Source organism: Meles meles, chromosome 1 (genome assembly GCF_922984935.1).
Source record: "Meles meles chromosome 1, mMelMel3.1 paternal haplotype, whole genome shotgun sequence".
NCBI lineage: Eukaryota > Metazoa > Chordata > Mammalia > Carnivora > Mustelidae > Meles > Meles meles.
The window spans coordinates 43,998,114-44,070,202 of NC_060066.1; positions in this window are offsets into that span (position 1 = coordinate 43,998,114).

A 72,089-nucleotide genomic window follows, 5' to 3' on the forward strand; every position below is an offset into this window, starting at 1 on the left:
TTTCCTCTAAAATAAATAAGTAAATCTTAAAAAAAAAGTAAAATAAAATACATTTACTAATAGAGAGTAAACCTCTTAAAGTCAGGAATTATGACTTCTTTAGTTTCTGTATTATCTGAGCATATAGTAATACTCTAATAAAAAAATAAAAATTAGAGTTAAAATATGAGAAGCACATTACTTAGTGTAAATTTTTAATTAATATGTCTAAAATATGTTTTAACAGTTATTCTGCTTAATGAAACACCCCAATACTCAAAAAGAAAAGTTACAAGAAAACAAAAGTCCGTAAGTTTAAGAAAAATGGAGAGGCTAAAACTAATAGATTAAGAAAATAAAATTGGGCTGGGGGAAATCAGAGGGGGAGACAAACCATGAGAGACTGTGGACTCTGAGAAACAAACTGAAGATTTTGGCGGTGAGTAGGGTGGGGGTTGGGTAAGCCTAGTGATAGGTGTTAAGGAGGCACATATTGCATGTAGCACTGGGTGTAGTGCATAAACAATGAATTTTGGACCACTGAAAAAAAAATTAAATTAAATTAAATTTTAAAAAAGACCCAAAAGACTCCACTCCAAAACTACTAGAATTTGTACAGGAATTCAGTAAAGTGTCAGGATATAAAATCAATGCACAGAAATCAGTTGCATTTCTGTACACCAACAACAAGACAGAAGAAAGAGAAATTAAGGAGTCAATCCATTTACAATTGCACCCAAAACTATAAAATACCTAGGAATAAATCTAACCAAAGAGGCTAAAAATCTATATGCAGAAAACTATAAAGTACTCATGAAAGAAATTGAGGAAGACACAAAGAAATGGAAAAATGTTCCATGCTCCTGGATTGGAAGAATAAATATTGTGAAAATGTCTATGCTACCTAAAGCAATCTACACATTTAATGCAATCCCTATCAAAATACCATCCATTTTTTTCAAAGAAATGGAACAAATGATCCCAAAATTTGTATGGAACCAGAAAAGACCTCGAATAGCCAAAGAAATATTGAAAAAGAAAGCCAAAGTTGGTGGCATCACAATTCCGGACTTCAAGCTCTATTACAAAGCTGTCGTCATCAAGACAGCATGGTACTGGCACAAAAACAGATACATAGATCAATGGAACAGAATAGAGAGCCCAGAAATAGACCCTCAACTCTATGGTCAACTAATCTTCGAGAAAGCAGGAAAGAATGTCCAATGGAAAAAAGACAGCCTTCTTCAATAAATGGTGCTGGAAAAATTGGACAGCCACATGCAGAAAAATGAAATTGGACCACTTCCTTACACCACACACGAAAATAGACTCAAAATGGATGAAGGACCTCAGTGTGAGAAAGGAATCCATCAAAACCCTTGAGGAGAATGCAGGCAGGAACCTCTTCGAGCTCAGCCTCAGCAACATCTTCCTAGGAACATCGGCAAAGGCAAGAGAAGCAAGGGCAAAAATGAACTATTGGGATTTCATCAAGTTCAAAAGCTTTTGCACAGCAAAGGAAACAGTTAACAAAACCAAAAGACAACTGACAGAATGGGAGAAGATATTTGCAAACGACATATCAGATAAAGGGCTAGTATCCAAAATCTATAAGGAACTTAGCAAACTCAACATCCAAAGAACAAACAATCCAATCAAGAAATGGGCACAGGACATGAACAGACATTTCTGCAAAGAGGACATCCAGATGGCCAACAGACACATGAAAAAGTGCTCCACATCACTCAGCATCAGGGAAATACAAATCAAAACCACAATGAGATATCACCTCACACCAGTCAGAATGGCTAAAATTAACAAGCCAGGAAATGACAGATGCTGGCGAGGATGCGGAGAAAGGGGAACCCTCCTCCACCGTTGGTGGGAATGCAAACTAGTGCAACCACTCTGGAAAACAGCATGGAGGTTCCTCAAAATGTTGAAAATAGAACTACCCTATGACCCAGCAATTGCACTACTGGGTATTTACCCTAAAGATACAAACATAGTGATCCGAAGGGGCACGTGTACCCGAATGTTTATAGCAGCAATGTCTACAATAGCCAAACTATGGAAAGAACCTAGATGTCCATCAACAGATGAATGGATAAAGAAGATGTGGTATATATACACAATGGAATAATAAGCAGCCATCAAATGAAATGAAATCTTGCCATTTGCGACGACGTGGATGGAACTAGAGGGTATCATGCTTAGTGAAATAAGTCAATCAGAGAAAGACAACTATCATATGATCTCCCTGATATGAGGATGTGGAGATGCAACATGAGGGGTTAGGGGGATAGGAGAAGAATAAATGAAACAAGATGGGATTGGGAGGGAGATAAACCATAAATGACTCTTAATCTCACAAAACAAACTGGGGGTTGCTGGGGGGAGGTGGGGTTGGGAGAGGGGGAGGGAGTTATGGACATTGGGTAGGGTATGTGCTATCGTGAGTGCTGTGAAGTGTGTAAACCTGGTGATTCACAGACCTGTACCCCTCGGGATAAAAATACATTATATGTTTATTAAAAAAAAAAAAAAAGGATGAATACCCAACTTTTGTAGCAACATGGATGGGATAGAGGTGATAGTGCTGAGTGAAATAAGTCAAGCAGAGAGAGTCAAGTATCATATGGTTTCACTTATTTGTGGAGAATAACAAATGACATGGAGGACATTGGGAGATGGAGAGTAGAAGGAAGTTAGGGGAAATTGGAAGGGGAGGCGAACCATGAGAGACTATGGACTCTGAGAAACAACCTGGGGGTTTTGAAGGGGCGGGGGTGGGAGGTTGGGGGAACCAGGTGGTAGGTAATAGGGAGGGCACGTGTTGCATGGAGCACTGGGTGTTGTGCAAAAACAATGAATACTGTTACGCTGAAAAAAATTAATTAATTAAAAAAGAAAAAATAAAATTGAAACTTGGAGCTAAAAATATATAAAGAGTATTTTGATATATGTATAAATTTAAAGAATACAAATGAAATAAAAATACTAGTTCTCCAGATTTTTTCATCTTCTACTTTTTTAGTCTCCAAAGAATAGTCTCCCAGCAGAAAGCTGGGAAGCAGAGTGCAGTGCAGTGTGGAGTGGGTCTTTCTCTTTCTGAGGCCCCTCAGGACCTCAGAGAAAGTGTCCAGAGGTCTGACCTGCATCTCTCAGCTATCACAGGGAAGCCATACCTTTGTGGGGAATGTTTTAGCACCATGAAGTCAAACAGGTCTGGTTTCAAACACAAAATCATGAGCTTGGGAAAGTTCCTTTACCCTCTTTAATGTTGTTTTCCTCATGCAGGGAAAAACAAAAACAAAAACAAAAACAAAAACCCATAGTAACTTACACTAAATGGACAAATTCTTAGACGGAAACTACTGAAAATGACTCATGAAGAAACAAACAATTTGATTAAACTTATTACAACAAAAATTTCCTTGATTCCAGCAGTCCCACCAGCACCCCTCTGGCTCAAGACCTGAGCTGCCACAATGGTATCTCTTCTCCCGGTTCTTAGTCCTTCACTCACTCAAACTGGGCTTTACATTCTTGGTCCCTTGATTCTCAAGGCCTTCAGATTTAGACTGGAATTGTGCCACTGGCTTTGCTGGGTCTCCAGCTAACAGACAGCGGATGATGGGACTTCTCAATCTCCATAATCACATGAGCCAGTCTCTCACAGTAATTCTCTTTCTGTATATCTCTATGCTGTCTACCTACCTACCTACCTACCTATCTATCCCCCCATCCTATTGGATTCTCTGGAGGATCCTGACTAATGCTGTGATTGACAGGGACTGGCAGAAAGGAAAAGACATGAGCACTTATACGTAAAATCTTTCCTTTTGGGGTGATGAAATGTTCTAGAATTAGCAGTGGCACACAACTATGTAAATTGCTAAAATTCACTGAGTTGTATCCTTCAAAACTGTGAATTTTATAATATGCAAATTACATCTCATTAAATTAAATACATATGTATATATTGATCTTCAAATAAGATTTGACTCCAGGTATGGATTTTATTATCAGAGTAGTAAGGCTTTTGGACATTCCGCTTGGATGGGCCCATCCAAGGCCTTGTGAAGAGATGCTGTTCATGCAGTCATGAGGGTTTTGTAAAGTGAGCAAAAACAAGATATTTCAGCTGCAATTGGTTAAGGCCTGTGTCCCATGCCACGCCAATTCCCCCTGCAACTCCTTTCCTTAGTATTGGGTGGCGTGGGCACAGCTGCAGAGATTTGAGAGACGTGGCTAAGAGGAAGACTAACTAATAAATGCGATTGTTTTATCTGGAGATGGCAGTTGACCTGAGATCCATAGAAAAAACTAGGATTATCTTATTTTCTCTGAAGAAAATGATAGCACATTGTTCTGTGAAGAGATTTTTGAAGACTACAGCCCAGGAGTGCCTGGGTGGCGCAGTTGGTTAAGTGTCTGCCTTCTGCTCCGGTAAGGGTCCCAGGATCCTGGGATCAAGCCCCCACATCCAGCAGGGCATCTACTTCTTCTGCCCCTCCCCCTTGCTCATACTCTCTCTTTCTCACTCTCTCAACTGCTCTTTCTTTCTCTCACATAAATAAATAAAATCTTAGAAGAATGCTGTCCAAATACATAGAGAAATGAGTCTCTTAATTAGTAAAAAATAATACAATTTTTCTAAATTTTGTGTTGTTTGTGACACTGGTCAGCTCTTTAAAGTTTATAATTTATTGTGATTTTTCTCTCATGCAAAATAAAAATTAATAATAGTTATTAACCTTGTAATCTTTTTCTCAAAGAGATTACCACAAATAGTGCGGCATTAGAACCCGGAAATCTGGATCTACCCATACGTGACACTTAACATTTTATATTAAGTATTACACTAGAAGAAGAGAAAAATACACTTCTGGAAAATGCTGGGGAGGGTTTAACTTTTCCTCTCACTGTCCTGTCATGTGAGAATGATAGTTCTCAGAATGGTGAATATAACGAGATACGCTCACAAGGTGTGAGTTAGGTCATGGGGGCTGAATGACCCCTCATATACGCAAGTAGCACATTTACTTCTTCAAACCAGACTTAATTAAGGAAATAATAACAAAAATTCAGCAAACTAGAATATCCCTGTTCTCTGAGAATTTACCACTGGATTCTCCTGTGTCCACCTTCATCCAAAGCTGAAGGAAAGGAAGCCACTTTGGGCTATTCTTTTTCTTCCATTGAATATACCCTGGACATCTTGTCAAGAATTTAAATTTAGAAACTCTTCCCTAAAGTATACATGTGGTACCCAAAATAATCTTGTCATAACAAGTGTCTTCAGCACTATTGAAAATAACTTTCCCAATACATCAGAGTCTTTATTATAGTTGTCAAAAGCTTTGTAGTTGTCATGTATTTAATAACCTGAATTAAGAAAGTACAGATGAACGTAGGAGGCAAACACCTCTTAGATTTACCTTGGTTATGGGTGCCAAAGATCGATCAGAGAAAAGGAGATCAACATATGATCCCATATGAACATTTCTGTATTATTCCAGATGGTTGTCCCCCCCAAAAAAGTTTTGCTAGCAGAGTTATATTTACATGTGAGAGACCTATTTAAGGGATATTTGTAAAGTTAGGAAAAGCAACATTTTTTTTTTTAATATCGTTCATTGCTTTGGGCCTTCAACTGAGTGAAAAACCCTTTATGTATATGGTTTTCAGAGCATGAACTCAATGCTCATAACAGTGTGTGAGAAGTGAGTCCAAATGTTGAGAACATAAAGCAATAAGGCTTTCAAACTTATAGCCAGTGCTGTTTCATCTAGGAGATGAGGATGGATGACAGATCTTCTAAAGTCGACAGTAGTCAGGGATACCTAATATCAACTCAAGCTGAGAAGCTACAAAAGTCCAAAAAAGAATCCTCTGGACTTGTCTCCCTGAGTGTTCAAGCTTTACTTAAAAGCTTTAACTTTCCTAACTAAAAAGTTAGGGTAGGGTGGAGTGGAGGAGGCAGGGAGCCCAGACAAATGTTGTAATGATATTCCTAAGTAGATGATTCTGTCTCTCCTGCTCACTTGGATTTGTACAAGAGAAGTTCAAAAGGAAGAATGTCAGGAGTTTGGAAGTGTAGATGCCTGAGTTGCATGTTACACTATTTGTTGGATTATAGTACAACATTAAGTCTTCAAGCATCCACTTCCATACTCATGACTTTGGAATGGGAGCCCCACCTGCCTCTCCTGGGTGGCATATTCAGAACTGTAGCTGAAAAGAAAAGTAGGGAATGATATGTAAGGATCTACCAAAGGAAATGGTCATTACTACCAGAGGATGGGGAAACATAGTACAATGACAAAGGAAACAATGACACACATCCATTGGTGTGTCAGTAACATACAAGAAGGATACATGGGGAGAATATATTTTTAATACTTAAGATTTCAAATCGTATCCTTTTGTACTTTTTTTGAATATTAATATAGCACAGCTTTGGCCCGTGGATGCTACTAGTACTTGATCTAAAGCTTTTAGCAAAATCTGAGGATTTGAGATATTTTCATATGGACAGGAAAGAAATCTGATGGTTTTTATCCTGGAAAACAAAGCTTCTACAAGTCAGTAACAGTCTTGGGTTTCACACTGCAGATAACATAAAAGCACTGTGCTTCTTCTTGTAAAAGAATACAAAATTCCCTCCTGCTTTGTTTCGTTAGATACAGTGATGTCCTTTCTCTTCAGAGATGGCTATCATAAAAGTGGTCAACAGGTACAAACTTCCAGATATAATAGAAATAACTACTTGAGGTGTAATGTACAACATGATAGCTGTAGTTAACACTGCCCCAGGGTATATTTAAAAGTTGTTAAGAGAACAGATCCTGAGCGTTCTCATTGCAAGGAAATTTTTTTTTCTTTTTCAATTTTTCTATCTGCATGAGATGACAGATGTTAACTAAACTTCAGTGATAGTCTTTTACAAATGTAGGTCAAATCATTATGCTATATACCTTAAACTTACACAGTGCCATATGCCAAAGATATCTCCATGAAACTGGAGGAGAATGGCTCTTACCCCTATCATAGACTCAGGGAATACAGAGGTAGAGATGGAAGAAGTAGTTTTTGTAATGCCCTCTGCCAGCTCTCTTCTCTGAATAGTCATTATGACCTCATTTCCCCAATTTAGGAAGGATTGAGTTGTACTTTAACTTGCTACTATTTTTAAATCTACACATCCCATCATTTAAAACATATGTTTTAATCAAATCAAGCAAAGATGTCTGGGGTAATTAGCCTGGGATTTTCATTCCTTGAATGCTCTTGGCGTGGATATTCAACCCTCCTCTTTTACATTCCCCAGATACTATTGATTTCTCCAGTTATAAGCTTTCCATCGCTCATGTTTATTTTAGCTTGTTTGCAGGAAAGCCGACACCATACAGTGACAAGAATCACATTCCGAGCCTAAATGCTTAACATTTAACAGGGATTTTAACTAAGAGACCTAACAATGCCAAGTGTAAAATAACCTGTCATTTCTGGATGATCTGCTTTGTTTTATGAGAAAAGGCCAAATTTATGGTTTAAAACAAGGCCTTCATAATGCGGTTGTCACAGAAGTTTGATAAAACAGAAAATCAGAAGAAGTTGATCATAGCAGAAACACAGAAGTGCTAGTCGATTACTACATCTCTCATATTTGTTGTTAATTACTAAATTGCCATCCTTGTCTCACACTAGGTGGTCAAGAAAGATATGGTATCAATTTGTGACAGTTTGTAGACAGACGTGGAAGGGAGCTTTTTCTGATGTAAAATGGTAATGTCAAAAATGCAAGTAAAGAAAGTTAAAGATTTTATTTTCTGAAGTAAAATGCATGTGCTTCTCCCTAAAGTGATTGATTCAAATCTGCAAGTGAGATTTAAACTTAAGATACGAAGTGAACAATCAGTAAGTCCAATCCATACTAGTACTTAGAGAAGAAGTGTGTAATGTTTTCTTACCAAATAATTTCCTTTGCCTAACGATACTGAAGCCATTCAGGCAGCTCCATTCTTGAGCCAGAGTGGAGCTGGTGGGACTACTGGAATCGAATAATTTTTTTTATTAGATTTCTCACTAAAATCTGGGGTAGGCAATAATCTCCTCCCAGTGCATATTTTGCTTGAGTGTCCTATACCCAAGTATGTCGTCCATGGTAACCTTGTAATACAAACCAAGCCTCCTGATGGTCTTCAAACACACATTAACTCACACTGAAACAAATACTATGGCCTACTACTGCTAGGTTTCTCTGCGATGAACAGTGTGTTTTGCTCACTGTGGGGAAAGGCAGGAGGCAGCCTATTGTGTGTTGTAACAGTTATCTCTGAGTGAATAGAAGGAATTGCTTCCAAATGCAATCACAGAATTACTATAGATTAGTGTAGCATCTGAGCTTCAGTGCTGAGGTAAAATTGTTTCCTCTATTGCATGACCATGATCTTGAAAGTTTTCATTTTATTCCAATAATGGAGATGCTTGATCACATACTGAGTCAGGTAAATCACAAAGCTGACTCTTCAGCAGTCCTGGGCAGGCCATAACGAATGCCATAGCTGAGGACAGCATTAACCACAATTCAGATGAATAAAATCCAACACAAGCTCATTTGATTTGGTTACAGTGGGAAGAGGGACTTTGTCCAGAGACACAATAATGCAACAACAATAAATGCTCTTGTTCCACATTGTGAAAAAGAAGCCCAGGTATCATTCACTGTGCTCTGCAGTCTTTGATGATTAGGGACAGCACACCCAGTTCAAGAACACTGGGTATCATTGAAAGAAACAGCAACTTGCAGGGTCAGGGGAATATTGATATACATTTGAGGATGAAAGAGCTGAGGGATAGCAGCATTATAGTATCAATTACAATGGCAAACATGCGGCTGCTTAAAATTTTTAACTCGAAACATGAAAAAGGACTGTGATTCAGTGCAGCACATGAATAGCCTATAGCTTCAGCTTTGAAGTGAATGACCCACTTTCCTTTCGTGTGTATCTGCCAAAATTTGGTAGCACCTTGCTTGAAATGTTGATAAATTTGAGATCCAAACAAGCAACACATACACAGTTGAACAGAGGCTATAACTTCACCCTTTAAATGTGCATATTGAAGAATAATAATCACCTTATGCTAGACTTGATTTAGGTAAGAACCAGATCTCTCTGCCTTCATGAGCTCTTAGTGAAATAAGAGTCAATAGATAGAATATGATAGAAGATTTGAAATATTGCTAAAAAACAAGCTTTGCAAGCACCAGCAAAAAAGGGGGGGTGTACTTCTTTTAAAATTATGAAACGAAATTCAGGAAAACAAATAAGAGAAAGTTGTTAGAGAACATGATTCTATTATTATCAATTACATCTCAATTGGTACCCCATGTAATCACTCCAAGTTTCAAGGTTCTGTAGTTAAGGAGGCTTAGGGATTGACCAACTGATCCTTCCAAGGTAAGTTACAGAACAATTTTTAGATATACTAATCTTAGTACACAAAATACAATTGCCCTACTCTACTATTAGGAATACTATACTATTAGGAATCAAGGTTAGTTTTAATGGTATTAGAAGATACTGGAATCAGGGGACCGAGAACTCCCAACTTCACTTCTGATCCTCATCTCATTGTCCACATGAGACTCCCAAGGAGCCATGAACTCAGACTTGAGGGCAAACTGAAAATTTTAATTTGCCTCAATTCTTGTTGGCTGGTCCCCAATGTCCTATCAAAGAGCAACCTGGACAGCTGGGCTGAGCACTTGGCTTAGACTCATGGTTCATGAGGAGTCTCTGGATCCATTTTCTCCATCTCAGCTGCAGCTGCTCGCTAGTACCAAACTTGGGTCTCACAAGCATAGGAGGCATTGGGGGACATTGCCAGGGTGTCTCCATTGCCCAGAAAGCTGTTAAATTTGACTCTATCAATATTTCCTTTTGACCAATCAAATTAACTCTACCTTCTCCCCAGACAGAGGATGGAGGTGGGAAGAACAAGAAAAGAATTAGAGGAAAAGAGTCTCCAATGGCAGGAGAGTGGTGCTTAGAACTCCCCTCCTGTTCAGAGGCCAAGGACTCCACATAGAAAACACACCTAATTCAATTCCACGGACAGTTACATTCTATGACAGGATAGTGATAAGAAAGGAAGGAGAGTAGAAAGAAGACATGATTCTTATTCTCAAGAAGACTCAGGGCTAGCAGAAAATGAACTCTAACCATAATACAATGCAATAAAACTTTATGTATTTATAAACCAGCTTATGTAGGAAATCCAAGGAGGGAGTCATTATTTCCGCCATGAGTGTGAGGGTGCTTAGAAATGGCTAAAGCATAGACATTTGAGAAAGTATTGAAAGACAAAAGTAATTTTAACAAATTATTGAGATTAAAGACATAATAAAAGGGAAAGGGAGAAGTCAGAGAAGGCAATAAAAGTTAAGGTAAGGAGATCGGAAATTACATACCATACATGGTGAACGCTCTCACTAGGGATCTGGGAATAGGGAGGAATAGGAGACAAGTACAAGCTACCTTGGAGACACTGTAAGTTCAGCTCCAGAGCACTGCCATGAAGCAAATATCACAATTGAGTGAGTCAAATGAATTTTTGGGTTTCCCAATGCATATAAAGTTGTGTGTACACTATAGTGTTGCGGGTTAAGTGTGCAGTAGCATTATGTGAGCAATGCATGTACCTTAATTAAAAAAACGCTTTTTGCTAAAAATGCTAAAACCATCATCTAAGCTTTCAATGAGTCATAATCTTTTTGCTGGTGGAGGGTCTTGCCCTTGACATTGGTGGCTGCTGACTGATCAGGCTGGTGGTTGCTAAAGGTTGGAGTGGCTATGGCAATTTGCTCGCCCTACCTTCCTTCCTTCCTTCCATCTTTCCTTCCTTCCGTCTTTTTGACATCTTCCAAGTTTTTATTTAAATTCCAACTAGTTAACACACAGTGAAAAATTAATTTCAGGTGTAAAACTGAGTGATTCATCACTTCATACAACAGCGAGTGCTCATCACAAATGCCTTCCTTAATCCTCATCACCTCTTTAACCTATCATAACCATTTGTATGTTCTCTGTAATTAAGAGTCTGTTTTTTGGTTTGTGTAGCAATTTCTAAAATAAGAAAACAATTAAGTTTCCACACTGATTGACTCTTCATGAACACTTTGTCTGTAGCATGCAATGCTGGTTGATAGCATTTTGTTCACAGTAAAACATTTTACTCACAGCAGAACTTCTTTCTAAATTGAGGTCAGTCCTCTCAGATCTTGCTGATGCTTTATTGACTAAGTTTACATAATATTCTAAATCCTTTGTTGTCATTTCAACAGTCTCTACAATATCTTCACCAGGAGATTGCAGCATTTGGTTACATCTTCAGACTCTACTTGTAACTTTATTTTTTTTTTAAGATTTTATTTATTTATTTGACAGAGAGATCTCAAGTAAGCAGGGGCATGGAGGGGGAATGCAGGCTCCCTGCTGAGAAGAGAGCCCGATATGTGGTGCCATCCCAGGACCCTGAGATCATGACTTGAGTTGAAGGCAGAGGCTTAACCCACTGAGCCACCCAGGTGCCCCTCTACTTGTAACTTTAGTTCTTATGCTACTTCTACCACATCTTCAGGTACTTCCTCTCCAGGTTTCCCACTGAAGGCCTGAACCCTTCAAAGTCATCCATGAGGGTTAGAATCAATTTCTTCCAAACTCCTTTTAATGTTGATATTTTGGCCTCTTCCTCTTCTGATGAATCATACGTGTTCTTAATGGTATTTAGCATGGTGAATCCTTTCCAGAAGGTTTTCAATTTACTTTGCCCAGATTCAGCAGAGGAATCACTGTCTATGGCAGCTATAGCCTTACAAAATGTACTTCTTAAATACAAGATGTGAAATTCAAAAGTACACCTTGATCAATGTGCTGTAGGATGGATGTTGTATTAGCAGGTATGAAAACATTAATCATTGCATATCTCTATTGGAGCTCTTGGGTGACCAGGAGGAGTAATAGCTTGAAAGAAATATTTTTTTTCTGAGCAATAGGTCTCAAGAGTGGGCTTAAAATACTCAGTAAACCATGTTGTAAACAGGTGTGCTGCTATACCATCTTTGTTTTTCCATTTATAAAGCACAGGCAGAGTAGATGTAGCATTTCTTAAGGGCCCGAGGATTTTCAGAATGGTCAGGGAGCACTGGTTTTAACTTCAAGTCACCAGCTGCCTTAGCCTCTAACGGAAGAGTTAGCCTGTTCTTTTAGGCTTTGAAGCCAGGCATTGACTTCTCTCTACCTGTGAAAGTTCAAGATGATGTTCCTTCCAATATATGTCTGTTTTATCTACATTGAAAATCGCTGTTTAGTGTAGCCACCCTCACTGATTATCTTAGCTAGATCTGGATAACTTGCTGCAGTTTCTTTATTAGTACTCGATGCTTCACTTTTATGTTATGGAGATAGCTTCTTTCCTTAAACCTCATGAGCTAACCTCTGCTCACTTCACACTTTTCTTCTGCAGCTTCCTCACCTCTCCCACCTTCACAGAATTGAAGAGAGTTAGGACCTGGCTCTGGTTAGGCTTTAGCTTAAAGGAGTGTTGTGGCTGGTTTGACTTCTCTCCAGACCAATCAAATTTGTCCATATTGGCAATAAGAAGGCTGTTTCACTTTCTCATCATCTGTACATTCATTGGAGTAACACTTTTATTTATTTATTTATTTTTTGAGAGAGAAAAAGAGTGAGTACAAGTAGGGGGAGGGGCAGAAGGAGAGGCAGAAAGAATCCCAAGCAGGTTCCTCACCCAGCATGGAGCCTGATGTGGGACTCAATCTCACAACCCTAAGAACATGTCCAGAGCCGAAATCAAGAGTGGGATGCCTAACAAACTGAGCCCAACTGACTAAGTTACTCCAGGTTCTTTCAAGGATGTTTCCTTCTCATTCAAAATTTGGCTAACTGTTTGTCATGGAAAGCCTAGCTTTCAGCCTATCTCTGCTTTCAACATGCCTTCCTCACTAAGCTTCATCATTTGTAGCCTTTGATTGAAAGTGAAAGATGTGCGACTCTATCCTTCACTGGAACACTTAGCGGCCACTGTGGGGTTATTAATTGGCCTAATTTCAATATTGCTTTGTCTCAGGGAATAGGGAAGCCTGAATTGAAGAAAAGAGGGGAACACCTCATCAGTGGAGCAGTCAGAACACACACATTTATTGATTAAATTTACTATCTTATATGGTGCAGTTTGTAGTGTCCCAAACAATTACAATAGTAACATCAAATATCACCAATCACAGATCACCATAACAAATATAATAATAATGGAAAAGTTTGATGTATTGTGAGAATTTCCAAAATGTGATACAGAGACAGGAAATGAACAAATGCTCATTGGAAAAATGGTGCCAATAAACTTGACACAGTGTTGCCACCAACCTTCAGTTTATTAAAAAAAAAAAAAAAAGCAATAGGAGAGGGGGTTGAAGCATAATAAAATGAGGTATACCTGCACCTGGAAATGATCCAAGAAAGGTATGTTATTGCCAATTTAGGAAGGTCCTTGAATATTCTGCTAAGAAATTGAGTTTTATCTTTGATGATGATGGAAATCATGGAAGATCTAGAAAGTTGACGTGTAGAAGTGTGAAAAACCATAGTTGTTTCACAGCTTGAATTCAATATTTGTTGAATGACTACTGTGTGTCTGTTACATGCAATCTGAGGACTTTGTGGGTTAGTGGGTCAAGCCCTTTTCTGTGGTTTTCAACTACAAAATGAATCATAACCGAGAAACTTACCAATACATGCTTCTCATAACAAAAATGATTAGGAAACTGAGTGGTACCTTTTGAATGATTAGCTGATCCACAGCAGTCTATAAAATCATAAAGTTTTCCCCACATAAAATTTTAAACAAAATAATTTGAGATGCAATTAAATGATCAAGCACAAAGCCTCCCCTTTGTTCTACATTTGCCATTGCATTTTCTGTTTCATAGATGTGTCCATTCTGAACAATCATGCACATGGAGGTACTTTGTAAATATGCTCCAACTGTGAGGCAGGGTTATTTGTCTCTGTGACCAGCTCCAGCTCCTGGGTGCTGGATCTTACTGGACATCACAACTTGGAAGGCCCTTTGTCACTTCAACCTCTAAAATCCTCAAATTAAACTCCCCCTCAAAAACCCTGTTTTATTCTTGTGTCTCTTATCTCCACTGATGGCACCAGTACCATCATTAACTTACCTAAGCAACATATTTCATCACTCATTAGGATCTTTGGAAGCCCTGAGCACAAATATAATGGCATAGCCATACTTCCACTAAATAAATATACATTTTTAAAAAATTCATAGAGTAAGTACTATAAAGAAGTCCAACAAAATTTGAATTTTTTCCCATAAGCTTTAATGTCTTTTTTGAGCTCCATAGTGTTAAATTATTCTAAAAATATTTTTGGTGCCCTTAATTTGTGGGTACCCTCACTGTCTCCTGAGTAATCAACATTGTTAAACCCAAACTCTCCACGCTCTCTAGGTTCATATCCTTTATAACTCCTAACTGGTTAGTTTCCTGTTTTGTGCTTAAAACTTTATTCCTTCCAATCCATCCTTCATTATTTCCAGAATCTCTGATAAACACAGATCTGATTGTATCATTTCTCTTCTTCAGAACCTCCCATGGTTCTCATCGTCTTCAAAGTTTCTTCTCCTTTGCCTTAGGCATGAAGGACATTCTAAGGAAATAATCTTCTCAAAGTCCTTTTCAGCAAATAGAACCATAGAACAAATAAAAATTTAATAAACACTATGTCTGTATCTTTAGGGTAAATACCCAGTAGTGCAATTGCTGGGTCATAGGGTAGTTCTATTTTCAACATTTTGAGGAACCTCCATGCTGTTTTCCAGAGTGGTTGCACCAGCTTGCATTCCCACCAACAGTGGAGGAGGGTTCCCCTTTCTCCACATCCTCGCCAGCATCTGTCATTTCCTGGCTTGTTAATTTTAGCCATTCTGACTGGTGTGAGGTGATATCTCATTGTGGTTTTGATTTGTATTTCCCTGATGCTGAGTGATGTGGAGCACTTTTTCATGTGTCTGTTGGCCATCTGGGTGTCCTCTTTGCAGAAATGTCTGTTCATGTCCTGTGCCCATTTCTTGATTGGATTGTTTGTTCTTTGGGTGTTGAGTTTGCTAAGTTCCTTATAGATTTTGGATACTAGCCCTTTATCTGATATGTCATTTGCAAATATCTTCTCCCATTCTGTCAGTTGTCTTTTGGTTTTGTTAACTGTTTCCTTTGCTGTGCAAAAGTTTTTGATCTTGATGAAATCCCAATAGTTCATTTTTGCCCTTGCTTCCCTTGCCTTTGCCGTTGTTCCTAGGAAGATGTTGCTACGGCTGAGGTCGAAGAGGTTGCTGCCTGCATTCTCTTCAAGGATTTTGATGGATTCCTTTCTCACATTGAGGTCCTTCATCCATTTGGAGTCTATTTTCGTGTGTGGTGTAAGGAAGTGGTCCAATTTCATTTTTCTGCATGTGGCTGTCCAATTTTTCCAGCACCATTTATTGAAGAGGCTGTCTTTTTTCCATTGAACATTCTTTCCTGCTTTGCCCCCGAATGTTTATAGCAGCAATGTCTACAATAGCCAAACTATGGAAAGAACCTAGATGTCCATCAACAGATGAATGGATAAAGAAGATGTGGTATATATACACAATGGAATACTATGCAGCCATCAAAAGAAATGAAATCTTGCCATTTGCGACGATGTGGATGGAACTAGAGCGTATCATGCTTAGTGAAATAAGTCAATCGGAGAAAGACAACTATCATATGATCTCCCTGATATGAGGACATGGAGAAGCAACATGGGGGGTTAGGGGGATAGGAGAAGAATAAATGAAACAAGATGGCATTGAGAGGGAGACAAACCATAAATGACTCTTAATCTCACTTGCTGGGGGGAGGTGGGATTGGGAGAGGGAGAGGGGGCTATGGACATTGGGGAGGGTATGTGCTATCATGAGTGCTGTGAAGTGTGTAAACCTGGCAATTCACAGACCTGTACCCCTGGGGATAAAAATACATTATATGTTTATTAAAAAAAAAAATTTGGAAGGGGAGGCGAACCATAAGAGACTATGGACTCTGAAAAACAACCTGAGGGTTTTGAAGGGTCAGGGGTGGGAGGTTGGGGGAACAGGTGGTGGGTAATAGGGAGGGCACGTTTTGCATGGAGCACTGGGTGTTGTGCAAAAACAATGAATACTGTTATGCTGAAAAAATAAAAAAATAAAGTAGATATCAAAAAACAAAAAAACAAAATTTAATAAACAAACAAACAAACAAAACCAATAGTTTGTAAGAGGAAAAGCGTCTTAAGATTTCCTCTTTATTTTTTAGATGTCTGGGTGGTATGGTTGTTTGAGTCTCTGACTCTTGGTTTTGGCTGAGGTCATGATATCTTGGTCATGAGTTCCAGCCCTGCATTGGGCTCTACACTGAGTGGGGAAGCTGCTTTAGATTCTCTCTGTCTTTTCCTCTGCCCCTACCCCCTGTGCACACTCTCTCTCTCTTTAAAATGAATAAACAAATCTTTAAAAAAAATTTCATCTTTGTTTTGTAAGCTGAGTTTTACTTGTTAGTAACACCGACATTTGGCAACCAAAGGGAATGGTTTTGTTTCTGTCAAAGAATAGACTGTTGGAAATGACTGTTTGGAAAGCATTTTGATAATGCATTATAATAAAGAATTTAGAGCTTTAACAGAGTTAGCATATGCTATTAAAAAAAAACCCAATAATACAAAGGTCTCAGAAACTGAGATATCCTAATTGAAAAAAGAACATGGTAAGCACTTCCATATTATCAAAACAAATACCAAACAGAAGAAAACAAATTTGAGATAATACCATATTGTCTGATTACAATACAATTAATTTTTAAATAAATAAAAGATAATTTTTAAAGTCTCACACATTTGGAGAGTTTAAAACTTCTGAGTAACTAATAGGTCAAATAAGAAATTATGATGGAATTTAGAAAATATTAGAATTAATGGTAAAGAAAATATTGCATGTTGAAATTTACTAGATGATATCAAACTTGTTCTAAGAAGGAAGTGGCATCTTTTTCAAATACTAGGAACAAATTTGAAATCCATTTGACAAACATCTTTTCAAGAAGTTATAAAAAATAGAATAAGCCAAAAGATAGTAGAGGTGAAGATAAAAGAAAGAATAGAAACTAATAATATGGGAGATAAAGGAACAAAACTGAGATCACAAAATAGGAAAAAAATATGTGATAGAAAAGACAAATCAAAATATATTCTTGATATTGACTTGTAGGAGTTCAGATGTGAGAAGTTACAGCAGAACTTGGAAATTACAGAAATAACTTGTCAGTTAATATGTGATCATTGTAAAAAATGTTATAAAATGCTTGTAACAAGCTCAGAATTAACTACTAACATTTTCTTAGGAATGTTTCCAAGTAATTTTAACCTTATTGGTGGTATAAAGTGTGTGTGTGTGTGTGTGTGCACATGCATGTGTATGCACATATGGTCACATGATCCATGTTTGTTGTTCACATGAATTGCTTTCTCTCTAAATATTCTGTTCTATAATTTTGCAGCTTTTCTATTTAACAGTGCACTTCAGGCATTTTTCTTACTTCAGTACATATAGATTTACTCCATTTAAAAAAACCATTGTTTAAAATTCTGCCTAGAATGTGTACCATAATTTATGATGGATATTTAAGTAATTACTAGACTTTTGCTATTGCCATCAGTGTTATAGTTAATATCCCTGAACATATATCTTTGCATATTATAAAGGTTTTTCCTATGAAATTGATTATTTGAATACACAAGTAACTCATGCTAATTGTTTTAAGTATAAATTGTTGTTAATGTGCAAAAAAAAATACAAGTTTAATTATCTGAATCCTTAATAACCTTCTCTGAAAGCTTTCTATATCCCTCAAGCATAAAAAATAAGTAGATGATAAAATTGTCCCCTGTCTAGACTGAGGCAACGATGGTGACATTTGTTTTCAATTATTAATTAAACACACATGAAGCCCTTTAGATGAGCAGGTGATATAGTTATTATTAGATGTGTTGCTTGTTTACAACAAGGGCATATTTAAAGCCTGAGATCAAAGTTCTAAATCTGATTTCAAAACAGTAGCATTAATTGTGCTAAGGCCTGGAATCCGGGGAAGCAACCAGGAGAGAATGAAAGTCACCCAAACTGCAACAGAGTCACATCATTCTGTTATTACTCCCAGTCAGACCATTACAATAATCAAACCATAACTTCTTTACTCAGACCTTTGCTCTGCATTGGTGCATTGGTACAAAACCCAGACAAACCCAAACAAAAACCATTCCATGCTGTTCTCTTAAGAAAGAGATGCACTATATGTCTGTGAAAGGGTTATATCATTTTTCATTTATTAATTTCTTTACTTAAAATACTATTCTTCATCACCACTATACCAGCTCAATGTTAAGCAGTGAGCATATAATTAACAAAATTGGTTATCATCCTGGACCTCACAAGATTCTCCTTTGCTCCTGCTGCTTAGCCAGCATAGTAATTTTTTGGAATATTTTGGTATATCCCCCTTCCCCACTATTTTCACTGTCTTATTCTAGCTTAGGATCATTATCATTTTATTCCAGAACTATTATATTTTTATAAGTATTTACCCTGCTCTCATTCCTAATCTATGAACCCTCTACTGTTGAAAGTATTTTCCTAACACACCATTCTCATCATGTTCTCTCGTTCAAAAACAGTTCCTCTATGCTGTCTACAATGTCCAAAACTCCAAATTTTCCCCAGTTTATCCAACCAGCCTTCCAGCAGATGCCTGCCTTCCCACCCTCCACTCCACATAGGCTTCTTACTCCAGGAAGTACATGCTACATTCTACTGGGATCTTTTTGTGTCTGAAGGTTAGTTCAAAGTCTAATTTCCAGTAGATTTCCTCTTTCATTTTCAATTATCTAAATTCTGCTCCTAATTTAAGAATCAAGTTATGCCCTACCTGAACAGAATTAGTTATCTTGTGTTTGTTGTATGATAGGCACTGAATTGAGTGCTGGGGTTAAAAATAAATATACAAAGTATAGTGTTTCCACTCAATGACAAACACAAGTAATTGCGACATAAAATGAGAGATTCAGAGAATACATACGGAATTTACTACAGAATTAGAGAGAGGGTTTTTTTTAACACAATTAGAAGCATGGGTAGAGATAAGGAAGGCTTCTAGGAAAAGGTTACTCTCAAGAGGAGTCTTAAAGGATTAGAAGGAGTTACCTAGGTGAAGGGAACAGGGACATTCCAAGCGGGGAGGTCAGCTTGAGCAAAGACATCAGCAGGATAAACAGCACAGCACAGAAATGGAATTACCAAGAATTCAGTATTGCAGAAGAGCAAAACAGGAGGTAAATTGTCATGTAAGATAAAGACAAAGAAATAGACCAAATGATGTGGAACCATTGGCAAGTTTTGTTAGGAAAATGACGAGATCAGAATTGAACTTGGATACATTCTTTTTATGCATTCTTTTTTTTTCCATTTTATTTATTTTTTCAGCGTAACAGTATTCATTCTTTTTGCACAACACCCAGTGCTCCATGCAAAACGTGCCCTCCCCATTACCCACCACCTGTTCCCCCAACCTTCCACCCCTGACCCTTCAAAACCCTCAGGTTGCCCCAACCTCCCACCCCTGACCCTTCAAAACCCTCAGGTTGTTTTTCAGAGTCCATAGTCTCTTATGGTTCGCCTCCCCTCCCCAATGTCCATAGCCCGCTCCCCCTCTCCCAATCCCACCTCCCCCCAGCAACCCCCAGTTTGTTTTGTGAGATTAAGAGTCATTTATGGTTTGTCTCCCTCCCAATCCCATCTTGTTTCATTTATTCTTCTCCTATCCCCCTACCCCACCATGTTGCTTCTCCATGTCCTCATATCAGGGAGATCATATGCGTATCATGCTTAGTGAAATAAGTCAATCGGAGAAAGACAACTTTTTATGCATTCTATAAGGATGAGTTTGAGCATAGTCTTAGAGGTTGGGAGACCAATGCAATAAGCTAGGGCTTACATTAAAGAAGTGTAAGTAGTTATGGGGATGGAGAAAATGATTCAAGATTTAGGAAGTAAAGTGCATAGCACTTGGTGATTATATGGTTATGAGATCTGAGGGAAAGGAGAGACTCAAGAATAGGATCTCAGCCCCAATTTCCATTTTGATTAAGTACGTGTTGTGTTCTGAGTCAGGAATTAGAAGGAAGAGGCTTGAGGAGGGGGAAAGTAATGAATTTGACATTAAGTATTTCCCTTTTGGTTATTTATTGATGTCCTGACCTGTTCCAGAGGATTTAGGGAAGTGCATGGAACTTAAAGTTCCTGTCAGACAATGAGATCTAAGTGACCATGAGGTTCTGGACCATTTCAGAGCTGGAGAGAGAACTGAAGCACTATTGACATCATCATACCATGAAGACTACTACAGTGCGTTACCACCTCTGGTGGCAGTCAACATCTGGTAAGTGGATTTGCTCAAGGAACTGCAGAAAGTGGAAAAATATGAGTTGATGGCAGAACCTTGAGGAATATCACCACTTAAGATGTAAACAGTAACAGTGAAATTCATGGAAAAGGCCAAGAAAGAGTGCTCAGAGATGTGTAGCTGATTAAAGACAGATTGGCAGAGTAGTGTAATAGAAACCTAGGGTGTAAAGTGTCAAGACAAAGGGAGTGAGCAACCTTGTCAGATGCAACAGAAACATCTATCCAATTCAGTGGGTTGGTGGCAGGGGAAGACAGACCTCAGTTTATAAAGAGATGAATAGGCCAAAGAAGAGAAAATTCAATCCCACATTCAAGAAATAGGAATTAAGAACAGTGTGTGGTCAAGGGAGGATCTTTAGGATGCAAGGTATTTCTTTTTTTTTTTTCCCATTTTATTTATCTTTTCAGCGTAACAGTATTCATTCTTTTTGCACAACACCCAGTGCTCCATGCAAAACGTGCCCTCCCCATTACCCACCACCTGTTCCCCCAACCTCCCACCCTTGACCCTTCAAAACCCTCAGGTATTTCTTTGTTTATTTTTTCACTTACGTATTTAAGCTATTTTGTTTCTCTAACAGAGAAGTAAGGCAGAATGTCTAGGATAGAGAAGATAATTGATGGAGGAAATCATAAGAAAAGGTAACTCAGTGCACCAATGGGAAGGGAAAGACCACTCTGTTCTCCAAGACTACAAGGAAGGAGATGAATTATAGGCATGTAAATAAGTGTGTAGCTAAAGAGGGCAGAACTGAGGGAGAGCATATGTCATAATCTCATCTCTCTCTTCAAAGTAGGATACTTTCCCTAAAAGTGGTCCCAAGGAGCTCTCTTTCTCCATTTGTACTCCTATGGCACTATTTTCTGAATGATTTCTTAAAAATGCTGTAGGGTGCCTTTTATTTCTACACACACACACACACACACACACACTGTTTAGCCAAATTCATTACTTTCCTGAACAATTAATATTGGTGCATATTGGCCAGCACATATGCACAAAATGGGCTTACTCTATGATTAAAGAATAAATATAGATTTAGTAGTAAATTCCAGCCCTCCAGAATTTCCCATAATCATATACAAGATTGCAAGATTTAAAGAAATGTTGAAAAGAATAAGTAATGGGAAGAAAAGAAATTAAGAACCATTACTTATTTTTAATTTTAGTTTATCCAAAAAGGAAATGAACAATTCTAGAGGTTTTTAATTATTTGGGATTTTTCAGTATTAACTAAAATGAGAGAGACACAGAGAGAGAGAATGGGAAGAGAAAAAAAGAAAAATACAAACCTAGAAAAATAAATATTTTTTGCTACACAACATGATGTTTTGCATATGGGAGGAGTCAAGAAATATAGAGTAATGTGTTGTCCTGTATATGATTCCTACAGAAACATGTAGCTCCTTAACAATGGCATCATCGTTAATAGTGAAGAACCTCTGAGAATTAGAAATAATTAAAATAAGAACTAGAGCAGTGCTCTAGGGACATCGTGTACCCATATTAAAGGCCATGTGATAGCTCTTCCTGACCCCAAGGCCTCTGGGTGTTTAGACAGGCTTGATGATAATGTCACCAAGTGGGTTGCTGTGGACACCAGGTTTATGCCTGCACTCAGATCCCACCCACCAGCACAGGGGCCCACAGAGAAATAGGGCCAGACCTGTTTGGCTTCAGCCCTATTTCCACTTCTATAGATAGCCATAGTACTCAAATAGAATCTAAGGAAGTGAGATATTTTGTAAACAGGAAAACGGGACTGCCATTTGTCCTGGTTTCACCCCAATGGGCGGAACAAATAGAGTCGATCCCCTTGCATCACAACAAAATCTTCCCTTTACAGCTCCACCCTACATCTTGAGGGAGTCTGGAAGAAAACGTGCTCTGCAGTGTGTGCTTTCTCTTCCCTTTGCTTTGCCATCCTGTTAAGGGACGGATGAATACGGAATTTCATGTTCAGGCGCATCTCGCTCCTGACACAGTTCTGCTCACTAAGTCTAGAATAAGATATATACAATACTGTATTATGTATTTCAAAGTACCAAGAGGCTGTATCTTAACTGTTCTCACCACAAAGAAGAAATAATAATTATGTGATGTGGTAAAAGTGTTCGCTAACATTATGGTGGCGATCCTATTGCAATAGGCAAATGTATCACATGTACAGTACCCCTTAAACTTCCACAATGTTATATGGCAACTACTTCTCAATTAAACAAAGTTTTGCTAAGGTTGCCATTCCATGAAGTCAGCTCTACTCAGCTTCAGATACCTCTCAGCCCATTAACCTGTGGTGGCTTTCCTGCGAAAATACCTGCCAAGTCCACAGTTATGGACGGCTTTTGCCTGCATATCTGATTTGCTCTCTCTTACTTGGCTGGGATTCTTCATGCTCTGAATACTGACTCACTCTCAGCTTCCTTGGCCCCTCCCAACAAAACTACAATTCTAGGAACTCCCAGTTCTAGAAATATTGAGTCTACCAAAATAAAAGCATAATAATACGAGGATGTTTATTACAGCAGAATTTGTAGCAGCAAACAACTGGAAATGACCTCGGTACCCATTAATCGAGGATGGTTGAATAAAGTATATATCCACAATATATAATATTACACAGATATTTGCAAGATCTAGAAAGCTATGCTGATTTTTTTAAAGGACTTGAATAGAAGCAGTTATAATGTGATCCTATTTTTTTCCTAAATGTGAAGTCTTTGTATGTCTATTGGTGTGTCTAGGATTTTATATGCATTAAATAAAATACAAAAGGACAGGCATCGGATTGTTCAGACCAGTTATGTCAGTTGGGTGGATGGAAGGTTATCACATTCATATCCAGACTTGCAACACCTCAAGGGATTATATGAGAAAGCTTAAGGTTAAATAAAATGAGTAAGTTTGTGTAGGGAAATAATTGTAGACCCATTAAATTTCTTCTAACTCTTGGAAACAAGACATGTTATTTTTATTTTATTGTATTTTATTTTATTATTTACAAAGATATTTCTTCTATTACTCTCTTATGTCATTAGGAAATCCTAATAATGTTGATCCATTTTGAAGATCTACATGAATTTTAAGAAAAGAAATAGCTTGTCTATTTATTCTCCTTCTGAACCACTATCCCTTGTTAAGACTTAAATGTTTTTTCTAGAAAGGGCCATAGTCCCATTTTTAAGAGGGGCTGGTGAACACAAATGCTTTATAGGAATGATCCTGTCAGCTGGCAGATTAACATGTATTAAATTCAAGCAAGATACCCTGAGATGCAGAAAAATAAGGCCATTCTTCTCTCAGGTGATGATTTGTGAAATCTAAATCTTTTCTGTATCAAGTATTTCATTTCAAAATTCTTAATTGGGACAAAAAAACGTAGACATCGAACACCATGGGCTGCTTTTGGACGTTAAAACAATTGCTCATGATTTTCCCCTCTGTCATTTTCACAGTCGACTTGTCATTCCTAGGAAATGCCAGGACTGCTCATTGACTGACTGACATGGAACGGTTGACATGTCACCGGAAGGTATATTTTAAAATAATTTGATGTAAACTGAGAGAAGTTTCCTAAGATATTGGAATCCAGAGCTGTAGAGCTGCTGAGCTTGAGAATTTTTAAAAATCCTAATTTAAAAATTTTCTAAATATAAAATTGGAGGATGCTTCCAAAGCAGGTTCCTTACACACACACACACACACACACACACACACACACACACAAACCCACACAAAAAGCAACTTTTTAAAAAAAATTTCAGTTAAAAACTGTAAACTGGGACTTAGTATCATGTTAGTCCTTATTTTCTAAAATTATATTTTAACTGTTAAACCCAAGTATAGGAACCTATCCTACGCTTTATTATATTTATTCTTCATCAGGATGTTGCACACATAGACCATTTTCAATAAATGTTAAATGGATAACAGAATGTAGTCATATGCTTCTTTTTTGTAAGATTTTGTTTATTTATTGGAGAGAGAGTGATCTTGAGAGAGAGCACAGGTGGGGGGAGGGGCTGGGGCTGGGAGGGAGGAGAGGTGGGAGAGGGAGAAACTGGCTTCCTGCTGAGTAGGGAACCTGAAAGGGAGATGGGAAGTTCCATCCGAGGACCCTGGGATCCTGACCTTTGACGGGAGCCAAAGGCAGACGCTTGACTTACTGAGTCACCCAAGCGCCCTAGAATTTAGTCATATACTTCTATAAAACTTTTTATACCTTAGGAATGGTATTTTTATATTCAACTGCAATATTAAAGATAGAATATTAATGAAATACTAACAATAGAAAGTAAAATTTTCTGAAAGTAAAAAATTCTGAAACTAAAGAAGTGGTTTGATGCCAAGAATTTTATGTGTGGGTGCACACGCATGCACACATGTGTGTACACACACCCACACCTGTATAAAACTTTGTACATAAGATAAAACCTATATAAAATATTAAATAATGCAATATCTTTTCTTCTGAACTGGCAATTCTTGCTTCTGAAATAGGGTAAGGGATGCAAAAAGTTCAGAGAAAAACAGAAGTCAAATTGAAAAAATGTGATAATTTTTTTTTAAATAAATCAATGTATTGAGAAAAGAATGCAATTAGAGCAAGTGATGTCGATTACTCAACTTAAAAGAATTTTTAAAGTTTATTACAAGTGACTCTACTATGGGTTAAAGTAAAATCTATTCCAAATTTATCAGGGGTAATGGAGCAGTTTCAGTGATTAGCTATTTCATGTCCATGCAGCTGTAAGACTATAGCCGAGGATCCTCTAGGAGCAAAAAAGAAATTATGATAATTTAACTTTTTTAGAAATATCCCTCTCTTTTTCTTCTCCCTCTGTTTTTCCTCTTAGACCCACTCATCTTCTCTTTCTCCTTGCTGTCTAATCATAAATAATCCTTTTCTGGGCTGCTAAAAACATTTCTTTTTGGCTCTTCTTCTCCTTTGGAGGAGTTACCATTTTATCTCAGACTCACTGGAGACCAGCACCTAGAATGAGTAAATCCCAGTTCCACGAGCACCAATTCGTGTCTATGATCCTAAATTCATAAAGTCTTTCATCCTTACCAGTAAAATTGGGAGAAAAAGAATGGCTTCTCTCTTTTTGAGTCAAGCTGAATTTCTTTTTTTTTTTTTAAGATTTTATTTATTTATTTGACAGAGAGAGAGATTACAAGTAGGCAGAGAGAGAGAGGCAGGCAGAGAGAGAGAGGAGGAAGCAGGCTCCCTGCGGAGCAGAGAGCCCGATGCGGGGCTGGATCCCAGGACCCTGAGATCATGTCCTGAGCCGAAGGCAGCGGCTTAATCCACTGAGCCACCCAGGCGCCCCCAAGCTGCATTTCTAACATAAATCTAGAACTTCTTTCAACTCTTCTTGACACTTGATTTCTTCTCTGGAAGCAAGGAGCTTTCCTATTTTTCTTTTTTTTAAGAAATTTGTCAAATTCTCTGAAAGTATCCTTTAAACATTCCCCACACCCCCCACCAAAAAAATAGCAGCAACAACAACAAAACCAGCTTGATCAGTTAATGGTAAATGAATCAGAAACATACGGATTAAATTCCCCTTAAAACACACAAGGATTTAAAAATTAAGCAAAGAATTACAGAGTAAAATATTTGTTTGCCAAATTCCAAATGTTTGAAAAACAGTTCAAGATGTTTGTTGAACCTGAAATGGGCCTGAGTTACCCATCCATATTTAATTCAGGCAAAAATAATTCTTATCAGCTGAATACTCTAGTTAGTAGACTCAGGAAGAAAGAAAAATCAGTAACAATACAGATCTTTTAAATTTTTTAATTTCCATTTTTTCTAGTTTTATTGAGATAGAATCAACATATAATACTGTGTAAATATAAGGTGTACAAGGTGTTGATTTGATATGCTTGTGTATTACAAGCTGATCACCCCTTATAGCATGAGTTAACACACACAATATGCCACATAACTGCCATTTCTTTTTGGGAGAATATCTAAGATCATTCTTTTTAAAATACCAACATTCAAATTGAAAACCAATTGCCTTTGTAAAAAGTACTCTATAAAGATGTGATGATTCCGTTCTGGATTTTCCAGAACACACCCCAAATTATGTTTTGAAAAGTTATGCATAATCCTCCTTTCCACAGCCTGTGTCTTCCTATGCGCTTCAGTTTAGCTATTTCCTTTAGTAATATTGTGGGAGCGTGAAAGTGACCATGTCAAGAGCTTCTGACTGAAAGAAAAATCTGTTCCCAGAGTAACTTTGGCTTTTAGTCATTTTAAGAATTTCTATTTGGTCACTTCATCACCTGCTCTCACAGATATTAGTCCCACCAATCCTGATGAGGGATTCATCCCAGCCTGACAGATAAGTCCAAGACTAGCTAACCAATACATAAGTGTGTTTGCTGGAAAGTTAAAGCTGATGATAAAGAGTTGGTGAGTACTATAAATAACATACTTTTCCCAGATGTATTTCCTAGATATAGAAGTCTAATGAAGCGAATGGAAAAGAGAAATTGTTGGAGAGAAAAATAAGAAAGAGAGGACACTCTTAAGTACTCTCTGTTAAGGTTATGACTTGGGGCCAATATAGTTGCAGCTGTATACGTTTTATTGGGAAGAAACTAGAATTTCAAAATGGAAAGGGGCTTTGGAAATAATCTAGGCTAGAGCACCTTCTACATCTTTCAACTTCCAGATATTTTACTCAGTATCCTTAGTTTAGAAAATTATATAATGATAACTCCATGCATTAATTTTCTATTGCCATCATACGAAACACAAATTTAGTGGCTTAAAGCAATACAGATTCATTATTGTACAATTCAGCAGGTAAAAATTCAAACACAGGTCTTCCTGGGCTAAGATCAAGGTTTCAGCACATTTGCATTCCTTTTGGAGGCTCTAGGGGACAATCTGTTTCCTTGCCTTTCCTAGTTCCTAGAGGCTACCACATTCTTTGGTTCATGGCCTTCTTCCTCCATCTTTAACCCCAGCAATGCTTCATCCCTTAGACCTTGCTCGTGTGTTTGTATCTTTCTCCCTCTTCTGCCTTCCTCTTCCACTTGTGAGGATTCTTGTGATTAATTGGGCCCACAAAGATAATCCAGGATAATCTCTCTATTATAAGGTTAGTTTTTTTAGTACCCTTAATTCCATCTCTAATCTTAATCCCCCTTTTCCATGTAACATAACATATTCACAGATTCCAGGGATTAGGACAACGTCTTAGAGGATAGAGTGTGGGCATTGTATTACCTGCTGCATGCTATAATCTCATTTGAAGATGGAAGCCCAATGGGAGAGAGGGATTAGACTATTACCTTTGTGGCAAATTTATTTTTTTCCATGTTTCTATGTGAATGGAATGGCATCATAATAACCTGCCACCTCTGGTAATTCTGGATCACCCAATGTTTCCAAAACTAGAAATGTGTCTTATCTCCTGCCTGTCATCCAGGCATTGATTTACTTTTAGGTCTGGTCAGGCCAGTGCACAAACTAAAAATAATCAATGAATCTTTAATTATTGAGTGGCTGATAGGCCTAGAAGTGGACTCCTGACTAAGATCATCCATTGGTGCAGTGTTTTGGGGATTTGGAAACCAAAGTCCTGCAAGGTAAACAAAAGCGGATCTATGTAATAGGGAGTTGGAGTTCTTATCTCATAGTGGTCTGGAGTGTTTCCTGAATGTAAATTAAAAACATTTTTGCCAATGAGGATAAGAAAATGCAGCAGAAAATAAACTTCTAAATAAAAATGGGAAAAAAATTGGCCTTTGTGTTAATGTTCTAAAAAGTAAGCACTGCAGTGAGCTCTAATCTTCTAAATTCAGAATTGTAAACTTTATGGGGGAAAACAAAGCATTTAATGATTTTCTTGAGGCACAAACAGTACTAAAAAATAGATAAAATATGGTATAATTTTCCAACTACATTCAATACAACCAAATGATAAAATTTTCAATTAATTTCTAATTCATTAGTCATAACAAGGATGCATTTAATTTTCTCATGCTTATTAATATCATTTTTTTCCCTATTGTCTCACCTCTTTGCTGTTCCCTAGATCATGAAATACTTCATGATCATGAAATACTTCATGATCTAGGGAACAGCACAGTGGACCTAGGGAGTAGCACAGTGACCAGCTAATTGGTCGCTCATTCTGTCTTTATATGAAGAATAAATTTAAAATTAAATTTAAAATGTATTTAGAGCATGTGAATATTCATATGTTAGTATAAATATGTAAACAGTAAGTTAAAAAGAATGAATCAATGAATGAATGAATTGGTAAGAAAATATTAAAACCAGCTTTGAGCAGATAATTACCTCAATGTTTAAATTCTCAGGAAAACAGTACTTTAAAAGTGCTAAAAGAGAATGATAAACCGTATGTCAATATCTAGCAAACCAGAAATTTTTGAACATACTGTTTGGATCCGTGGTACATGATGATATATCATGATTTCCGAATTTCTCTAAGTCCTGAATGGGAACGTCTAGTTGGTCAGAGGGGTGCAATGTATCAGCACGCTTTTTAAAGTTTTTGTTTGGGAAGCATGGTCTGATCTTTTACCTGCTGTAGGACCTCTCTTATGTTATGAAGTATTTGCATACTGGGCAGTCCAAATAAATGTCACTGAGTTATAAAGATAATCTTAAAATGAAACAGTTGTTAATTATCATTAGAGCTAGGAACATCTATTAATTTATTGATAAAAAATAACCAGCTGTTATTTTAAGCCCATTATATACATCATCTAATTTATCTCTTCAAAGAACTGTGAGGTAGGTGTCATGATGTGCCCTTCACAGTTAAGGTTAAAAAAAAATTGTTAAGTAGCCTGCCTTAAGATATTATAACTGATTCTAAACATAACATACTTCTGCTGGTCTCTAACCAACACTAGCTACATTAAAACCAACCTAAAGTCTTTTTTTATTTTATTTTTATTTATTGATTGATTTACTTTAAATTTTATTTATTTATTTATTTATTTGACAGATAGAGATCACAAGTAGGCGGAGAGGCAGGCAGAGAGAGGAGGAAGCAGGCTCCCTGCTCAGCAGGGAGCCCAATGCAGGGCTCCATCTCAGGACCCCAGGATCATGACCTGAGCTGAAGGCAGAGGCTTTAACCCACTGAGCCACCCAGGCGCCCCTGAAGCCTTTTTTTAAACAATACTAACAAAACCCTTTTGATGGGCTACAACAGAACAGTGAGTGTTGCATCTCCATTCATTCTGTTGTACATAAGGACAGGAAGTCTACCTATGAAAAACCCAATTTCAGTACTCAACACTAACTTCAAGTTATTTCTGGGAAAGTAGCAAAGATGTCTTTTGCACCACTTACTTTGGAAAAGAGGAGATGAACTTAAAACAATACTGAGGGGCATAAGCAAAGAAAATGATCTTAAATCACTACCTTCTCCTTTTGATATAATTAGTACAAGTCCAGTGACTAGTTTCAAAAGTCATTGGACTGAGTTACCAAAATGTTGTAAGCCCCTTTTCCTCTCCAGTTCTTTAAATTCAACAGTGTTCTAGAATTGTGAAAGACTAATCCTATCTAAAGAATGGTCTGGAAATTTTAACCTCAAAGAGCGCTTTTCTAGTGATTTTGATTTGTCCTTGAGGGCACATACCAGAAAACATGAAAAGAAATGAAACCTGACAACTTAAAGTTGAAGTAATTATTCAAATATAAGGTATTATTTCCTTCATTGACTTTTCCCCCAGTATTATCAAGATAAATCTTGAATGGAATTATAAATCTTTCTTAGTAGTATTTTCTGCTCTTCCTAATATCTATCTCACACCACAAAAATATTTTGGTAAGTGAATGTTTATGTTATTACATTTATAGTTTTATAGTGTTCAAAATATGTATCATTTAAGGATTTGAGTCCAAGTTCATTTAATAAGCATTCCATACTTCTCTTCCATACTCTTTTTCCAGATATTCTGTCATCTGATCTTCGAGGAACCACACAATATAAGGCAGGACCTCCTGCTATTTTCATGCCAGTCTCCCTGGGTCCTATTATTAACAACTGAAATTTCAGCAGCCAAATGCTCTCCTCCCCTTGTATGCTGCATGCTGTTGACTTTTAAATAGTGTCTTCTACTCAGGAAACTCCCCTGAGTTGTAGATTCCTATAACCAGTTTTCTGCAGGCATCTCTGCCTGGATATACCATAGGTACCCAAAACTCAACATGTCTGAACACTCATCACTTCTCCATCACCCAAGCTTTGCTTCCACCACTCTTGGGTCAGGCTCTGTGTGTTCTCTACTTCATATTCTTGAGTCTTCTGTTTTCACAGATTTTATTTTCCAAGTATTTCTTGGATCTTCTCCAACCTCTTTCTCCCAGCTCACCATCAAGAGATTCCTACTGGATTCCTTTAAATCCATCTTTCACAGGGTCACCCAAATGAATTATTTCAAATCTAAATATGACTAGAGCATTTTTCAGAAAAGTCTTTATTGTGTCCAGAATTAAATCCCTGTTGCTTTATGATGGATATAAGATTCTTTGTGAGTCATACCATACTCTCCAGCATTTTTTTTTTTCTTGTCAAGATAGCCAGACTTGATCATGTGGTTCTGTCTCATTGTTTGACACTTTTTTACTCTGGCGGCATCAAATCACTTGAGCCCCTTAAAAGGGCACTGTTTCCCCATGTTCTTTGCCCCTTGAAACATCTCCTTTCCTTTGTAAGTGAAGATTCTTTGTTCATATGTCATCCTTTCCTAGAAACTTTTGCTAAGCGCCTTCATACATCCATACCCACCAGTGATGAGTTCTTCTCTATGTTCCCAAAAACTTCTAGGTTCATCATTACAGATGAACACAGGATCATGCCAAACCTGAGCATTTAAGAATACCTGAAAATATCTGGGGTCTTTCTATTTCCATGTCTTACACGCTTTAGGCCATGTGTAAATGTTTGCAGTTGAATGACTAAGTAAAAGATACTAGAATGCAGTTACATAGGTCTTTCAAGTTCCTTTTTTTTTTTTTTTTGGTTACACCATGCTGTGTCTAATGCTGATCCTATCTACTTCAAAACCCAAATAAGTACTACAATTTGGGTAGGACAGAAATCACTGGTTTGAAATGTTACATTTTCATAGTTTGATACTATACACAATAAGTAGAATTTTAAATGAAAATTGATTGATCTGGTAAAGTGTTCATATTCTGCCAGCTATTTTCACAGTTCTGGGTCCAAAATCATTATAATATAGTTTCTACTTTAGCATTCATCAAAACTATAAAAGAAGTGTTGCCATTCATGGATGTATTAGTGCAACAGGGCCCAAATGCTGCTTTCAAAGACTATTTTCTTATACAGAGACATTTTATAGTCAGGCAATCATCTTGTTAAACATTTCCTCTAAAATTTTAAAAATCATTACCTGGGATTCTATCACTGTGGCACTAATCACACCTCTACAATTAAGCTTATTTTAGCCCTTTCACTGGAATTCTTTTTCTTTAATCAAGGGTTTATTATTGGACTGTTAATGTGAAAGTTGAAATAAAAAAATCTCAGCTCAGGAATGAATTCTAATAGCAGTTATAGAAAACCCTGAGAAATTCTAATATTTTTCTGTGAAATTTCTGTTAGGATGTGGGTTTCATTCCCCTTCCCCCTTTATTTTCTTGTAGAATTATTTGCCCTACTTAAGGGAAATGGAATGTTTCCTCATGTTTTAAGGATATCCTTAATCTGCTGCATTTGGGTTTTTCTTGGGATGTTCACAAAAGCACAATTATTTTATTAAGCTAGAGGTGCAAATACAGTTGGCCTGGCAATGTTTTCCACCTTTTCTACATCATGAAGTGGAAGTTCAGTTTTGACTTTTGTAAGAAAAAGACATCAGAAAGTATTTTATCTTGCCAAATGAATCAACCAGCTTTTATTCTTCCCAAGAGTTTCACTAATGGAGAAGAGTTTTAAGTTCAAGGACAATACTTATCTTAATAACAAGCTAGTCAGATTCTGATTTTAGAATGAACTAATTTGGTATAAAACTGTAGTTTGAAAGCAAATTCACACACGATTGCATTTGCTAGTCACAAAAGGCCTCTAAATAATCAGAGTGGCCCTAAACCTCCTGAACTCTCCACTGCCTTCCTCCTCCCCCTTCACCACCACCGCTTCAGTTCAAGTCCCAACCATCTTTCACCTGGATCAATAGCTTTCTGCCACCTCACATCATCTCTTTCTCCTTCCAATCAATTTCACCTGTGATAGCCTAAGAGATACAGGTTTTTAAGTGGTTATATGTTTTTAAATTAGAATGCTTAATGCCTTCACTCATATTGCTTTTTTAAGGTAAAGAATAAAGCCCTTGACACCAGAGACAGGCATTGTTACTAACCAAGCTCTATATCAGTCCCCATCTTGGTTGTCCCTTGACCACCTACCCAAAGAGCTAGAGGAGCTAATATTCACTTCTCCCGACTTTCTTGCACTTGTTGCTAGAAGAGGATATGGAACAGCTTTCTAACCAATAGGGTATAATTGGAAATGTGCCAAGGACCAAAAGGACATTTGCTCTTTCATATGAAATGAATGTAGCTGTTGCTGCCACCTTTCCTTCACTTCTTCCTGTCTTGGATATGACTGTGATGCCTGGGGTTTTGGCAGCCATTTTATGACCATGAGTTGATGAGTGTGAGGATGAAAAACAACCCACTGACCGTAGACAGTAAAAAAACAATCAATCTGGGTCTCCATTGGCATCAATAGATGACTGAACACATGTCAATAATTGTCTACTGCTGAAATCTTTGTTATTGAACCCATATTTTTTAAACTACTGTAGTAGAATCTTCCATTATTTGAAATCCAAAGCATTTCCAACAGAAATACATGACTTACAGTGCCCACCGTATTTCTCCCACCTTCCAGTGATATTAGTGTTCTGAGTTCATAAAATGTTTCTCCTGCCTTGGGGATTCCTATCACACCACCCAATTCCTCATGCACACACTTTACCTAGTTAACACTTCTCAATCTTCAAATTTCAATTAAAATGGATCTAAGAGATTTTCTGTGATCTCTGGACTAGGTCCTCTCCTTCAGTTATGTACTCTTGTAGCTTCCAATGATTGTCTGTCTTGACACATTTTATATTGTAAGTACATATTTATTCATAGGCATATTTAATGATGTCTTTTCCATGAGATCTTTTAGAGTTGAAGCCATATTGTTTACTATTGATTGCCCAATTTTTAGCAAATTGCAATTTTTAGCATCGAAGAAGCATTCAGTTGCTTCGGGGAAGGAAAGAAAGAATGAAAGAAGGAAGGAACAAAGTTCATGAGAACTAAAATCTCAAATTTGAAGTTAAACTTGGGCTTTCCTCTGACTTTGTAGTTTTCTATCTCATGGTAGTGGTATTTTCCCTGCCAGGTAAATATTTTTCTATCTTGTATGTGAAGACAATGAAAGAGCCTAAAGTAAATGTTTGGTGTTATTGAAACCCAATATGAAAGCATTATAATGTGCTTGTTGCAAAAAAAAGTGTTAAAAGAAAAAATTATTCTTTATTATTCTGGCTTTCTTTTATCTCATTGAGTTTGTCTTTATAAAAAAAAACAAAGTTGAGTTCATGTGCTCTGCTGCTGATTGGTGTTTGGTTATCAATGCAACACTGTCAGAGAATCAGGAATGGGAGGATTGATCAGTCTTGACATTGGATTTCATGTTTTACTAAGGGTCCAGTAAGATCCCTAAGGTTTCTGCCTGGTTTATAAGGGGTCATGAAATTCTCTGAAACTATATAGCAAATTTTGTATCTGTGTGCATTTCTCTAGGGAGAGAATTGAGAGCTTTAATCAGGTTTTCAATAGGGTTTTAGTTAAGAATAGGTTAAGGTTAAGAATCACTGGGTCAAGTTATTAAATATAATGGTGGTGTTGGAAAACAGAAGTTATATCCTTTTAAATGAGATTAACTGATAAGTGTTTACAATATGCATGTTTTGGAGAGATGTATTTGCAGTATAAATAAATCCATGTTTTTAAAAAATCATTTGACCAACTAATCAATTTGTTAATCTGCCTCTTTGCAGTGAACTAATATAATGACACTTCATATATATCACTGTGCTAAGCTAATTAAATGCATTATTATTATTTTTTAAAGATTTTGTTTTATTTATTTGACAGATAGAGATCACAAGTAGGCAGAGAGGCAGGCAGAGAGAGAGAGAGGAGGAAGCAGGTTCCCTGCTGAGCAGAGAGCCCGATGTGGGGCTCGATCCCAGGACCCTGAGATCATGACCTGAGCCGACGGCAGAGGCTGAACCCACTGAGCCACCCAAGCACCCCTAAATAAATGCATTATTATCACTTAATTTTTCTAGCAAATCTGCAAAGCTACTCTTATTGCCCCCCTTTTCCTGATAAAGAAACTCAGTTTCTAAGATTTCCAAAAGCATGCTCACTATCAAAGCTGAATTCAGGGAGAAAGTAAAGTAATGTATTTCCAACCTTCAAGAAAACCAAGACTTGTTTTAATGAGAAAATAATGATCATTAGAAAGTAATATGTGATAATGACCAAAGATATAGTAAATAATATCAGTAATAATAAGCACTTTAGGATTTAAAAAGAAGACCCTTTGAGATCCTGCCTGGACTGGATCACTGGTTGAAAGCTGAGTAAAAGAGAAAGAGAAGATTTTAGTCAACTGAGATTAAATGAGCAAGATCAGGAGCAAAAACATAAGTTCCAGGGGCTTACTGGAGAGTGGACTTCTGTTGGAGCAATGGGAGATAAGGTTGGGAAGGATGTCTGGGTGCAGTTTGATGGTCTTGTATATTAAACTAAAATGTTTGACCTTTGCCCTTAGATAATGAGAACCACTTGAAGAGTGTTTTGAGGTAGAAGGTGACATCATGAAAACTGTTTCTAGGAAGATTAATTTGGTACCAGTCCACTGGATGGACTGGAAAGAGGAAAAACCAGAACAAGGTGGTCCAACCAGTAAAGCACAGAAAACTGAGAAAAAAGTGATGTGGATAGAGGGAAGGGAAAAGGAGAAGGGTTTTAAAAGGCAATCAAAGGGAACAATTGATTATGCTCAGTGTAACTTTGTCTCTTTAAAAAACAAGCTCTTTCCTTAACAAGAGAAAGCCACCAAGAGTCTCCACATTTATGAAGTCAGATTCCAAAGGAACTCCTTTCCACCCATTTTGTCTCTAATTCTCCTTTTTTGTGCTTCCTGGCTTATCTTTTTTTCTCTCCATTTTCATTCCTTGACTTATTCAACAAACTTATTTTATTCCTGTTGAAGGACAAACACAGATCCACTGCTGGAAATATAGCAGCAACCAAGAGAGGCAAGACATCAGCCATGATGGAGCTCACATTCTATTGTTGATGGACAGTCACCAAAAAAATGAATACACCCACAAGGAAAAGGGCAGAGAATTAAAATAAGGTAATGTGACAGACAATGACTGGGGGAAATGTAGGAAGAATGTTAAAGTGACCCTTCTGAGAAAGTGACATTTAAACAAAGATTTGAATGACAAAAAGCAGACAGCCATACAAAATATTGGCAAAATATTTCTTTAATGCTCTGTGTATAGGACATATTTAGGGCAATGGCCCCAAGACAGAAATGAACTTGGGTCATTCCAGGAGCAACAAAGGGCCAGTTGGCTTGAATGTGGTAAGGCACAGTGAAAGTGAAAGGATACAATGTCAGAAAGGTAAGTGGAGACGGATGAGATAAGGCTAGGCCACTATAATAAGTTAAAATGTTGGCATCCTAATGAGTTAGGGCGTTACTCTACTTGGGAAGGAAAACAGTTGGAAAGTTTTCAAGAGGAATGTAAGATAAGACCTAATTTCCATATTTAAAAGATCACTCTGTTGGTCTCTTGAAAATTGATCATAAGGGCCAGAGGAGAGGCAGGGACAACATAGGGAGGCCATTGCTATAGTTGAGGCAACAAGTCACTGTCAGAAGAGAATTGACCATAAGTTTTATAGTGAATAGTACGGAGCTGTTGGGAGTTTGGGGTGTGTTTTGAAGTCAGAGTTGGTAGCATTTACTATAGATTGAATGTGGATAAAGAAAGAGCAGAATCCCAAATAATTCCTAGATCTTTTTTGACTTGAGCATGAATGGTGGAACCAGAGAGATGGAAAGGTTAAGACTGAAGTGGGGGTGAATGGACGTTTCCTCTCTTAGTTGTGTTAAACTCATCTATTCTGCTGCATTAGATTCTAGCCTGATTTGCCCCTCTTTGCACAGAAAGCTGATGACTTAGTAGCACCATCCCCTTGACATATCCTCCTCCCCCACCCCACCAGGATGGTCAGTTCCTTTGTACTGGACTTTGGGGAAGTCTTGACTTCCTGGACCGGTTTGGACAGGTAGCACAGGTGGCTGGGAGACAGAGGAGGGAAAGTAGCATGGGTGCTTGAGATACTAAAGAGGACTGGAAGATGTTAAAATTTAGTGTATTTTAAGGTTAGGCTTGGAGGATGAGACTGTAATTGACAGACATTTGGATATCAAGAGAAGTATATAGTTTTAACAACAACAAAAAAGATACTGAGTTTGGATTTGTTATATTATTTGAGATCCAAACAAATTTTTCATGATAATATTCTCCATGAGTTAGAGCTATATTGGTATGCAGATTTCTGTATTCCTGCTTTACAAATAAACATATTGTGGAGAGTGAGTCTGGCTGTTATGGATCACTGATCAAGAAATACACAGCAGCAATGGCCACAATTGCCAAACTGTAGAGTCAGCATGCCCTTCAACAGACGAATGGATAAAGATATGGTCCATATATACAATGGAGTATTATGCCTCCATCAGACAGGATGAATACCCAACCTTTGTATCGACATGGACAAGACTGGAAGAGATTATGCCAAGTGAAATACGTCAAGCAGAGAGAGTCAATTATCATATGGTTTCAGTTATTGTGGAGCATAAGGAATAACACGGAGGACATGGGGAGAGGGAAAGGAGAAGTGAGTTGGGGGAAATCGGAGGGGGAGATAAACCATGAGAGACTGTGGATAATGGGTGAACCCAGTGATGGGTATTAAGAAGGGCATGTATTGCATGGAGCACTGGGTATAGTGCATAAACAATGAATTGTGGAACACTGAAAAAAAAATCAATTAAATGAAAAAAACAAAAATCCACATAAAAATTTGAACTTCAAAAATGCTCTGAGCTTTCAGAAGTTCATGCCAATTTAGTTTAATTAATTCATTAATATTCCTTTATGATGGCATTTATATATCAGTGAGAAATCCTATTTACAAAAGAATTCACCAGCAGGCTTTAAGTAGGAAGCGATTAATTATTGAGCCCACTTACAGAAATGTGATGTTAATGTAACTTTTGGGGATCCCATCCACTGCATTAAAGAAAATATGACTATGTGTAGGCAGTTGTTTTGTTTTCTGAGGAATTTTGGACAAATGTTTCCTGATTTGTTTAGGGATTTGTGGAGGAGGCATGAATGGTGGGTGTCCTTCTCATTCTCTTGGGTTGATTTTTTTTTTCCCAAGAAAAGAATTTTGCAAAAAACCCTTTCCAAAACTCAAAATTGCCTTTTTCATCTTGAAAGGGAAGCATCAGAGGAGTTAAGAAAATTTACCATAGTTGAAAATCCACTTCATTTTCTTTACAGATTATTTTGAATCTGCTTTAAGAAATGCATATGTCCTCTCTAAATATATGGTGGAAATGGTTCATTGAGTGTTATGAAAAGAAAGTTTAGTCTCATTTCCTAAGCAGACTTTTTAACCTGCCAGTGCTAAATGGGGAAGAATTCTTTGGGATTATGGTGTGTGTTTTGATAGAGATCCTGTAACAGCTGGTTATTTTCAGTCATTTTCTCACTGCGGGGAGATTTTTGCTGCTGTATGAAGTAAGGGTGATAGAACCTTGCTATCCATGCAAAATTAGAGAAAAAGATTTCATTTTATTTTTCTAACATACACATTTTACTGTTTTGTTTATAAAATATGTATTTCAAAATGTGCGCTCCTATGAAAAAATAATCTACCAGCATTATCAGTCTTAAAGATCAAGAGAAAAAAAATTTTTAAGTCTCCAAGATAGGTGGGCTAGTGACTTCCTTAGTCACTTTCCATGACAGAGATACTTAACAGCACTCGAACTCGCCTTTTCTTTACTTAAGGGGCATTGGACTGTTGAATAACTCTGATCCGGAAGCCCAAATCATTTTGGGGTGAGATCTCTGGGTATTCACTGTGTTGCGTTGCTTGGCAGCCATGAGAAATCCATCCATCAGGTCCAGTTCTGATTGCACGCAGGTAAATGGTTTATAGACTGTTAGCCCGCACTGCTGGTTTAGATTTGAGGAATTACTCTACAAGAACAAGGCAGGTTCTATTTTTGACATTTCAGCAATGAGACCACTTGTACATTATGGCCTGATTTGATTTACTGTAAGAAAATAAGAGAGCTGTAATTTGTAAAAGACATTTATTACATGAGTCCAAAAATTAAAAAAAAAAAAAATGCTTAGTGTCTCTGTCCATCCCATCTGGTTTTATTTTAATCTCACTCTAGTCACATATGAAATTTTGCTTAGCTGTCTTCATTTTCTTAGTCAATCTTGATTAATGGCCTTCAAAGTAAAAATAATTGGCCTGCATCAGGGTTGTTTTATAACTCTTGTTCACAAAGAATGTGAAAGGCTGGAAAATGAGCCTAAACAGAAGGAATGCATTACGCTCGTCTTTGAGAAAGAGCAGTCCTTCAGTTGTGTTTCACTGTGTATTTTTATAACAGGCGCCTCCTTGCCTGTCCGTGATATTGCAGATATGTGGGGCCAAAGCTTATGTATACTTCGTCAGACTGACCACGGCAGCTCGACATCTCCAGGCAGCCACACATGTGACTGTGGAACTCACCCTGGCCAGCCCCACAGGCCTGAGCCTTTCAAAAGTAAATTATCAGGAAAGCCGAGGCTCTGAAACCCAGAAGTTAAAAAACGGGCAGGGGGCTAATTGTCTCTGAAGTTTAAATGGCTTGTTTATAAAAGGCTTCTCGAGCATTTGTATTTTTTTCCCCTTTCTTGAAAAGTGTGTTCAACTTGAAAGGAATTGGGGGAAATGCAGGCGCCGCATGGCCGTTGTGGATTTGGAGTTGAGCTCTGTTTCCTCTCAAGGCCCCTACTTCTGGGAGAGCCCGTCAGTTCAAGGGGGGCAGAAAGGAATTTGAGTTCAAAAAAAGGAAAACAACCCTCTGAGAAGATAATTTCTTTCTTACGTGAAATTTGTGTAAATGGAGATGTGATGTCTCTTAAAAAGCTAGTCGTTTTATGATTGTACTGATTAGAACAGTAACATCAAGAACTTTCCAGCTTTTCAATAATCTCAATACCAAGCTCAATTTCTCAGTGATGTTTTTCAAGAATTTCAGCTGTTCTCCTGGTGTTTTAAAAACAATTAAAATTCCCTCTGAGATTTGATTTGTGCTGGATCCAATTCAGTTCGCATGGACCTGTAGACACAGATGGGCCCGTGTTCCACGTCCGGCTGGTGTTCAGCCAGGAAGTCTGGTGGGGACCATTACTTTTTCTTCTTCACACAGCCCCAGCCATGGACTGCTACTCCAGGGAGGTCATTGACAAGGTGAAGGCGGAGAGGACTGTTTCCTGATGCAGAGGAAAACCTTCGGACAGATTACGGTAACTATGGTAGAGTCTTGAAGGAAAACCTGTCACGTTCCAAGGAAAAGAAGTTCTTTTTGAGTTGGGGAGGTTGGATCCTTATACCAGGATTTGGGAATTCCAGCCTTGCCTCCTTCAGGCTACCAGCCTTTGCATTTCTTCCTGTCAGGCTTTCCTGCCCTCTTACTTTTTCCTAAGGTTTCTCCATCCTTGTCCCTTCCTTCTCAGCTACCCTGTCTTCTCAGCCTCCCCTCTATTTTTGTGTCCCCTGAGCCCTCAGCCCTCTTAAGCCTTTTCCCTGGATCCCAGAACCCACTCATCTCTCAAGAGATGTCACTGGCTTTTTTTTTTTTTTTTTTTTTTGGCCTGGTGATTTGTGTTCTTTTTTCCACACATCATAGAATAGTTTCGTTTTTCAGAAATCATGGGGCAATCACAAAAGATTTTCTAATCTAACACACGCACCCATTCAGCAGCCCAGCACCCCCCACACACTAATCTACTAATGTGACAGTTTATTTATTTAGAAATGTATTACAATAGTTCCTGATGTTTATTTGATGGTTTCTAACTATGTGTCACTGCGTGAAGCATTTTAGAGTTTATTTAGCACCTGGTTTATGCTAAACTAGCAATATTTCCATATATTATCTATTAATCCTTATAACAGAGCTAGGAAATGTGTATTTTGTGCTCATTTGATAGGTGAGTGAACTTTACCTTGGTCACAAGTGACTGTTTTAATCCAAAACCATTTTTTCTTAACCTCTTTGTCAGGGTTTCTAAGTCTGGTACTATTGACATTTGAGGGGCAGTTAATCCTTATTCATGGGGGACTCTCCTGTGCATTATAGGATATTTCGTGGCATCCCTAACTTCTACCCACTAGATACTAATGTCACCCTCCTTGTCCCCCTCCATGTTGGTGTCAACCTCAAATTTCATTACTTGTTGCCAAATGTCTCCTGGGGAAGAAAACCACTGCCCTTCATTCACCATTGTACACAGATTTTCTAAGCTACCTTTGTAATTTATCAGGTCACCAAGGCTGGCTCCACACTGATACGGTCTCAGCCATGGTTGATCTCAGGAGATGGGGAAGAGGCGGCCAGGGCTCCTCTGGTGATGTCCAGTGGAGAAGCCCAGATAGAAGAGTTATTACCACTTTCTCTCAAAGGTTTGTCAGAAGCCAGACAGAATTTCTAAAAATTAGACTAATGACAGTAGATACATTGTTGCACATTCAAGTTTAGGAACTCCCTGGCGGATGGCAGGCTCCTATCCGCTCTTCCAAGAAAGGTGTGAAGCAACATGTGACTTCCTTGGTGAATCTGAAATAGTGGGCAGACCAGGAGCTGGCAGCTTCCAAATAGGGCTCACAACCTGCTCCCAGTCTGAGCTGTGTTGACCCCAAATTCGATAGACCCTAACTCTCTTCTATATCAACCTAGTCCAGACTGGAAGCACCAGATGCCAAGCTAACTGTTTTTCCAACTGTAATTCCAGTTTCTGTGGATTTTCACTCCCCAGTTTAAAGTCTTCCACGTCTTGCTTTGCATTTTTGTATTTACAAATGTAAAAAGTGGGTGCACTTTCAAAGAGAGGCTGTCTTGTTCAATCATACTGGCCTGGGCCTTGATTCACACAAGTACTGCCTCAGGGAACACTTTCTCTGTAATACTCTCACAGGCACATACTCGGCCTCTTAACTGGATCTCCCAGTCATGGGACAGAAAGAGTATCAGGTTTGCTGCTATGATATGCGAGATGTTACAGGACCTCTGGTCTCATTCAAAACTGCCACCTGACCTAAACTTTAGGTCTGGGCTTGCTCCCAGGAGGAAAGCAGATCTTTGCTGTGACCTAACACCTAGTGTTCTGGACTAAATTGTGTCCCTCAAATTTGTACTGAAGCTTTGGTCTCTAGTATGACTGGGTTTGGACACAGGACTATCAGATAGATAATTAAGGTTATATGTGGGCATAGGGAAGACCCTAATCTATTGGACCAGTATTCCTATAAGAAAAGGAAAAACACCAGAGGTCTCCCTCATCTCTGCACATGCACAGAGGAAAGGCCATATGAGGAGGACACAGCAAAATCAGGCCATGTGCAAACCAGGAAACCAATGCAGATGGTACCTGATCTTGGACTTCCATCTTCCAGAACTGTGAGAACATACATTTTTGTGGTTTGGTTGAGCCACCTAGACTGTGGGGTTTTGTTGTGGTAACTCTAGCAGATGAACCCAGAGAAAGTGGGAGGGAGAAGTTTCGGAGCTCAGTGAGGAGGAGAAGGCAAGGGACCACACCAGCCTGGAGTGAAGAGGGAGGCTGCTTTCCTCATGGAAGATTTAGGGAAACACTGCGTCCACAGCATGGTGTTAGTTCATGCCATGCTACCCCCTGCCCCCACTTCTCAAGTCATACCCCCCATTAACCTGATGCAAGAACAGAAATGGCTCTTTCTTGGGTTGAAGAAGAAAGCTGGATGTCCATGGTGAATATCTGAAACCGCACAAAGCCATCTCAGGTTGTCTGCAGCCCTGGTGGTACACGGCATTCGCTAACTACGATTGGATGACATACTGAACCAGGGAAAAGGCTTTACACAGAACGGTTGCTCAGTAAAGGTGAGGTAGGAACATGAGAAACATGGCCGGATTGGTTCATTCAGAAGCCCTGTAAATCAGATTCTAATGCTAATGTGTTTGCAATTTACAAAAACTGTGTCTTTAGCTGTTGGAGTTCTTATCAATTTAACTATGTGTCAAGAAGCATACTCCTTTAGGAGACTTAAAAAAAATTGAATTGACAACATTATTTTAAACAAATAATAAATAGAACTGTCTTCCTGTGACAGAGCTAACAGCTTACTGGCTCCAGAAAAGAGAAAATAATGGAAGCAAAGGAACGTCATCATTTGTACTTTAATTAGTAGCATCACCATGTCTTTATAGGTGAACTAAAAGAGTTGATGTGCCCAACAGTCTTGACAGCTACGGAATGTGGAGACAAATAGTAGGAGCTGCTTCTGCAGGTGGGTTTCGCTAGTTTTGAGGGGCCCGAGAAAATTGGAAGGGATATTCAGCCCTTCCTTTCCCAAGGCCCATCCTCTCTAGCTCCCGTGCAGTCCCTACTGCAGAAATGGCCTTGATCTTTTCACACAATATGCAGTTATCTGCTCTTTCTTACATAAACATTTGCAATTCACCAAGGAGAATGTGCAATGCATCTTGCATGCTTATCAAGCGCCACAAGAACTTTGCAGATTACTGCCTGCCTCAGGATTCCAGTTCCCTGGTGCTTATGCATAAGCAATGGATTTATGCAAACATTGTAACATTTCCAAACAGACTGTGACATGAGTTGTTCCTAGTTCATATAAGGTTCAGATATGCAGCCTATTTTCTGCTCCTACTAGATCATTCATCTCATCGAGTTTAAAATGTATCATCTCAGCTTATAATGTTGTCAATATAAAATGTCATAATGTGGTACTCAATTTGAACAGCAAGATGGATATTAATCTCAGAGGTTTCCGTGCACGGCTGGGGTGGGATTGTATAATATGCAACAGCATTGGTCTGTTTGTTTGCATCACACACCATATGCATAGGTGGTAAACATTTTGTTGTATTATAGACCGACTACTAATTCTCCTTGATCTAGAGTGTTTATATAGCCCCAGTGGTATAATATGCATTATAACTTAAATTGGATAATATATTTAGAAAGAAAAAAAAAGCCTTTACAAAGAACAGCATCATCAAAGGATAATGATAACATGCCTATTTACATAATGATAATGCACATATTTACTGCCAAGCATGTTTGTTTTGCATTAGTGTTTGTAGCAGGGCACGGGGAATTAAAGAATTACAGAAGGGAGTTTTTCTAGCCTCCATTACTGTAGTAGGGTGGTTATTGGCAGTGAAGAAAGAAATGGAAACACCCATATCTGAACTGGTGAAAAAAATGAACAATGCCAGTTGTTAAGTTCGCATTGTTTGTGGGTACAAAAAGGCATGTGCTCCAAATTCCTTACTTTATTTCTCATTCTGAGACACGGTGTCTCTTGAAGCAAGTAAAACCTCTTACACAGATTTTTTTTTTTTTTTTTTTTTTGGGCAGCGAGCATCAAAAATTAAATACGTAAAAAACATCTCTGTTGGTTGTGTGCATTCTTAGCAAACACATGTTTAAGGAAAGCCACCGTTGGAATCATTCACTCCAAGTTGTGAAAATCTGCATTTTTGCTTTTTGCATCCAAAACTGTGAATTTTATTTATATGTCTACGAAAGCCTGGAAACTTGCACTTAAAAAAAAAAAAGTTGGGAGATGTTATTTTGTGAGCTGTCATATGTTTTCTGAACTTTTTATAATAGAGAAGAGTCTCTGAAGAGCCCTTTTCCTCACTCCTGTAACAAAGGCATGTCCCAGTTTATTAAAAAATCATACACAACAATACTGCTTGCCAGGTTTTACAGTCCTAATGAAAATTTGGTCCAGAGCACAAAAATTATCTGGAAAAATGCCTGAAATTTCCCTGTCGCAGATGTTTCAACAGAAGGTGCTTGCATGCCATTCGTTAATACGGCGCCATACGGGACTCAGTGTGACCACTGCAATATAACCAGTAAGTAACACACGCGGCGTGCGCCGGGCTGCGCCAAATTCTCCGTCTGTTGTGTGGGACTCGTATCCCATGGATTGAGACGTACCTTGATGAAACTGCATTGTCATGGAATGATAATATTTGTGGATCACCATGCACGGAAAACATCCTATCGAGAATGTGGGAGGTCCACTGAAATATTCAGAGCATTTCTTGGCATCGTGGGTGCTTAGGATGGATGGCAATATTAGTGTTTACAGACCCCTCCCCGCCCCCCATCCTGTGCCAACTTACAGGAGTAACTCCACGGAGAGAAAATTAGTTTTTCAAAAAACATTAGTTTGGGGTAACATAATTAAAAGGCCATGTGGAAGCAGTTTCATCTGTGCATGGAAGGCAAATGCACAGGCTGCCTTGGTGTATTCTTCACTTTAAAATACATATGAGAGAAGTGACTCAGTGCTCCCTCTCTTTGAAATAAAAGGAATTTATTCATCCTGGCGGAGGCTGGTGAAAATAGAAGCGCATCTAGGATGCTACTCACATACACTGAATTTTCCCACTGAACCTAGATAATTCTTGCTGGATAAGAGTATCTGGATAGTGATTCATTCTAAGGAGCAGATTTGCAGCTACCCAATACATAGTCCGTACTCAAATCTGGCTGCTATATCATGAAAATAGTGTGCTTTATGTGGGGTTACCGCAGGGTGGGGAGATGGTTGGAAGAGGGCAGGAGAATCATTTACCCTGTACCTCTTGGTCAGGAAGGGGTGCTGATGGCATGTATGCACAAAGTCCCTGTATTTTTTGTGTTTCTTGAAGTATTACTTGGGTAAATATAAACAGCTAAAATACACTACAATTTTTATAACCCTGTCTGGTACTCATATTCTATTACTGTGTAAGGAAGCCTCAAAACATCACAGTGACCAAGACTGCTTTCAAACTCTGAGAAGCTCTATGTCGAGTGGCACTGTCTTTCAAAACAATAATTGATGTATGTGATCATGCAGCTTCATTTACATGTCATGATTCTTTTGAGGGAAAGAGCTTTACAGGCTTTCTTTAAATATTTTCTTTTCTCTTTTTTGGAGGGAAAAATAAACTTCAGAGCCTTCGCCATGTTAACTAATTTAGTATCTCTATAAAGAAAAAAATTTAGCAAGTAACCGTTACTTGAAATTTTCCTTGGATTCTTTTCTTTACAAGGATTGTGACATCAATAAGAAATATTTCGGCAACAGGGTGGAAGATAGGGAGATCCTTTGGACAACTTTTATTAAATAAAACAACTGCTTATGGCTAGTAATTTAAATAGTTATTTTCTCTGTGTGTTCATATTAAAATAATATTTTCTAAAATTTTTTAAATTTCAATTCAATTTAATATATAGTATTATTGGTTATTATTATTAGTTTTGGAGGTAGTATTTTGTGATTTGTCATTGCAAATGACATCCAGTACGCATGACATCACGTGCCCTCCTTAATGCCCATCACCCAGTTACCCCATCCCACCTCCCACCTTCCTTCCAGCAGCCCTGTTTGTTACCTATAGTTAAGATTCTCTTACAGTTTGTCTCCCTCTCCGTTTAAGTACTTTTAATATGTATTTTCCCATTTAATCTTTGCATTAGCCTCCAAAGTAAGTATCCCCAATTATTAAAAAGAACCCCCCCCCCAAAAAAAGAAAAACCCCTCCTCCTGCAAAAAACCCTAAGGCTCAGTGCTATTAAGAGTATACAGAACCAGTTATTGGTGTTTCTAGGACTTGAACTTAGAACTTCTAACTCCAGATTCTGGGCTTTCATTGCATTATGATGTCATTTAATACAATTAATTCATACCTTAGCCATGAAATCAGTTATTATCAAAGCATGGCTAATGAACCACTCTTAGCCACAGAAGCAAGGATTTCCACAGATCCATTCAGAATGTGTTACTGTAACTTAATGTCATTGTCTATATGGACAGCATAGGAGGTAATTATCTAAGCTTCTACTTCTTACGCATTACTACAATATTCATAAGTCCCTTGATGATACACCGAGGGACAGTATTCTTCAAAATTTTTTCTCTTTTAAGAATATAGATCTGGGAGCGCCTGGTGGCTCAGTGGGTTAAAACCTCTGCCTTCAGCTCAGGTCATGATCCCAGGGTCCTGGGATCGAGTCCCGCATTGGGCTCTCTGCTCAACAGGGAGCCTGCTTCTCCTTCTCTCTCTGCCTGCCTCTCTGCCTACTTGTGATCTCTGTCTGTCAAAATAAAAATAAATAAAATCTTTAAAAAAAAAAGAATATAGATCTGCTTAAGGATATACGTATATTTGTATATTTTAGTATTCTTAAAAATATTTTTGAGAAAAAGTGATGTGGCCTACACATGATGAATGTTGCTTACAAATCTTCTGACTTCGTGGAAGTTGCTCACCATCAAGAATAGTTTGAAGTCTACGTGGCTTCATAAAAGTCAATGAAAAACCAGCTAAGACATCAATTTGTAGCTGTGACATCCTGCCTCAACATGGACACATACCACCTGGTTGCCTTTTTTAAAGATAAGAAAAATGTTTTTTTAAATCCCATAAATTGACTTTTATTTGAAGAGTTCCTGTCCTTTTTAAATCGTCCTGAAAATTCAAGTGCTTGTGTATTTCTGCACTCCAACAGAAAAAAGAAGAAAAGTTTCTCTGTGTGACGATCCTTCAGTTAGGAGTACTATATACTGGGCCCCCAGAAGACATCCCTCTGTCCTAACATTGCTAGAAACCACTGATGGGGAGTAGCAAATTGTACACAGATGATCCTTATTAAGTCCAACTTGAAAATTTTTCTCTCCATAGCAGCACTTCACGGGAAGGGAGGGAGAAATGTCTCCGCTTGCAAGTAAAACTCAACCAAATGATAATACACTGTTAGATAATATGCCCTTCCAGACACTGATCAAGTTAACTTTTTTCTCTATGCAAAACGGCATCTTCTTTGAAGCTAGGCTGCTATCACTTGATATTAATTTTAATGTGTATTTACTAATCTCCAAAATTCAGTTCATTCTCCGTTGGTTTTCTTTACCTTCAGGTAGATTAAAATATTCCTAAATGCCACCTCCTCTGAAGATTCCTGAAGTTTTCTAAGCCTTCCCAGAAGCTATTGGTCACTGTTGAACAATACTGCGAATTCTAAAGTAATAAAGTAATTCCACACAGTAATGCCCACTGGCAAAGCCCCAAGTAAGAGATGCTACCAGCTGTGTGGCTGATGGATGAGAGCTGTTTCATGTGTTTCTTCCAAAATAGTTTCCTTTGATATTTAAACATTTTTATGGTAATGTATTTTTTTGTTGTTGTTGTTTTCTCTTTCCTCCATTTTCTTCCCCCATCTTTCCCTGCACCCCTCCCTCCTCCTCCCTCCTCACCAGATTTGTCAGTCACTGTGGTCAGTCTCTGCATTCCATCTGGGTTGCTGAAGAAGGCAGTGCAGTTGTTTTTTGCCTGTTTCGTCAACTTCAGAACATTAGTGGGCTCTCAAAAACCCTCCTTTAGCTCCCTAGAGCATTACTCTATCATCCTGTCATTTTGAAACTAGGTGAGATTTAAGCCCCTGGTATTGGTAAACTGTGTATCGGTACTCACTAGAGAAGAGAAATCAGGTAAAACACACAACGTTAACCTGGGTACCTGGACGTGGGACCCAAATTGTCTGCTCCAAACCAAAGCTAAAAATGGTTACGGAGCCTCCTCACACACTTGGTTTCTTCATGATAGGGCAGACCCTGCTCGAGGCAGATAATTAATTCTCCCCTCTTTGTTTCTTTTCCTTTTTAGCACCTGTCCTTCTACTTCAGAATGCTCAGGCCTTCATTTTATTTCATTGTTGAAGACACTGAGGCACAGAGAAGGGAATGGACTTGCTCATGGGACCAAATCAATAAGAAGGTCGCATTTCCAGCTGCCATCTAATACTAAATTCTGAATTGAAACACATCAGGTGCTGGGAGATAAGGACACCTCTCTCTCGCACAGAAGGCATTTCAGTGTTCAAAAGTGTCCTTAGACGCTGTGTCTCATGCTCCTCTCCCCCTTCTTTGGGACTATCAACAGCTTCAAAGAGGCCTTTCAACTATTCTGTGGCCTCTCCAGCACATACCAGAGCGAGGGGGAAAATATATATGCTTCCTGAAGGTTCTAGAGCATTTTGAGCAGTTGGGAGTGTGTGGACTAGGAATGGTGAAAACAGATGGGGAGCTGAAACAATAAAACAGGAAAAAATGTTATGAGGTCATGAAACGTTGCTGAGGGTGGTAAATGGACCTCAGAGGATGAAAGGAGAGGCACTTTGTGAGAAACATTCACAAGACGGAGAACCGAATGGCTGTGTGTGACAGCGACAAGAGTGATGAGACAGTTGAGGGTTAAAAATATGACCACCTAGGGGTCTGTTACCAACTGGAAACCTCTCCATTGACACGAACGTTCTCTTCATGGTGAGCTCATCCTTACTGTGGCAAGCAAATGGCTTTTCTTTCTCTCTTCTATTTTGCTGAGTGTATAAATGATGCCTCTTTTGTGTAGAGGGGCACTGGGAAAGGCATTTAGCTAACTACTCTTGAGAATAAGCTTCAGTGGGAATAAGGTGATCATGGAGCTCTCCCATTTCTTCATTGCTTTGTATTTCTGTAAATAATATTTAAAGAAGTATGTTGACAGGGCACTCCTCTAAGTTTGTCATAAGCATGTCCGATGTCTTCACAAATGCTGTCCCCCACACGGAAGGACTGTGGTTTGTAAGATCCAGGCTGTGCTTGACCTGAACCAAATTTCTCCTGAGCTGAAAAGTTTCTTGTTTCATTTGGAATCTAATATATTCCATTTCACATTTGAACATTTTCCCCATGAAACTATATGATTTTAATTATGAAACATAGTATATAAATATTGGGGTATTTCAAAATAACAAATACCTCAGATATTCCCATGTTAACAGTGGGGAAATGAATAACCCCTTTTTGAAGTTTTCAGAAATACATAGGGAGCTAGGGCTTTTGGCTCTTATTATTGATTCAGAGTTGCCTTTTGAAGAGTAGAATAATTGCTAATTAACTGGTGACTCAGTTTCTCTTTAAGGAAGTTTAAACGTAATTGCTATGTAGATGTTTAAGAATGACTATTTATTAATAAATTGCTATGCTATCTTTGGTGAAAAAATAGTGCAGAATTAAAATGTAGTATGATGGCCTGAGGTTGGCTTTTTTTTTTTTTTTTTTAGGTTGGCTTTATTTAATGCTGGTTTTTAATTTCACTTCGAGAACTCTGTTTCTTTGTTTCCTTCACACTATTCATAAGCACATTTACTGTAAAATAGCTCATTAGAATTACCACATGTGGTCTTTGCAGAGATTATTTTTAGCAAGGGTGGTTTAGTTCATTAACCGTTTGATTTTGATCACATCAGCAAGAAGAAGGACTAGTTACAGAAATGTTAATGAATGCACATTCATGGAAGAGAACTAGGGAATTAATACAAGGGCACTTTGATACAAGAATTAGCTTTCAGTTTTTACGCCGGATGCACGATAAGATAATTTGTAGTGACCACAGAAATGATAAAAGTTTTGGCCTTTCCAATTTTTTTTTGCACATCAGGATGGTGAATTATCTATTTAGAGGCTTTCAGACATTTTCTCCCAACTGTAAGTAGTTAAGGTAATGAATGCTCTTTGCAGTCATGCAGACTTAGGTCCAAATCCCAGCTCTGCCGTACCCTAACTTAGATAATGCTATTAAAACTCTATCTGCCTCTGTTCCCTCATCTATCATCAGGCCATATGACACTTACCCCACATAGATATTGTATGAATTAAATAACGTAAGATGAGGTATGTAGTGATGGGCACAGGAATGCTCTTTCATACCATGGTTTATTTAGTAATCCTATGTATCCTTCTCCCTCTAGGTATGGGTAGCAAATTGGGCCGAAGTGGTGCGGGGAAGTTCCAGGGAGAGATCGTCAGCCCCATACTGGAGCTGAACAGTCCTATCCTCCAGCACCTGAAATAATTTCACACAACACTCTCTAAATGCTTGCTGAATAAGAGGCGACAAATAAGCAAAACAGAGTCTTAATCTCCTTACTCATGTACCTGATAAGTAATAACAACAGCTTCATTTATGGTATTTATTGTACAATAAGCACTTTATTCTTAGTTCCACTAATTCCTTCAAAACCACCCTGAGAGCATCTTTATTTTTTTTTTTAAAGATTTTATTTATCTGACAGAAACATAGTGAGAGAGGGAGCACAAGCAGGGTAAGTGGCAGAGGGAGAAGCAGGCCTCCTACCAAGCAGGGAGCCCGATGCGGGGCTCGATTCCCAGACTCTGGGATTATGACCTGAGCCAAAGGCAGCCGCTTAATGACTGAGCCACCCAGGCACCCCTGAGAGCATCTTTATTCCCATTTTACAGATGAGGAAGCTAAGGCTTAGAGAGGAGAACCTTCCCAGGGTCACAGAGGTAGTAAGTAGCAGAACTCAGGATTATTCCAGGTGGGCTTGCTTTGAGGCCCTGGCCCATAAACAGTAGACTACTCTGCATTGGCTTCATGATTAAATAGCTGCTTTCAAGTCAGCTGTTCCAGCCACGTGACCCACTGGGGATGCTTCCCTAATCCTCTTCAGGGATTCTGGCCACCAGTTTACGATACAGTGTCAGAGGTATTCCAGTGAAATGTCACAAATCTCAGAGCCTTCTCCCCCTGTCCACGGATGATAGCATTTTGGGGGTGTTTACAGGATAATCAAAAGATGTGTAATCCTCAGACCTTTGTCTATTATCTAATTTCCCCTCACCACCTATGATTTCTAGTGTAGCCAAGAGCACATTCGACCTCCTTTCTTAAAACCTTTTGTGATTTCCCTCAGATCTTCCGTTTACTGGAATGCCTTATTTTTCTTCTAGCAGGTGGCCAATCACAAACGCTGCTTTAGCCAAACTAAACATTAGATGATTGTTATTCTTGGAAAACAATGCTAAAGTCCAGAACTATAATTGCCTGCCAGGTAACACAGTGTAGTAAAAATAACATAACATTGGCTTGCCTGGTTAAAGCATCGCTTATATTCTGGATCAGAATCCATTGGCCTTGGTACCGGCAAAGTATATAGCACAATAAAATGCTATCAATACCAATTATTGTGAAATGGAGTCAGAAGGTTGAATACCAAGAGAACTTTCTCATCGGCTATTAATGATGTCATATTGAGTACAAGCCCAGCACATTACACTCATGAATGTGACATTTTTTCTTTCTTTTGGCTTAAACATTTTCCATGCCATCTGAGTAGCAAAGGGCTTTACTATATTCACAGTTTTTCTCTGGGTTTCACATCATTCCCTAAAATCATGTTTGTTGGGTGTTTTATCTTGGAAGTAAAACCTAAGGAGATACTCAGTTCCTTGTCAAGAATGAACTAAGACAGGGCGCCTGGGTGGCTCAGTTGGTTAAGTGACTGCCTTCCGCTCAGGTCATGATCTCAGGGTCCTGGGATCAAGTTCTGCATCTGGCTCCTTGCTCCTTGAGGGAGCCTACTTCTCCCTCTCCCTCTGTCCCTCCTGCTGCTTGTGCTGTTTCTCTCTCTGTCACATAAATAAATTAAATCTTAAAAAAAAAAAGAATAAACTAAGCTCAAATTTGAGCCTCAGTTTGTGACTGTCTTACTAATAAATTATATTTGTACATGTTGCTTGTTTCTCTTTAAGTAAACTTACAGTCAAAATCGAAATTGTAAGTGATTTCAATAATTGGAAGTCTTTTCAAATGTAGACAAATTGAGTGTTCACGTGTAAACAAAGAGATGAAGACATTTAAAATCTCAGGAGCATCAGGAGCTAATGTAAGGGACTAGGAACTAGTAGACTTAAGGCCAAGGAACACTTCTGAGCAAGAGTTCTGAGATAAAATACAGGGTTAACTGAAGTTAAAGTTGAATTGCAGGCAAACAAAAAAATATTTTTAAGAGAAGTATGACCAAATATTTTACAGGACATGCTTTTCCTATAAGATGATTGATTGCTTCTGATATTGAGGTTTAACTGAGCATCCCGCATTTTTGTTTTTAAGTCTACCAAGCGTACTCTAAGCTTCAATAGGCTTTCACTTGAAAAAATAAGATAAAAATCCCGAGTTACCTCATCACATGATTAAAATATTCAAGTGGGGCCAGTGACAGCATAACATGATAGCATAACATTTTTGACTTCAACATATTGAGCTCTATGCCTATCTGCTCATAGCTCACAAAAAGAAAGAAAAAGAATTAGAGCCCGAGAGAGACAGAGAGGCAAAGGGAGATGGGAAATAGCACGGGCCATCCACCCAGCCCTCCAGTGCCCAAGCACACGCCTGAGTGTGAGAGTGACAGGCTAGGCTGTCTCTGCTCAGGCTTCTGTCTCTCTCAGGCTGCTTCTCATAATGTGAGCACCTGATGGTGCAGGAGTGTGATTCTAGTGTTTAAAGATACTTATTTTTCATGCAACATGGTCCCTAAACGCAAGCCAACTGCTTCATCTGGAGCTCAACCAAAGAAACAGTGATTTGTTCCAATGGCAGAAGAAAAAAAGAAATCTTTGGACTTACTGAGAAATGGGATGTTGAAATTGAATGTGGCACTTTCTAAGGGATTTTTAAGGGTAATTAAACTGTAGACAGTCTTCACCTTACATATCGGTCTGAGGGCCAATCTCCATGTCAGATAAAATTCCCCTATCATTGATGTGAAAAGTGTTTTGTACTTTTTTTTGTACAAAAAGTATTTTGTAAACTGATTCAAGCCATCATTATTTTTATATTCTTCTTTTACTTCCTGTTATTTTTATTTTCATTACTATCGTCATTACACCGAATAAAGTGATATTTAAGATTTTGAGAGTCTGCCACAGAACTGATAAATGGGAAACAATGTGAAGATACAAATAAATTCAAACATAATTACAATTTGATTGCTTAGGACTAATGTCCTGGAAGAGTAAAGGAGTAAATGTACGTGGTAAAGCATTTTAAGGGGGGAAAAAACCTTAGATGCAATGAGATAACTTACTACAAATACTAGGCATAATTACTGCACAATGACAGTACTTCTTTATAATGAAATTACGGGATATGAGAGCTTGTTGAAATGATTGGAGGAAAAGTAAATCTTAGAAAAAGAAATCTCCTGGAACTTCTCTCTTGTACATTGTAACATCATCTTTTATGGATGCTGAAGGAACCAAATAGACCAGTCATTTAAATAGACTTGTTAAACACTTAAGAATATGCTATGGGGAATTATTCTGACCTAGCCGGAAGAAAGGTCAACAAAGCTCAATGACCTTGCTTTTCCTGATTGTTATGAGAGTTTTTACTAATACCTATCTACTGAGGGATTCATTCAGATTAAAAACTGATAGGAAGATTAGTTAAAGATTAGATGATGAAGAAGAAGGTGTTACTTTCATAGCTTATTACACTTATTTGGATATCGTTGCATATATTATTACAGTTATTTGACTATAAGTTGCTTGAATGCAGGGACCATTCACCTTTTTTAAACTTTTTTTTTTTAATTTGAGTATAGTTAGCACACAGTATTACATTAGTTTCAGGGGTTCAAAATATTCACCTCTTTATTCCCTCCAGTACCCAGCTGAGTATTTTCATCCTCACTCCTTTGGGGGTAGTATTAGTTTTTAGCCCCATGTTTAGAGATAGGGAAACAGAGATTAAGTCACTTGTTATGGTCTCATAACTGGGATGTGGTGTAGACAGTCCAGCCCCAGACTGAAATGGTTCACTCATAATGCTATACACACGTACCACAGTCATATCAAGAAGACACTGAGGGTCTGTGAACACAGGCTGATTAATACACATCAAAGGGGATTCAGTAAGAGTTCCTAAGAAGATGAGCTGACACAAGAACCATGTATCACCGTGTAGAGGGAGGATTCCTGTCAGGGGAGGAAGATTACTCAAAGCAGAAGAAATGCTAGAGGTAAGAAGGAATGAGCAGGTTGAGAAAAGCAAGTGAACTCACAGAATCGTAAGCTGTGGGAATGGTGTGGTACCAGAGATGGTCAGGTATGACTTTCATTGACCGTTTGATTCTAAGTCATGGGACTGTCACTGGGCAAGATGAGGCTGAATTGATGAGAGGATCCAGATGGAGAACATGGAAGGAAGAATGACTGAGGTGGGCACAGGCCAGAGATGAAGAGGTCACAGGATGAACTATAAAAGGGGAAGGTGGAGATTAAGGGTCTGAAAGCACCCTTTTCTGTTCTGCCATCGCTTCAGTCTGGGACATGCTGAATTGGATTTGCTGAGAGGTCTTCTCAGGTAACTATATCTCGCATTTGTTGGAATGCAGGTCTATAACCCAGGGAAATATTCATGGCTGTGGAAGCAGATTTTTCAAGTCATCCAAGAGCAGAAGGCTCAGGAGAACATAAAGTTGCCTAAGGAGAGACAGGATATAAGTGGAAAAGAGAGCTGAGAGTAGGCACCGGATTGGGCCTACATTTGAAGTGTGGGCATAGAAAAGAGAGGAAATGGTCAGGAAAGTGGCAAGCTTCTAAAAAGTCTGAGGAAGTTCCATTTATTTCACATAGGTAAAAATGACTAGTAGGAAATGATAATTTTGGTTTTTAAGTAACACAACGTTCCCTTCCCATCCCTCTACCTAATGACATGGATACACACACACACACACACACCACCTTTGCTAAAGGCAGTATGTTCTACATTATACTTAGGAAATAAATACTTCCAAGAACTGCATCGAAAGACTCTTAGAAGCGGAAAATCAAAAAGGATTTCAAGAGCCCATTTGGTCCATCTCTTTGCCAGTAGGGGCATTTCCTAAATCATCCAAAGAAGAAAATTGTCAATTCTATTTTAAAATTTCTCTACAGATGGTGATTCCATAAGCTCCCCTGCTAATTTGCTCCAGTGTTTAATCAGCCTGACACACAAAGTTCTTCTTTACATCTAACTCAGTGCTCTCTTGTTACAATGTGGAATCTATTTCTTCCACAGAAGTAGATATCTAAAACAATCTAATAACTCAGAAAATCCAGAAGTCAAATGTTATCAATCCTCATGGTGGTAAGATGCACATGGTCTTCTTATTTCATGTCAATAGCATGCAGTTTAGTCCTGATGATAAAGTCATCTCATCTTAAATCTACTAAGCTGGCACTGATGAATACTCAAGTGTCCTTTTGCTCTGGATAGAAAAATTACGTGCAGAAGACTTTTTTAGAATTACTAAACCAGAGTTTTTCAAAGAAAAAGTCCCTATCTAAAGATTTTAATGACTCTTTGGGGACTTCTGTAAGGCTTTTATGTATGATATATATGATTAAATGCAAAATCTTCAAGTGCCCGTAGGTTTTTATAATGTTATAAACATTATTTTTTAATTATTCTCCTTCTTAAACAATGCCACTGGGCACTTGGTTTATTCTTTAAACCAGAAATCTACATAAATTCTTGTAGACTGAACTTTTTCAGAGGATAGGCAGTAAGGGAAGAGATTACTGAAATAGCTGAAAAAGAGCAACAAGACAAAAGCTTTATTTTTTAATTTTATTATTGACATTGGGTTGGGGCCAACCATGTGTGCCCAATGCTGTGGAATACTTCATTAACCACAGAGATATGGCTAAGAAGGGAAGGAATATCCTCATTGAAAATGTAGATGCAAATAAGTTACAAAACAGAATTTTAAAGGCCTTCCCTATTCCTCCCATTTCTCTGATAACACTCCCAGCAGCTTCCTGGAAGTTGCACCATCTTGGGCCCCCAGGATTGTAGGTGCCAAAGGGGAGAAAGCCACACCAAAATTACAGACAAAATGATCAAGGAAGAGCACTATGACCTTCTCTCATAGATGGAAACAAACTAAAACAAAACAAAACAAAACAAAATAAACAAATAGGAGAAAGCAAAATAGTAGCCCAAAGATATTTAGGGACCAACAACAAATATTTTTTAAAAGAGCCACAAAGAGCACAACTTCAATGAATATTGAGAAATAATTTCAGTTCTTGTAAAAATACAAAGAACTGTCCTTTCAGCGTCATGAAGGATCAGCATGCTATGCTATCTTTCACTCACAGGTCTACCCTCTAGAAAACATGCTTTTGTATGTGCCTAGAATTTTCTTCCTACTCTCAATGCTTTCTTCACTTGCCTAATACTTTAGTTTTCTGAAGACTTGACCTAGATGGTATCCACTTCAAGGAAGCCATTGTTGACCTTCTTAACAGAGAGAGATGCTCCTGTTCTCCTTACCTCAATGACTCCCTATATTTAATGCATCCTGAGATGAATCACGTTATATTTGCATTGTTTCACAGCTTGCCCATCTGTCCTTTCCTACGCAGTGTAAGGACAGGAGAGAACCTTTCTCTTATTCAGGCCTACATTCCTAGTGGATGGCACATTGTGTTGACTAAAGTGTGTCAAGTATATGAAAATCAAATAAATGCATATATGGCTCCAAAGCCTTTCCTGCTACTCTATTTGTTGATGTCATTCTTAGGCCTTCCTGACCTTTCAATGAGGTCAGTGTTATGGACTGAATTATGTCTCCTTAAATTTGTATGTTGAAACCCTAATCCTCAACACATTAGAATGTGACTATATTTGGAGATAGAATCTTTAAAGAGGCTATTAAGGTGGATATCCTTATAAGAAGAGTTACCAGGGGTAGGAATGCAGAAAAATGAGGAGACAGGAACATGGAGAGAAAACAGCCCTCTGCAAGCCAAAGAGAGGGCTCAGAAGCTGCTAAACCTGCTAACACCTTGATCTCAAACTTTCTGCCTCCAGAACTGCAAGAAAATTAATTTCTGTTATTTAAACCCCCTAGTTAGTAGTATTTGTTATGGGAGTCTGGGCAAACTAATATAGTCAGCATTTTCTCTTATACATACCATCTCTTATACATCCACTCTTCCCCTTTTGTCTCCTAATTACATTTTCAATATCTTGATCAAAACTCTTTCCCACTTAGGGAAAACAAAAACTGTTTAGGTTTTTCAAAGACAGGAAATTTAATGCAAGAATTTGGTTACACAGGTTATCAAAAAACAGAGAAATTAAAAGGGAGCTGGTGAAGCAACTCAGAACAAGAAGCTGCTATCATCCAAAGGATCTGGAGAGACAATGGGAAGAGGAGACTTTACCAGAGCTCCAAAGTAAGGGGTGTCTCTCAGGACTTCGAATCATGGCTAGCAGAACTGGTGTCCACAGGAGAGACAGTCATCTCCTCAGACAGAGAGGAAAAGAAGCAGCAGGGCTGCTGACTTCCTCCTTCCCTCCAAAGTTGAGGTGCCCACTCTTGGAAGAACAGGTCAAAAGCCATTTGACAAAGGAAACTAGGAAATACAGCATGCAGGGATTATCCCTCTTCACTCTCCCACCACAGAGGAGCAGAGAAGGGTAAGAAATGGATGTGAGAGCAGAATTAAATGATGCGCACAGCCCACGAGAATATAAGAAATGGGAGGAATAAGGGTGTTTATGTCTGGTTCTTGCTTTATCCCCAGCCCAGCACCTAAAAGACACTGTACAACACGTACTAAGTGTTTAACAAAGAGTTGTGACATCAGTTTTAGTTTAGTTTTAGAGAATTACCAAATTCCCTGCCATAATTGATATACTGTGTACCTGGAAAACCCTTCTAGAGGATAAGATTCAAGAGGAAGAGGTTTTATTATCTGTTTTGTTCCTTGATTCTGTGCTAGCACTTAGAGCTTGCCTGACCAGTAGTAGGCGCATGCTCTAGACATACTTGTTAGACTACTGAAGAAAAGTTTGGTCGAGTGGGAAAACCCACCTGATCACCTTGATTAGACTGTGATACATCAAAATAAATGCATTATGAAACTCTTATGTTGGGTCAGAATTCCTCAAGGCCAGGTTTACCAAAAAGACGTGTAAAGAATGTGTGAAATAGACTTGCAAGGTGGGATCATTTCAGTGTATTCAGACTTGAAGGCAAGAAGTTAGACTAATTCTCCTTATTCTCCCACAACTGACCTTTCATGTTCTCCTTCAGCCTTAACGTCCACAAAATGCATAATTGCCCTTTCTGGCACTTCAGAGAAAAGTGCTTTCCCTAGCCCTTGTAGGCTGCCCTGGATGGAAAATGCCCTGGGTTCTCAGAGACTTAACACCCCGCCTTGTGAACATGAACAAGATTATTCTCTCTGAGCAGCCCTTTTCACATGTGATACACTTGGCAAGCTGCCCTGGTAAGTGTCAAGCTCTGAATGTTTTTGTTTTTGCCCTGGTGGTCCTGAGGAGTTACTGGAATACTTCTGGGGGTCTGTTTTGTCTCAAACTGTGGGCTGATAGTGACATTGAGAAGAAGCAGGTAGAGACAAAGAGAGGGCTCTGGACTGCATCGCACTGAATTCTGATAGCAGACTCCCTGTCTGCCCGGGCTGCCTCAAAGCTTCCTTCGGTCTGTCTCTGGCTCCTTCACTTTGTGCTTCTCAGTATTATAGGGCAATCTTTTGTGTGCATGTTTTCCCCTTTTGCTCCCCAGGGAGGCTTGTCAAAACTCCTTATCTGCTGATGAATGAAAGGAATTTCTCCCGTGCGGGCGGGACCTGGTTAATGCAGCTCTGGCCAGCACCAGTAGGTCATTGAGTTAAGGGAGCACCAAAAGGCAAAGTGCACTGGAAATATCAGAGTTGCTGTTGTGCCAGGAAGTGCCATCAGCAGGCATTTTACTCCAAGCAGAGGGATGGACAAGCAGGAGAGGTAAGGCTAAAAGAGGCACTCTTGGAATCATTTACTTTGATGGGGAGAGATATGCACTGTACCAGTTGACATTGACTTAGGCCTTTGTGGCATTCATTCCACACTGATATTTGAAAATATGTGGTTAGGGGCTAGAATGAATTTTAGAGCTGAATGAGAATCAGCTCAATTTCTTCTTCATATGGGACTTCTTGATTATTTGAACTGAGATTCATTTTCTTAAATTCCTCCAACCTCAACCATTTGAAACCTTATCCAATTACACAGAGCAAAAGAGATTAGACTGTTATATCCATTAGCATAGACATTCTATGATGCCCAGTTATCCACCTCACACAAGTACTTGCAAGGAGTGATGGCTCAATACTCAGTGAATGATTTAATCAAGGAATCAATGAATGGCTCTTCCTTCTGCCAGGGAGCTCTAAAGTATATGGCACCACTGTCCATACAAACCCTAAAAAGCAAACAGAGAGAGGAAGGAAGGAAGGGAGGAAACAAGGGAAGAATCAAGGAAGAAAGGAAGGAAACAAGGGAGGAACGGTGGGTGCCTTTGTGACCCAGTGTTGGGTAGGGGATGGAGAAAGGAAATGTAAGGGCAGGGAAAATGTAGGTGACTCTGCTGAGATGTTCATTGTGCCTGTTATATTCTCTGATTAATTTACTAAGTACATACTAGTTGAGAGATGTGCAAGAATATACCCTTATAAATACATCACAGTCTGGGTAAAAGCTACTGGGAATGAACTATGATAAGCATAGGGCTTAAAGCCAATAGAGTTTAAATCCCAGCTTCACTTTTTGCTCTATGTAACCAACTTTAATGTACTTGATCATTCTGAACCTCCATATCCTCCTCTGCAAAGTGGATCTAGGAACAACAGCTACCTTACTTGGCTATAGAATGGGTACACACACACACACACACACAGTTAGCTCTGCCTGGTTTAGAGGAGAGTGTATACACACACACAGACATATAATTATAAATATATATATATACTAAAATAAATATAAATATTTTAACTTTAAAGCTATTCAATCCAAACACCTATTTTCCAGAAGGATTTGTAGCATGCATATTCTTGATTCAAAGATATTTTCTTTGAAAAATTAAAAAGACTGCTCAATAAATCAAACTTCTGAGAGATATAATCTTTACCAATTTTCATTTCAGAAAGTAGACAATTCTTTTCAAGAGTTCTCCTTGTTCAGAGAGAGATATCTTTTCTAAAGCAGACCATTTGCAGTCTTCTGTTGTGCTATCTACCAGACTGGAGGAAATACAACTGTATAACTTGTATTACCTAGATGGCATAGCAGTTGCATTGCGCAATAAGGAATTTCATGAGAGGCATTCTAACAGACGTACCTTAGCTAAAAATAAAGTCCATCTATTTCTGCTCATTGCATTCAGAATTATGTCCTTTGGGGAAGAGGGTACAAAAAAACTAAAGACTCTGGGCTCCTGCTCCCTTCTACACTTCTTACCTTTAACTCTGATTCTGCATCTATTGGCAGGCCTTGCAAGTGCCTCTTACTTTGTTTCAGGACCCTAAACTCAATTTCCAAATAAATACCTTACTAAAGAAAAAAAGTATCTGTCATAAATTTCTAAGTTCTAAACTTAGTTGTAAATTTCCAAGTTCTAAACCAAGTTCTAAATTTCTGTTTGCTCTTTCCTATCAAGGTTTCCCTGAAGGCTAATGCTGGCCTAGTTCCTTTGGCTGCCATCCCTTAGGATGGGCTTTTATCTTTCCCTGTGACTAAGCCTCATCCATTCTCCCTTTAGCAGCATCTCCTGCATTTGCCCCATCCTCCCAACCAGGTGGCTTCATGTTGGGCTAAGATGAATGCCTCTAGGTAGGATGCTGGAACTGGCTGGTTCTTATTTTTCCTGATCCAGTTTTACACTGAATGTGCTGAAGGCCAGAGAACTCCTCAAGATATTACATAGGAAAGGTAGCCTATTGGATGGTAAAGAAGCCACTATCATTTGAGGTTACCAGAGAGGATAGACTGTTAGATTCACTGAGTCACAGAGTTATGTTTATGACAGACATGAAACAGACCTTAGGGAACTCTTCCAACCATCTCTTGTTAGAGACTAGCAAAGAGAGAAAAAGTCTAGCAGAGGTTATAGATAAGAGTAATTTAAATGTAAATTTGGGACTTAAGGCACTAATTTGAGATAAAAACGAGTTGGTTTTTTGTTTTATTTTGTTCACAAAGACATGAACAGAGGAGAATGAGAAAATTAGAACCCATATGGCTGAGGGGGAAAGAAAGTTGAAAAGTGTTGTGTGCAGGGTGAGGGGTAGGCATAGGAGAGTAGACACGAGAAGTATTCAACAGGGAAATCCACCAGGAAAGAATTACGAAAGAAAGAAAACTCAACTGTTAATAGATTAAGCAAGGCAGGAACTGAAAAGACCAGTTTTAGAAATTATATCAGTAGAACAAACACCTTGAAAAGTCAAACATGAAAGAATATTTCTAGACATGAGGAAAGGAAAGATCTAGAGGAAAGCTCAACCTGTTTAGAATGGCTTAAAAAGATAATTTGGGTGAAATCATGGAAGTGGTTGCTCTTTCCTTAAGCGAATTAGAGGTTTCAGAGACACAGTTTAACCTGGTGCAGAAATAGTGTGGAACTGGCTGTAACCAGACTCTTCTAAACCAGGCAGAGCTAACTGTATGATTTGTTGACCTGTAGCAATGTGAAACCCAAACTTCCACATTCCCAAGTAAAGGTAAATCTTGCAGCCAAAGCTGACTGGCTGAGTAGGAGATTTTGATGACCATGCTTTTTTGTATAGAGTGTTTTTCACTCTTTTGAACTGTTGTAGTCAATGCTAGCATTTATTACTGTGAGTTTAGTCAATAGTAAATTTGACAGCAAAAAAGGAGGACTGCTAATCATTTGAGTACTTACTGAAGTGGAAACAATATAGGTGGTCTAAATTGACTTTCAAATAATACCGGAAGCAAATGACTATGGTAACTTCCAGGGTCATATTGACAATGCTGATGCCTATCTTGCTTCATTGGATGTGTAATTTGATGGAAATAATGTACAGAAGTTAGTTATGCTCCTTAGTACCTGTGAGGGTCCCAGGTCTTATAAACCCTCAAGATTAAGGAATGTGAAGATATATATGTTTATTATCATGTAAATATTCAATAACCAATTATGGAGTCTCTACATCTTATAGGAACTATAGAGTTTCCAAACATTATTAAGTAAAACTGGGAGAGTTTACAGCTGTTAGTGTGCTTTGTGAATTTTAGCTTTATGTACCAAACAGCAGCTTATTTAGAATGCAAAGTTGGCCTTCTACCTCAACATGATAGCATTGGAGATTTTTAGATAAAGCAGATTACCATGTAGGTAAGTTTGCTGATTTAGTCTTCAGACATCATTTATTAAAAAACAAGAACAAAAACAAAAAAACAGAAATGAAGAATCTAGTAAGTAAGATTGTATCTCTACAAATTATGGTCATAAGCAGCAATTTTTAGAAAGAAGAATTTCATCCATAATAACTACATTAAAGTCTCTACACAACAGAGTCAGCAAAACAAGGGAAAAGAGGGGCCAGAGATATGAAGATGAATTATTCAGATTTACCAAGTGTCACTCAAGCTGTTCTGTTTTGAAGATTCACTCATTAATGTATTCATTTATTTAATCTTATTAAATATCTACAAGGTGTTTGACAGTATAAAATAGCAGGACAATGTGTTTAGCCTCAAAAAAGCTAAAAATCTGGCAGGGAAAACTCTCTTCACATAAATATCTATGGTCCAATGCATGTCGCAATGAGGTTGTGATCAACATAGAGAAGGAGGAAGAAGGGAGACATCCATCTCATAAAGGAGGTGATAGTTAAGCTAGGACTTAATAATTAAGTAGAATATTTGCAAATCAACAGAGAAAGGACATTCCAGACAGAAATAATAGTGTATGCAAACTCAGAGCTACAGTAATTTCATCTATATATATATGCATATATACTTACATACACACACACAATGTAAGAGAGATATCATTAAAAATTAGTGGGGCATAATGACACTATTCAATAAATGCTGCTGAGAAATGAAATCTCTCTGTGGAAAAAGATAAAATCAAATCCCTATCACTATACACAAAAGGTAAATTCCCGATGGATCAAAAAGATAAAAAGTTCAGAAGAAAGTATTTAAAAAATATATGTATCATCTTGAGGTACAGTAAATAAGAAATAAATGCACACATTATTGAAGAAAGTATAAAGCTGACTATGTTCAAATTTAAGCACATGTTACACAAAGGACATCATAAGCAAGATAAACAGATATACCACAACACTGGGAGAGGACTTTTGCAAAGTATATAACAAAACAAATTATAATACCAGAATATAAAGATGCTTACAAATGAGACCACACACAAAGCTCAATAGAAAAATAGGCAGAGGGGCGCCTAGGTGGCTCAGTAGGTTAAGCCACTGCCTTCGGCTCAGGTCATGATCTCAGGGTCCTGAGATCGAGTCCCGCATCGGGCTCTCTGCTCAGCAGGGAGCCTGCTTCCCTCTCTCTCTGCCTGCCTCTCTGTCTACGTGTAATCTCTCTGTCAAATAAATAAATAAAATATTTTTAAAAAATAGGCAGAGGGTATAAAGAGGTAATTCACAGAAAAGACAAAAATAATTGTTCTATAAACATCTGAAAAGTTGCCTAGCTTCCCTCATAATTTGGGTAAACCACAATTAGATACAATTCCAGACTTAGTTTGGCAAAACATAAAACGTTTGATAATAGCAGATGTAAGCAAGAATATAGAACAGTGGAAATCTTTTATACTGTGATGGAATGAAAATTTGGAGAACAATCTGGTAATATCTAACAAATTTGAAGATGGATATCTCCTTTATCTCATCAGCTTCATCACTAAATACATAATGCAGTGAACTTTAGCATATGTACCCAATGAGATGTGTAAAGAACAGATTACAACATTTTTGGTTAAAATGAAAAGCTAAAACAAACCAAAAATAAAACATAAGGGTCCATTAACAACAGAAAGAATATGCCATTAAATATTAATAAGCTAGATGTATGAGTATCAATGAATAAAACTTAAAAAATATAATAGTAACCAAAAATTAAGTTTCAGCTTGATGATACCATACACGAAGTGTGAAAAGATGCAAAACAATATTATTTTCTTTGAGGGGCGAAAAATACAAAAAACATGCGTGGCTAAAAATAACAATGCCAAATTCACGACCATGGTAACTCTGTGACATTTTCTTTTATCCAAAAAAGAGAAAAAAATCTGAATTAAGATAGGTACCTGTATTTGTTAGATGATCCTCCATGATTTTCTGTGTATTCTGCAAGCTTTGCATTGTGAAATCAAAGTTCTTGGTTAGTCATGCGAATTTCAGGAATCATCCAGATGGAATGTTTTTCAAAGACCGTGACACTTGCAGCAGTACTTTAACCAGCAGAGAACAATAAGGCTGCATCTTGGAGATGGGTGATTCTTCTAATGGTGAGGGTGGCCATCGACCTACTTCCTTATTTATTTCTTATTTTTCTAGAATCTTATTCTTAAGCATGAGTCTAATATTTTAACTGGATAGGAAATCCTTGCAGTTAGGCATAGATTCATCCTTACTATAACTTATGAATACATCAATTATGAAACTCAGTTATCAACAATTACTTCATAGACTAGAAAGTTTCCCTAGCTGATCAAAGCATGGAATAAAGTAACACTGACCATCTCATATGTGTTCTTTCATTTACTTTTTGTTTTTTGACAATCCCTCCAGATATATAAGAGGGCTCAACAGGGAGAGCTCAAGTCTGCTCCACTTGATGTAGAAGGACATCTCAAAGGCTGGAAGCTGGAATCTTCTGACAGCTCACTCACTCACTCACTCACTCACTCACTCTCTAGTGAAGGCTGCTGGCTGTTGTCTGAGTCTTTAGTTTGGGTTATCGGTTGAAACACTTTCTCACAGCATGGCAGCTCTATGAGTTTTCTATTACTGCTTCAACAAAGTAAAAAAACTTAGTGGCTTGAAACAACACAGATGTATCATCTTGTAGGTCTATAAGACAAAATTATGATAGAGAGATCACTGGAGTAAAATCAAAGTATTGTGGGGTTGTATTTCTTTCTGGAGGCTCTCAGGGAGATTCCATTTCCTTTGCCCAATTTGTAGAGACTGTCCACATTCCTTTGCTCCTGATCCCCTTCCTTCATCTTCAACACCAGAGATATTGCCTCTCTCTGTGCCTTTCTTCCATAATGAGATCTTCCTCTGACTAACATGCTCCTGCCTCCCACTCTGTGAGCATACTATAGTCCCTGCTCCTTCTGATTCAGAACTTTCTGTCCCTTCTACTTTTTTTTTTAAAGATTTTATTTATTTATTTGACAGACAGAGGTCACAAGTAGGCAGAGAGGCAGGCAGAGAGAGGGGGGAAGCAGGCTCCCCGGCGAGCAGAGAGCCCAATGTGGGGCTCGATCCCAGGACCTTGAGATCATGACCTGAGCCGAAGGCAGAGGCCCTAACCCACTGAGCCACCCAGGCGTCCCTGTCCCTTCTACTTTTAAGGAACCTTGTGATTACCATGTACAGTAACGTATTCATGGATTCTAGGGAGTAGGCCATGAACATTTTTGAGGAGCCACGACTCGGTCTCCTACAGTGGCTGAGTGCCAAGGATGAGCATCGTGAGCAAGCTAGGTAGATGCAGTCATGCCCCTCCTGACTTAGCCCCCAAAGGTCATGTGACATCACTTCCCCTGCATTGCTACTTGCCATGATGGTCAGAATGCCCACACAGCTTCAAGAGGAGGGAAAATAGACTCCATCTCCTGATGATGGAGTTCAAGGTTCTGGAAGAGGAGTTGGAATAGAAATACTGCTCTGACCATACTGGTAAAATACAACCTTCCACAAATAGTGCAATACATGAAAACACCATCTCATATATCCAAAAGCCTGTAGTAAAATCCTGCCTCTTCTCCTTTAGGGCAATATCTGTGTGTCCTTGAGAAAATCAGCCTTGCCAATGTCAAATTTCTTCATCTCTAAAATGGGCATAACAGTTGTACAATACCAAAGAATAGCAGTAGGCATGAAATACATTAATCTATATAGAATGGTGCCTGGATCATAGTAAGACCTCAATCAACCAGTTTTATGTATTTAAGCAAGTTACTCAGCCGTTTTGCAAGTCAGTTTCTTCATATGTAAACAGTAATCAGGGTGCTTACTTCATAGGCCTGTTGTGGAGATTAAGGGGGTTTAGGTATTGCTGATAGGTACTAAGCATTCAAGAAGTATTACAAACAACATAATTAAATACATTTATACTTCAAATTATATATATAATTATAATAATTAAATATGATGGATTATAACTAATCACTCCCCCAAAGAAGGAATATCACACTACAAAAAAAAAAAGAAGAGGTGGAATTACAACTATGAGATGGTATGTGCAAAGATATGAAGAAGCTCAAAATTATTAGTTACCTTTAAGTTTTTTTTTAGGTTTTTCAAATATATACCTCAATAAAAACGATCAACCGCAATAGTATTGTAAGTGTGTGCCGTGGTTCATCATAAAGGACACTGGAGGCTGCCGGAGAGGGTTTGAACAGCAATACTAATAAAGGAATGGAGTCCTAAGGAAAGAGGAGCGGTGGGCTCTGGGAGGCTTCGATGAGCACTAATCCGGTCCAGGCTGGAAAGGACTCAGAGAGCTGTAACTGTGCGAGCTCACTGAAGCCAGCCAAGACTGCTTGGAGCAATGCCTTAATCACACTCTGATTAGAATGGCACTGTCTAGAAACAGACTCCAAATTAACTCATTTTTGTCTTCAGCAAGTTCTCCTAGTACTACTGTGGATGATGTTGATAAGTACAGGAAATAAAAGCTATACTGTTTTTAAAATTTCTAAAATGCCTTGTCTTTCTTGTCTTACTGAAATAGAAAGTTCTTTTTTAAAAATAAAATTGTATATATTGGGGCACCTGGGTGGCTCAGTTGGTTAAGTGTCTGCCTTCAGCTCAGGGATCCTGGGATCCAACCCTGTATGGGGCTCCTTGCTCAGCAGGGAGTCTGCTTCTCCTTCTCCCTCTGCCATCCCTATCCACCCCCTCACCTGCTTGTCCTCTCTGCCTCTCTCTCTCTCCGTCAAATAAATACATAAAATCTTAAAAAAAAAAAAAAAAGATTGTGTTTGTTGGATAACAGTTGACAAAGGCTCACCGCTCCTCCAAGACCTCAAGGATCAGAACACTTTGATATCACCAGCAAATTCATTTTCCATCAGGGTCAGTTTCATGGACATATGACAAGTGCAGTCACACATGACCTTGAGATTGGAAGACAGGAGGCTTCTTGCTCTACAGTCACTGTTTTGGAATTATTAATAATTTTAATCTTTGAGGGGAACCTGTGTGGCTCAATGGGTTAAGCCTCTGCCTTCGGCTCAGGTCATGATCTCAGGGTCCTGGGATTGAGACCCCATCAGGCTCTCTGCTCAGTGGGGAGTCTTTCTGACTGCCTCTTTGACTACTTGTGATCTCTCTCTCTGCAAATAAATAAATAAAATCTTTAATAAGATAATTTTAATCTTTGAATTTGTGTTTTATAAGTGAAGTGTGATGGGACCATAGAACATGAGGAGATGGGGCTTGGAGCCTCAGCTAATATGTAATGAAGTCTCCTGCTGCCTTCCCACCTTCCTGGTATGGGTTCTTGGCAACCCATTCTCTACCCTCTGGGCCTCAAGCCTGCCACACTTCCTACCTCCTGCTCTGCTCCCACCACCACCCTCAACCAAGGGCAGAGTCAGGTCATCAAGGGAAGGCTCACATTCTGCATTGCCCTCCACCCCAGGTGGGCCGTGGAGAAGACCATGGAGAGGTTTGGGATTGCATATGCCTATACCCCACAGTATTTCAGGGCAGGGTATCACAGTTGCTGTCCTACCCACTCAGGATTAGCAGCTTTACAGCTTTTTTGCACAGGATGTAGGAGGGGTGGTGGGGTGGAAAGCTTTTATCCTGTCCTGAGCAAGGTTCCTAGCATGCCCTCCTGGAGGTTGGACTCCCTCAGGGTTAGCTGTCCACATGGCTTGGGTGGCCAGCACACAAAAGGGAGATTGACAAGTTGGACTGGTGGCTCAGATTGAGCCCTGGGTTGCCTTTGAGGGTCTGTACTGACCCTGAGTATTCACCTCCCTGAGTCAGTGCAATGTTAGAAAGTTAATGAAAGACATTAAAAGGTCAAGAAATAGATCTCAAAAGAAAAGAAAAGATTATATTTTAGTACTTTGAGCAACCATTTTTCCTTATTTCAAACAAGGAGCCCCCCAATTTTATTTTGCATTGGGTCTTACAAATTATTTATCCAGCCCTGCTAAATAACCTTAATAGACAGTTGAAGTTTCTTTATTTCCTTCAACTCTAAGCACTTGGTGGAAGATAATGAAAATTCAGTGCAGGGGGCTTACTATCTGTACCATAGAGGAGGCCATTTCTCTAGTCTGAATTTAACAGTTCCTAAAGCAAATCAAATATGGCTTCTATACTGATCTCCAAAAGCTCTCTCAAAATAGTCTTTTCAATGGATGCTGGCGGGCAGTCTTCAATTAAATTTCCATTCTGACTCATTTCTGTGGTTGGCTCTTGGCACTTTTTTAACTGAAAGCAGACCTGTAATTGGTTAAAACTGCATAATGATTTTATGGATTTTTAAGAGGGCTGCTCGCTTTTTACTATTTCATTTTTTTTCTTTGTCATAGCATGGATTTATCTTGTTACGGCAGTGATAACGGTATAGCCCATCTCCTATGCAGATGAAGCAGTTAAGTTTGAAGGACTCCAAAAAGTACCCAGGATTCCCCCCCCCCCCGCCCGCCAATATTTCACCATTCTCCCATGAGGGACTTGGCTGCTATGGAAGAGTTGTCCCTTGTTAGCATGAACAGCCTCTTCCTTTAGGCTTGAAAGGACAGTGCCACACAAACTGACTTGTTACGGGATTTCATCCTACCTACCTACCATTCAGTTGGATAATAGATTCCCCCAAAAGTACTTTTGTCCTAGGTGCATTTGTTTTCTGTCTGAAATTAGATTCCCACAAGTCAATAAACATCATAGGATGCTAAATAATGTTCTTTCCACTTGCATTTTGCGTTCTTAAAAAAATCTTAGCAAAGCTTGCTTATTAAGCTACCTACATTCTTTTTCTTCATTTCTTCACTTGTGTTTGCCACATGCTTCAGTGAAGGAGTTACAAAGGAGTCATACATTTGAACTAAAAGTGCCAGCAACCCTTTTATTAAACTGCAAGTTTTGTTTTTAATACCTAGTAGGTGGTTACAGTGAAAATGTTAGCATGTAGCAGAATGCGGAGGGAGGTAAACTGGAAGGATTTCTAATAGATTAAAGATGAGGAGTTGGAAAACAGCAGACCTAAGGAAGACTTCTAGGTGGAAGACTTCTAGGTGTAAGGCCTCATCGGCAGAGTTGATGATGGTGCCATTTACTCAGGTGAAGAAAACTGGTAGAGGGTCTAGTTTGGTCTAGGGGTAAGTCAAGTGTTCTTTTTATACTTGATGAGATGACTATTAATATTTTTACTATCTACCTAAGTGGAGAAGTCAAGGGTTCAGGTAGGTACAAAAGTCTTGATCAAAGTGAAAATGTCACATTGAATAAGTAAAGCTGAGAGATAATAGCCAATAGGTTTTATGTCAAGTCAGGAGGTCTGATGAGATCTGGGGACAGACTGCTTTAGAAAAACAAAACAAAACAAAACAAAACATAGTCTGGGCCTATGCCCTGAGGCATTTCAGTACTCACAGAAGAGCCAGCAAAGCTAACTGTGAGGAATTCTTAGAGAAGTTAGATGGAAATAGAGAGTGAGGAATCATCTAGAATAGGGTGTCTCATAGAGGGTACGGTCGACTGTGTCAAATCTGAAGAGGATTCAAGAAGAGAGAAGAAAAGGAACTATGGGATAAAGCCTATGGCCGTCAGTTCGGACTTCAACAAGAAAAATTTTAGTGGAAAGATAAGAAAGAAACTTAATTGAAAAGAATAAGAATAAAGAATATATACAATACTTTCAAAAACTTCTCTATACACAGGAAACAAAAAAAGTTAGTGCTAACCAGAGTTCAACTCAAGTTGCTTTAGTCCATTATGCTTGTTATAAATAAAGGTAGTTGTCATGGACTTACTTGTGTTCTCTCTCAAATTCATACATTGAAACCCTAACCCCCAGCATGACCAGATTTGGAGAAAGGACCTTTAAGGAGGTAATTAAGATTAAATGAGAACATAAGGGAGGAGTCCTAGTCCTAAAGGACTGGTATGTTTTTAGGAAAGGAAAGAGACAGAAGAGATCTCTCTTTCCACACACAAACAGTGGAAAGGCCAAGTGAGGACACAGCAAGAAGGTGGCCCTCCACAAGCCAGGAAGAGAGGTTTCACTAGAAACCAACACTGATGGCACCTTGATCTTGTACTTCCAGCCTCCAGAGCAATGAGAAAACAAATGTCTGTTTATGCCACTTAGTGTGTGGTATCTTGTTATAACAGCCCAAGCTAATACAGTGACTTATAAAGTGTACCTACACAGTCTTATGCAAATTAAAAAAATAATGATTTCATATTAGCAAAATATTTCTCTGTTGATCTTGATCTCTATTCTATATTCTTTTCCAGTTTCAATGTACTCATCCTCTAGGTCACTCTCTATTTCAGCAAATGTACCAATATTTAGACATTTGTTCAGGACAAGAATTTCAGAGCCATCCTTGATTATCCTCTTTCTCTTACCACATCAACTCCATGTAAATAATCACTTCAGTTTTGCCTTCAGAATGTATCCCAAATCTGACCATAACCCTTCTCCTTCACTTCTGCCCCCTTAGTTTAGCTGCTGTCACCCATCTGCTGTAAAAGTCTCCTGAGAGGTCATCCATATTCCACGTATGTTCCACATACAGTAACCCTGATGTCCTATCTACAATATGAACCAAATTTTGCCTTCCCTATACCCTCAACATTCAAATGGTGTTCTTTCTCACAGAACAAAATCTAAAGTTCCTACCATAATCACAAGCCTGCCATGATCTGCCCTCTTGGCTACATTTCTGTCTCAAAAAAACTATTTCTAGATAACAAACAACCTGAAAATTCAATGGCTTAAGACAGTAGTGATTATCCCTTAAGTGTCTAGAGCTTGGCTAAGAGTTGGCTGATCCTGGCTGGACTCAACTGGGATTGCTTGACTGGGTGGCTCTGCTCCTAGAGGGA